General features: G+C 47.4%; 4 protein-coding genes across 4 annotated transcripts; 1 reads left to right on the top strand and 3 right to left on the bottom strand.

Annotated features, from left to right (window-relative positions):
- The first annotated feature begins 9,201 nt into the window (after positions 1-9,201).
- Positions 9,202-10,158, top strand: LOC104578371 (olfactory receptor 5V1). The gene has a single exon (XM_010225926.2). It carries the CDS (start codon positions 9,202-9,204, stop codon positions 10,156-10,158), a length of 957 nt encoding a protein of 318 aa, XP_010224228.2.
- Positions 10,159-16,063: 5,905 nt separating this feature from the next.
- On the bottom strand, positions 16,064-22,621 carry TRIM39 (tripartite motif containing 39). The gene is made up of 6 exons (XM_010225927.2): positions 22,165-22,621; positions 18,871-18,966; positions 18,436-18,663; positions 17,917-17,939; positions 17,294-17,409; positions 16,064-16,617 (listed from the first exon to the last, which is right to left on the bottom strand). Exons 1-6 carry the CDS (start codon positions 22,576-22,578, stop codon positions 16,079-16,081), a joined length of 1,416 nt encoding a protein of 471 aa, XP_010224229.2. The 5' UTR covers positions 22,579-22,621; the 3' UTR covers positions 16,064-16,078.
- Positions 22,622-23,420: 799 nt separating this feature from the next.
- LOC104578373 (olfactory receptor 5AR1) lies at positions 23,421-29,554 on the bottom strand. Its single transcript, XM_010225928.2, has 2 exons — positions 28,632-29,554; positions 23,421-23,508 (listed from the first exon to the last, which is right to left on the bottom strand). Exons 1-2 carry the CDS (start codon positions 29,552-29,554, stop codon positions 23,421-23,423), a joined length of 1,011 nt encoding a protein of 336 aa, XP_010224230.2.
- Positions 29,555-33,293: 3,739 nt separating this feature from the next.
- LOC148592625 (olfactory receptor 9K2-like) lies at positions 33,294-34,009 on the bottom strand. Its single transcript, XM_088534204.1, is given in 3 exon segments — positions 33,294-33,353; positions 33,355-33,825; positions 33,827-34,009. Coding segments are annotated over 3 exon segments (714 nt in total).
- Positions 34,010-70,633: the final 36,624 nt, after the last annotated feature.

Genomic DNA, 70,633 nt, shown 5'->3' on the forward strand with positions numbered 1-70,633 from the left:
CTAGCTGGAGGCCTGTAGCTAGTGGTGTCCCCCTGGGGTCAGTCCTTGGTCCAGTCCTGTTCACTTTATTCATCAATGACCTGGATGAAGGCTCAGAGTGCTCCCTCAGCAAGTTTGCTGATGATACCAAACTGGGAGGAGTAGCTGATACCCTAGAGGGCTGTGCTGCCATCCAGAGGGACCTGGACAGACTGGACAACTGGGCGGTGAAAAACCTTGTGCAATTCAACAAGGCCAAGTGCAAGGTCCTGCACCTGGGGAGGAATAACCCCAGACACCAGTACAGGCTGGGGACTGACCTTCTGGAGAGCAGCTCTGCAGAGAGGGACCTGGGTGTCATGGTGGATGACAAGTTGACCATGAGGCAGCAGTGTGCCCTTGTGGCCAAGAAGGCCAATGGGATCCTGGGATGCATTAAGAAGAGCGTCTCCAGCAGGTCGAGGGAGGTGATCCTGCCCCTCTACTCAGCCCTGGTGAGGCCGTATCTGGAGTGTTGTGTCCAGTTCTGGGCTCCACAGTACAAGATGGATGTGGAGAGAGTCCAGCGCAGGGCCACAAGGATGATCACGGGCCTGGAACATCTGCCCTATGAGGAGAGGCTGAGGGAGCTGGGCCTGTTCAGCCTGGAGAAGAGAAGGCTGAGAGGGGATCTGATCAGTGTATATAAGTACCTCAAGGGAGGCAGTGAGGAGGAGGGTGCTGGCCTCTTTTCAGTGGTGGCCACCAACAGAACTAGAGGTAATGGCCAGAAACTGAAGCACCAAAAGTTCCACATTAACTTAAGGAAAATTTTTTTAACAGTGAGGGTGACAGAGCACTGGAACAGACTGCCCAGAGAGGTTGTGGAGTCTCCTTCTCTGGAGATCTTCAAAACCCGCTCGGACGCAGTCCTCTGCCATGTGCTTTAAGTGACCCTGCGTGTGCAGAGGGGTTGGACTAGATGACCTCTAGAGGTCCCTTCCAACCTTAAGGATTCTATGATTCTATGATTAGGAAGGTTGTTGAAATACCGTGCACCCTGGGCTGAGAAGGAGCTGCTGGGCTGTCTCTGCTACTCTGTCTTCCCACATAGACCTATAACTATATATCTATAATATGTTCAAATGGAATATTAATATTTAACATGTCAGTCATCAGTATGGATGTGTACAGATAACATTGTATTTCTAATGCCATCACAGGTGGCTTTATTCTGTGCTTCAGGTTCTGTCTGCATGAGTTATATGGAGAATAGAAACAATAGAAACAATGTGACCGAGGTTGTCTTCTGGGGTTTCACACAAGATAATAAATGAGCAAAATTATGCTTCATATTATTCTTAGTCTTCTATACCATTATTATTCTTGGAAATCTGCTTCTCAACATCACTATGAAGACCAGTCAACAGCTGGACTCTCCCATGTACTTCTTCATGAGCTACTTATTCTTTGTAGACATCAACTACTCTACTGTTACAACTCCCAAACTCATTTATGACTTTCTTGCTGAAAAGATGACCATCTCTTTTTGTGGGCTGTGTAGCACAGCTGTTTGGGGTCCATCTCTTTGGCTGAACAGAGATCTTCATCCTCATAGCAATGGCAAATGATTGTTACACTGCCATCTCCTGCCCCAGAGAGAGTGATCAAACTGGATTAGGTGCAAATATGTGGAATCTCCATCTGTGCTGCTATTTAAAATTCGTATGGATGGGGTCTGAGCAATCTGATCTGACTGAATCTGATTTGAGAAGGAGGTTGGACTTAATGGCCTCCAGAAACCTAAATTATTCTATGAGTCTATCTGCAAATTGAAAATGACCTGTTTACTTCTAAAATGAAGAAATAGGCCTACCTTTCTTGCATGAAGGTGCAAGGTATTTTATGCAAGACTGAACCCAGAAATAAACTCTTATTTAGGAATCTAGCAACATTTAATATACCTTCATAACAGTGAGTTATCAATTTTCACTTATGTCTTTATTAAAGCACAGATAAGTAACTGCAATTTGTTTGCTTACCAAAATACATTAAAAATTATTCTACTGCTGTATCAATTATATTAATAAATTGGATATAGAAGCCACAAAAAGTACATGTAAAAATGAGGCTATTCTAGTAATCCCAGATTGTAACACTCTAGTTCCACATTGTACAGAAATCGTGTTTTGTTAAATTTAAGTCTAGTTTTAAATATATACAGACTTTATTTCTATTATTTCTGATTTTATAACAGAAATGACATCTTTCCAAAATGTTGTGAATATTTGATTTTATTCCATTCTTGCTAATACCCGGCACTGTGAAAAATAACGTGATACTAAAAAGCTTTCCTCAGATTAACTACGGAGCATCTGTATGTGTGTATAGACATCTGGGAAACAAGGTCTATAAGGACATTTGGTAAATAACCCAGTCCTTACTTAAAAATATGTATATATATATATATAAGCAATTACATAGCAACTTATGCTTGGATCATACAAGAACTTCCGAAATGAAGAGAGAGGTTACTTCACAGTTCAGAAAGCACGCAATTCTTCCTGTGTTGAAATCCAGTGAGTAGCAGAATTAAGCAGTGGGTATAAGAAAATGAATGGCCACCCTACATAACAAAGAATTTAGAGACGGGAAACAGATTGTTCAACCACTTATTTCTAAGGCCAGGAAAATGCATGTTTCACACTGAGCAGTATAACTAGGGAATTCCCTAGCAATCCCCCTATGCAATATAGGAGTTAGGAAAAAAATACTTTTTTCTTTTTTCTTTTTTTTTTACAAAAATAGATCTTATGCAATATGGCCCAGATATCTTCCTGACCTCTGATATTTCAGGATACATAAGAAAGTGACCAGGTTATACTCAGTGATTTGGATTCTGCGATTTGAAGTACAAGATGTGAGGTCTTGCTATCTGCACTTTGGCTTTCCATGATGTAAGAGATATGATCTCCAAAGTAATCAATTTCACCTAATCTGATCATTTCATGTTCATCATAGTTTACAAATAAGGTTTGTGGATCCCAGGTTATGAGCATGCCTTTTCTAAGAAAAGCTGGACAATGCCCAAGATGTTTTTTTACCTTAAATGAAGGCTAGGTTAATGAGGTAAAATGGACTCAAATTTGCTGCAGATTTTTCAAGCTGGGTAAGATAAATCTATATGCTCATCTATAACCAAAATAACCCTGAAACAGTCTTTTGCTCAAGCCTATGACTAGCTGCATAGGCAACTATCTAAAAAGAACGTTTCTGATATATTTTGCCACAACACCCAGGTATGATACAATTCAATATTGTGCAAATGAACAATGTAATACAAGACAATACAGTAAAACAAGCAGCAGCAGTAAACAATGAGTATCAACATTTACAAAATATAAGCTCTCTCAATTAGGTATATATATTACTGATAATATTATCAATAAACATTGATGTATATATTACGGTTAATATTATCAATAAACTTTGGAAAATGGAAACTCTCCAAACAACCTCAAACAAATGTATCTGTTCCCCAAATTTTCTGAACTCTGGTATTCTATGATCATGGTTTGCCACCAGATGGCGAAAGCACATTATATGCATGTGCTAAAAATGTGTATACACTGGTGATGATATTTCTAGTTAAGTTAAATATGGCTATCTTATTTGCTGGATTTTCTTTAGCTATATTAGAGCACTATTAAAAAAAAACAACTAAGAAATGCCATAATTCTCCTGCGCATCTTAATTATGAAAAAACATACAAGGCGACATTCATAGGTAAAGGAGGAAGCGGCAAAATTCAGTATTATATCTGGGGAGATAGCAAAAGTATATGGGGAAGAAGAATACAGGGAAGCTAATAGGATTTTCTTCTGTGAATTTAATAACTGTGAAATTTCCACATTGCAGTAATTAAGTTACTGTTGCTGCTTCAGCAAATTATCCATTATGAAAATAGCAGCTATGTCACCACTGTGATTTCCTTTGCTTTTCTATGAGGAAACACTATGTAGATTATTACATATATTGATTTGAAACAGTCACTCTGACTTTGACAAGGAAGCCAGATGCAAATTCTAAGTCACAGTTTTAAGCAAACTATGTCTAAAGACTCAAGGCAAGCAATTTAATATAATTAGTTTGTCTTTCCAGGAAATGACTTAAGGTGATTTTAATAAGGTCTCAGAAGGTACAATAAAAAACTTGTGCCTGACAAATTACAGTGATGCAACTTGGCAAGTAAGTTTGTGAAAGTGTTTAAATTGGCTCCAGTGTGCATCATTAAAATCTCAAATTCTTTCACTCCTTGAAATTAGCAGCTCTCATTTTACAGTTATGGCTTGATTATTGCTCTAATCTGGCAATGGTGAGAGACTACCTTAAAGGAAAAGCATCCTGTGAAAAGTGACAGGATCTCTACAATGCTTTTTTTTGTGTATCAAGAAAACCAAGGAGACCGTGGTCCAATCTATTTTAAATAAAGACAATGGGTCAAATAGAGCTGGCTGCATTGCACTACTGGGGGAGCTGTTTTAAAATTGCCTGGACTAATCTGGTTTTGAATTCTGCTATTTTTGCTGGGATGGCACACAGCTGACTAAAGAATCAGGTCTGCTTAGCAAAGAGAGTAAACGCAGAGAGTATCCTGGCAAAGATAAGGCAAAGATAAGGCAAATTCACAAGTTTCACTGTCTCCCTCTGCTGCCCCAGACTTCCTATTTTGCGGATTTCTAAGTGCTACTCTATCTTCTTTGCAGAATCTGGAAAAATGGGACAAAGTTTTGATTAGAAACATAATTTTTAATTTAATTTTAGAATAAATAATATTTTGAGGGAGCCTAGCAATGAATATGGAGCATACCTGTAGTGTCACATGCAGTGAGGGATTATTCTTTTGCAACAGAACTACTTCAGAACATTTTTTTCTCTATATTTGAAACAAAGATGGCCATGCAAATAAAAAATGATCATTTTCTTCTTCATGTCTAGTCAGCTAAGTCTCTAATTGGCTGGGACCATAATGATCATCTTTTGTTGGAGAGCTTTAAAAGTTGGAGACCCGAAAAGCTCCCGCTACTAGTCAAAATCAGTCTGTTTTCATCACATTACACTAGGAACATAGTCCTGGTGTGGCTTGGAGAGGGGTGAACAAAGCCCTTCTCCAGCCAAACAATTTCCCTAATAATATACCTATAATGATACATCTGAAAACTAGATGTGGCATTGAGTGCCAACAGCCCAAAGCTCTCTCTGTAGTCATGGGAGTCTCTCATCTTGATGGGGCAATGTGTCCCAGTCTAAAAGAGGTTTCTAAGCTACATGATGTGAACCTCTCCTTGAAGTTGTCTATATTTTCACATATAACTACACTACTACCGTTCGTAAGTGTACTTTTTAAGGAGATCGTTAGCTATACCACATACCTCATTCTGATGGCTAGAAACATATTTTAGCAGCATGCCAAACATTGCATTGTAACGAGAGTGGTTTATCAGCCATTAGGATTTAGATGTAAGAGTTCAGATAAGAAGTATCAGAAAGGGAATATCTCACAGGCAGGAGGTTCATTATTTTGGCTAGCACTAGCACAGCATTACTGGACTAGCTGTAAGGCAATGCGTTTAGGAGCCATGTATCATACAGAGATTTTGTATGAAGTACTGCCCTCTTGTGGCTGTCAAATAAAAGTTGCCTTTGGGTAACTCGGAAAGTTCTCAGCTAGCGGATATCGCATTAATTAAGCCGGTTTTGAAGAATGGAAGTGCACAGCCCTAGTCCTACTCCTGGGCATACATGAGATGTAACTGCTCACTATTTCTCTTTCTGGTATTTGTAGGTTTTATTACAGAATGATTATCTCCATTCTCTGTTTCAAAACTTCATAGGATACCTGATTTCTGATGGTCCTAGGGCTTACTTAAGTACACAGAAAGAGAACGGGGCCTCTTGAGTTTATTCCAGCTGAAGGTCTATGCAAACGTGGCAAGGTAGACTTGTGTTTGATCCTAGGAGTGACTAATAAACAATATTATTCATGTTAATACTGCAAAGTTATTGCATAGTAGTGTTGGACGGCAACTGTGGAGGCCCGTTTTGAGAACAGTAGTGTGGCATGTCTTGTTAGTAGACAGCCAGCTTCAAGGATGGCAGTGCAGGTCAGCAGACAGGGAGTAAAAGCAACTGTCTGGCTGCTATGTGACCAAGAAGCTGGTTGGATAGTTGCAGCATAAACTTTTAGATTACTGATCCATTTGGTAACGGTGCTTCACATTCTTTTAGACAAATAAGGTGCTACATCTGGAACAGTACACTATATAAGTTTTATCTGATATTTAATAAAGTGACTTTGGTGTTTGACTCGGGACTTTGGTGTTTGACTTGGGACTTTGGTCTTTGATTCAATATACTGGAGTCCATTCCTTTGCAAGTTGCAACAGGCAACAAGAGGGAGCCAGAGGAAAAGTGATATTAAATTAAATAAATGCATGGATGCTTCCTGGAATAAAAGTTTTTGAATATTCTCCAAGTAGTGCTGGTAATTTATGTTCATTCTTATTCCTGGGTACGTATCCACTACAAGTAGTCCATGAATTTCACAAGTGCCTTGCCTTTTGTCATTTCAGGAGGGCCTATACAAAATTAAAAGTGTGTTCCTGTGAAAGAATTGGATTTTGTCCAATAATAAAATCAGCACAGAAGGAGTTTAGAGGATACTGTGCTAGCTGTGCTGGAAAAGTCATTATGACACTTCCACAACAGTCATTTACAGTATGTCCTTTACTCTGCAAAAAGGTTCTGAATGCGTGTGTTACCCCTCCCCTTTCTTAAGGTATATTCTTTTGATGGGGAGTTGATGCCATATTTATTTTGGCCTAATCTGTGTAAGCCATTGATTTTACATCAATAAAAAATGGTTTAAAGAAGCATCTTCTCAAGCCTGTAGTTTACTGTAAACAAGTCACTTACTTAAAATGATGGAGTCTCTTGAGATATAAAACTTCAGTAACCTGGAAGGGCCCATGAGGCAGAGTTGTAGGACCTAAGGAGAAAGACGATGTTCCTTTCCCTGAAAGTAGATACAGGTTCCAAACCACCTATAGAAAGTCCCAGAATATGAAAGTCATAGTAATCAAAATATTCAGGATGATGACATATTTTTATCACATTTCTAGCTTCCCTTGATCTTTTGAGAATATTCTGAAAAAGCCTACGATACGCAATAAAGATAGCATCCAAGAATGCCTCAGAGACAGTCCTCCCCAGATACTCTCCTCAGCAATATTTATGGAACCTCATTAAAATATGAAGACATTTTCTCTCACAATCAAGCAAGCGATTTTGCCCATGTTTATGGATGTCTGCATGAATATACCTAGGTGCCAAAACTGGACTGACCACTTGCTTAACAGACTGGTGCTTCCTAAGTCACTATTGAAATAGCTTTTCTGTCATATGAAGATATTCCTTTCAGATATGGAAAAAAAAGGACAGTCACATTTCCTGATCAGTGTATATTACCAGTGCTGAACTCCTTGTAGCAGTGAGTGTTTCTGTGATAATTTTCCACTGTATTTCACCTCAATAACTTTGTTTTAAGAATACATGATGCTGTGGTTTAAAGTACCATGTGTTAGTGCTGACTGAAACATTTCTAATGATATTTTAAGGTATGACCTTAGCCCTTTCAAGTTGGAAATGAGCTTCTATGAGAATGAGGCAAGAGATGAGGTTGTTTTAGATTTGGTTTCATAATTATGTATTTTATGTTGTTTATTTTTATCTCTTACAAGGAACAATGTAGTATTTATTTATACCATATAATCATTGTGATCCAGATTTGAAAATAAGGTTGTGAATTTTTTCCCCTGTGTTCCTTGGGTGTTGCTGGAGAGTGCAAATGATTTTGCTGCTCACGAATTGCTATACTGGTTGACAGTAAAGAATTTCCTGCACAAGATTCAGCTAGAATATTCTTGCTAGCTCTTGTTATGGAACCAGCATGCAAGCCATTCCTGCAAGTACTGAGTTATTGTTTAATGCAGTAGTGCAAGGTATTTGGAAAGATCCATCAATGCCAAGTCTGCCTAGACTTCTATGCATTGGGAGAGGGGGAAAAATATAAATTTCTGAGTAGATCCTAAAAGTAATAATGCTGTTATGAAAGTCTACAGCACAAAATTTGTAAATTTAGATATAGAATTCTTTTACCAGACACTAGATTATATTGTGTTTTTTAAATCTTATCAGATAAAGCTGAAAAAACAAAATGCATTCTGTGTATACCACACCTTCCAGTAACTAGTGAGGGTGGAATTCCTCTGTACAAGAATTACTTCACCTAAAAAAATAGTCCCTAGTTTCATCTAGAGACAATATTTTGTCCTTTGACAATAGTAGCATCGCTAAATAATTTAGGTTGAAAGGACTTCTAGAGGTTTGTATTGCACTCACCCTGCTCAGAGTAAGGCTGCTTTCAAAGCCATACCGGGTTGCTCAGGGCCTTTTCTATCTAAGTTTGGAACAACTCCAAAGATGAAGAGGCCATCATTTCTCTGGGTACTTCCTCCACAGGTGTAGCACTCTTCTGAATTTAATGTTTCTTATTTCTAGTTGGAATTTCCCTTGTAGCTTGTTTCTGTTGCCTCTTGTCCTTTCTCTATGCATCTCTAAAGAGTCTGATTTCATTTTTACAACCTCCCATTAAGCAGGTGAAGTTTGTAAATAGATTTTTCCCTTCGATTTCTCTTCTAAAGGCTGAAGTTGAATCCTCTGATTAATTCACCTCTGCTTTCACTCTACTCATTTGAATGGAGGCAAGATTAACCTTATCTCTGACTACTCCTAACATTCTTACTGGAGACCCCTGGGCTAGGACATATATTTAACACAAACAGAAAGAACATATCTGTAAATACCTTAGAGAGAGAGATGGTGGATGGAGATGAGATAAAATTGTCTTCAACTCTTCACCTTTCCAAACTTTGAGAAGATGAATTGCACACAATGAAGTAAACCTTTTTGATTAATCACTGTACACTTGATGATTATTTTTTTGCTTATTACATTAGATATATCTGAGTAAAGTTTAGATTTTTGAGTGAAGTGAAGTAAACTTTCAAGTGTTTTTGAACTACTAAACAGACACAAAAAAGTCAGGCTTATTGAAAGAGGGATGTAATTTTGACAAAGTTACCACTTCTTTGTTCCAGGTATATCTTTGAAATCATTTCTGCAATGAAAGGCAAGATAGACAGGATCAATGTATCAGCAGTATCTGAATTTATTCTGGTAGGTCTTTCTGATGCTCCACAGGTACGTTTTCTTCTCTTTGTGCTGTTTTTGATCATCTATTTGGCCACGCTGGCAGGCAACATCACAATCCTTGTTGCCATTAGCACAAATACTCGCCTGCACAACCCAATGTACTTCTTTCTTTGCAACCTCTCTCTTCTGGATATCTTATGCCCCACTATAACTGTACCAAAGATGCTGGAGGCCTTGCTGTTTGAGAACAAGGTGATCTCATTCACTGGCTGCATGGTCCAGTTGTTCTTCCTCATTGATGTTGTGGGCACAGAGATTTTTCTCCTGGCTGTGATGGCATATGACCGTTACGTTGCAATATGTTATCCGTTGCAGTACATGAATATCGTGAATATGAAACTGTGTGCTCACCTGGCCATTGGTACATGGATAGCAGGATTTTTTAATTCTCTGTTGCACACATCTTTCATTTTTATACTCTTTTTCTGTGATTCTAATAAAGTTGACCAATACTACTGTGATATTCCCCCATTGCTGGCCCTCTCCTGCTCTCCTACTTACGTCAGTGAACTGGTAATTCTCACCGTTGCTGGGGTCCTTGGAAGTGGTGCCTTTCTGGTCACACTGATCTCATACGTCTATATCCTCTTGACTATTCTGTGCACGAACTCTGCTGAGAGCAGGCACAAAGCTTTCTCCACTTGCGGTTCTCACTTGACAGTGGTATGCCTTTTCTATGGGGCCACCATTTGCACATATGCACGGACTTCCTCCAGCTATTCACCCAATCAGGACAGGATCGTTTCCATGCTCTATGGGATCTTCACTCCCCTGTTAAACCCCATGATCTACAGTCTGAGGAATAAAGAAGTTAAAAGTACCCTAAGAAGAATGATCAGACAGGCTAGAACTGCTTTAACGAGATGAGAAGATCTCTCCCAGCTGTCTCCACTGGACACGAAGCAATTAGGTAGGTCCTGCACTTCATGATTTCTCCCTGTCAGGTGGTGGATTCATGTCCTCTAACCTTAGTCATATAAAAACTTAGATGCCAAGCTCAAAAATCCTTTCCTGTGCTTCCTTTACAGTTAAAAGGTGTGCACCTCTAGGAGGTCAACCTGATGGCATGACTAACCTCATTTCCATAGAAGTTGATAAGCTGGTAGTTTTTCCTCCACTGAGCACAGAGGAAACTTAGATACACAGCCTTACAGAGAGTGAATGACAGGAAGAGATCCTATAGCACACAAAGATATATATTCTTCTGTACTAAAGCAGTTTATAGGACTGGGGGTACTTTTTTGACCATATTACTCCTATGAAGGAACAGATCTTTTGTGTAAGAGTCACTGGAAGAAAAGCTCCTTTGACATTACTAAAGGTCAGAAATCTGGGCATGTTTTCACCAGGCATGCCAAGAATACAGCTGCAATATCTGCAGTGTGAACACAAGATCACATGCAGGTCACACCAGCGTGAACATGCAGGTTTCCACCATGCATCTCAAAACTGGTCTGCGAGGCTGGAAATCAGCTCCCATAAACTGAGATGTGAACTGTGCTGAAGTCTACAAATAAGCTACTCTTCTAAGACTGCTTTTCTGTCCTGTGCAGAGGCAGGAAGACTTGACAATCACAAGGATTCGGTGAACATTTCACGGGTATGCCTGAGTCTTTCTCAATGTTGCCAGTACTGAAGGTAGGTTTACAGAGTGTGCTTTAGGTCAGGACAAGCCCATTAAAGCAACAGTGTTTCCTTCCAGGCAGAAGTGAAGATGTGGCTGACAAAACTGTGGAAATGGGTGCATAAAGAATCACAAAACAGTTGAAGTTGGAAGAGAGCCCTGGAAAATGTCTGGTCCATCACTCAAGTAGGGGCAGCTAGGGCAGGATGCTCAGGACCATGTTCAGTTGGGTGCTGAATATCTCTAATGACAGAGGCTCTGAACCCTCTTTGGACAACCTGACCTAGTGTTCAATCATCCTTGCAGAGAAGTTTCTCTGGTTCAAATGGAATTCCCTGAGTTTTAGTTTGTGCCGATTGCCTTTTTTTCCTGTCACTGGGCACCACTGAGAAGAATCTGACTCCATCTTCTTTGCACGTTTCCAACAGATATTTATAAACATCAATAAGATGCCCTGCCATGACCCTTCTTTTCTCTAGGCTGAACAGTCCTCTGCTTTCCCTTGTAAGAAAATCATTTCATGATCCTTGACTGGACTCACTCCGTTAAAAGGAGAGTGCTGTGCAGACTCCTGTGTGTGCTATAAATCTGGGTAGATCTTAACTATGTCTCTCTGCTGGGATGATAAAAAGCTCATGGCTAGAGATGGACTTCAGGTTTGTTAAAGCACTATGGCATAGTATTCCAGCCATAGTGCTGAAGTATAACTGACATGGCTTCATTGTTTTCACATTGCTCTGTCCTGAAAATAAATGTCAAGGATGTGTTTCTTAGTGGCCTTTTACTGTGGTTTCTGTCTTTCTATAAAGGCTAAGCTAATGATTGTATCCTGCTGGAGCTCAGCTCTCATTGCCGATGAATGTTCATTTCTAATAGTAAATCAGCCAAAGCATGAAAATATTTGAAGTTTTGTTCACCCTCAGCTGTGGGTCATATTGACAATGGGTTTATGTTTTCTGCTCTTTTAAAAAGTATATTTCAACAGCTTTAAAAATAGTGTGATTGTCTATTACTGTCCAAAGGCATTTGCGTCTGTACCAAGGCTTTATATGCAGTTCTCTGTGCAGCAGGTGTACAGAAATCAAGAAATTGGCATTCATCTCATCCCAAAGTAAATATTTCTCATATGGCAGATGAACTGAAACATCCTAATAACTTTTCTATTAACTGAAAAAAAGCATTGGAACCATACATGGGTATGTATTTCCCCAAAATAGGGAATTCCTACATATGCAGTTAAGTAAAAAATAGTAGGGCATTGTCTTCGGAACAGATTTGGTATGACTACCACTATGTAAGTAATGCAGAACCACATCTATATCTGTCTATCTCTTTCCCTTCCCTCTCTACTCCCAGGACAACTACAGGTCACAGTTTGGAGTGGCTCCTCGTTAATAGTTTTCACATGGCTAACCCATTTTGAAATGGCAAACAGGAGTATAGAACTGAACCATTTGAAGGTGAGCCATACTATGCTTGCAGAGTTTTTTGAAAAAAATAGTTTGTATTGGCAGCTGGAATACCCTTTCTTACCCTTTTCAGAATGGTCATGCCAATGTAATAATCATCAACAAACTGAGGCAATGGGATGACTGCTTCTGATACTGAACTGATTGTGCAGTCATTGACAATGTTTACTACCTATATAAATGGAAGGAATCTCTTACTAATTGTGATCCAGCACTGTCTGAATAATATGGAAATATTTTCTGCACTCATAGCCTGAAAAAGAGAGTTCAGATTTTTCTAAAAGCTACAGGTAAGTTAATGACCATGAATATCTGTATCTTTGCTTCGGAGATGGAAAATTAAGCAGACAGCTGGGCATTAGACAAGCATATCTTTTTTCATTGATCAAGATTTTCAAAATGCATATTATTTCAGGTGGAAAACCTGCATAAGGCTCTTCAAAAGAAAGAAAGGTTGAAGAAGTATAAGGGATATTCTGAAAATAAGTTTCTTTAAAGCATTTAAGATTGAGCTGTTGGAAAAGGTTTGGAACTTGGTTTAGTAATATTTTTGAATGATACCTGTGTCATTGCTTTGGCTGCAAACTATTTCACAGCAAATAAAGGCTTTAGAAGACTTTTTTTTTTATCCTAATCAAAATGATATGCAGGTACATTTGAACTATATATCAAACATTGTCTGAGAGTGGGACTGCACAACGCTATCACAGAAATCCGGTGCAATAGGTTAAAAAAAAGTGTGACCATAGCTCTGCTGGGAACAGAGGCCAAGGCCTTTAGAAGCTGTAGAGATTAGCTTCTTTTTGCTTGATTTGGGTTTGGTCATTGCTGCTTCTGTTGGATTTAGCATGGATAGTTTCTGGAATACTTGATCTAGAAGACTTTTTTTTTTTTTTGGAAAGAGCTTTTTTTTTTAGGTATCATAGTCCAACTAAGAGCAGCATACAGACATGCAGCTATACTGTACCACCCTGAAAACCTTGTGGGTTTATACAAGAAAATGTAAAATTCAGAGATGCAAGAAACATTTCTTATTCCTCCCCTCTCCCTCATGCAGTTCTTTAAGAGCAATTAGACTAAGGAAAGAAGTCTTTTTTTGAACCTTTGGCAACTAAATCATAGCTGGAAAGGACATAAAGGACATGTTTCAGCATGTGATGTAGCATATTTTTGTTTTCTCTCTGTGGTTTGGTGTAGGACATTAGACCAACCACTTAAAAATCCTGATGGATTGGATGGATTGGATTGGAATAGAAGGTCAATGACAAAAAAGACTTTAAAACTTTTGTTTAACATACATGCTTTCTTGTTTAACTTTTATTTGTATCCACCCTATTTAATAATTACTATCATCTTTATACTAAGTTAATTATCCAACAATGAAATGAATCACCATCTGTGAGGTTCCGCTTCAGTTTTTGTTAACGCAATGCAGTCAGCCCCAGTTGGAGCCCACTTATAGTTTTGATGGTGTGCTCTATCCGCCTGCAGATAGAGTACCCCCTCCCTGACTGATAAAAAAAAGGAGAACAGATCCATGATCCTTGAGCTTGGACAAGGCACAATGGAGGCACGGTAATGGTCAACCAAATATGTACTTTTTATTGGTCACAACTCCTGAGGGTAACAGCCTGGCACAAGGAGTGAGAAAGAGAGGGGAAACAGAGAAGAGCGAGAAAATAAGCAGAAATGAGGAAAGCAAAAGTAGCAATAGCCACCACCCTGGATCCCACAGAGTCCCGTGGGTCCCTCGTTGATGATCCTCAGTAGTCGGTTGTGGGGTTGCACATGCAGGTTCTTGAATGGCTGTGTTTTATGGCAACAATTCTGCTGTGTCATTCTGCTGCGGTTGGTGGGCACCAATCACCTTCGCACATAGGTGCTTCAGTATCTAGGAAGAGGTGTGATCTTTCAGTGCTTCTTAGTGAGCCTCCTCCTCTTGGAGCTTCAGGCCATAGAAGGTGAGACTTAAGATGGTGGTGGATTTTCTGAAACATTGAAAAAAATGGTGGAGCCAAGTCCTACAGCCTCTTGGACCCCTCTTCCTTCCAGGACCACATCATAAGATTCTTCTTGGGCAGACTAAATTCTGCTCTCCAAACACAGAATTATGACTTTGCTTTTTGCCCTCCTCACTGGATCCTGATTTTTACCATTTTGTGATCACTGCAGCTAAGCCTATGCCTCACTTCCTTATCTCCAACCAGTTCTTCCTTGTTTGTATGCATGATATCCAAAGTACCTCATTTCCTCAGTTTCTTGATCAGTTGTGTTAAAAAGTTGGAATCAATGCACACCAAAAATTCCCTGCATAGCTTGTGCCCTATTCTGTAGCCCATCCAGCCAATATCAGGGTGTTTGAAGGCCTGTGAAAATAAAGTTTATTTAATTTCTCTGAAGCATACCTCATCTATTTCTTCTGCCCAAAGAGAAGCAGCATTATCTACAGCAGACCCCTATTACATGGTCACCCAGGCTAGTTTCCCCACCAATCCTAACCCATGTAGGTTATGTAAGTTACATAGCTCTCACCTTGTCCCAAAGTGCATGCATTCCAGATACTCTTTCAAATATTTCTCCTCACACTTGAAACAGTTTGCATTTTAAACAAGAGCCTAAATTTTGTCAAGCTTAACTTGATGGCTTTAAGGAAATACTTCAGCTACTGCCTTTCAGATCATATTCATTTAATTTCTTCTGCAAAATCTAAGTTGACAGCAGGCACACTTTTTTCGTACTCGTCTTCCACCACAGTTGTCTGCCTTCTGACAATATAAAGATAACTAAGGTCACTATCCCATGATACTAAATCCTTGCTGTTGAAGGGACCGTGTCTGTATTACCAATAATTTAGGCCATTAGGGATAAAAATCAAAAGACTATTTTGCTCTTCTCATGAGTTTGAATGATAGTGAGTGTACTAAGATGTCACAGCAGAAAAGTCTGGCAGATAACTGCTCTACAAGTCAGTTGGTGACCACTGTTCAAACAACCTACATAAAACTTTCTCCAGGAAAGCAATAGTTATTCCATGTCAAACTTTTGACGCTTCCCAGAGAGTTCAGTGTTCCGACCTACAGTAATGTGGGACTCAGTTCCCTAAATACAAGTTTTATGACAGACAAGATGACCCAAGGTATCTAATTTGGTCCCTAGATTCTGGTCCAGAAAAGTTAGACATGTCAGTCATGTTTTATTTCTGAAAATAGCCAAAAAGACCAGACATCTTATACTGCAAAACAGGAAAAGAATTGCCTATTAAGAGCAGAACAGGTAGATGTTTCTGTAATATTTCTTGTGATTCTATGAACTTTGACAGCAGGAACTACTTTCCCAAAATAGTCATTTATTTCAAAGCCATCTGGCAAATCATAAGACATTCATCAACATAATAATGCCAATTATTCTGGAATTTAAAAATGTACACATAAAAAGCAACGTAGACTTGAATACCCTTCTAGGATTATTTTAACTGCTCTACAAGGTTCAAGAAATTACTACAAATTATGAAGAGCTGCAGAGGTCTAACATGGGGAGAAGGAAGTATACTTAGTTTCCCTGTAAATCCAGGGCTTCTTGTTGCTGAAAATAGGATTTGGACCAGAGGCTTGCTCTGGAAGCATTTCCTTTTTGACACCCCATCAGCATTTTGTCTATTGCATATTCTATCTATTAGGAGAGGAGCAACAAATGATTAGTACCAGTCTGAGGGTTCACATATACTCAGTGGGTCGGCATTAATATCACCTATGCATACACCTGGATAGAAGAGGGGACAGACTGCCTCAGCAAAGATGACATCAAAAGTGTAGATATGAGAACAGTTAGTCATGTTATAAAAGGAGACTTTTCCAGCTTCATAGTCAAGAAAGATTCCAACACGCTTTGGTTTAACATTAAGCAGCAGTGGGGTAAAGGGGGTGGTCATGGCCACATATTGTTCATTCCATAGACGCACCCTCCAATAGCCCAACTCCTGCTTGGGGTCTTGTACATTGGAACTAGCAGACTCATAACAAACACCCAGAGCCCAGTGGGTTTTGTTCCCTACTTCAACCTCCCAATAGTGGCGGCCAGAAGAGTAGGAAGATGATCCCAGCACACAGGGGTATGTAGTGAAACGCCGAGAACTGTGTGGCAGCTCCTGGGGGATGTCAATGAAATAAACACTCTTCAGATTCTCCGAGAGTACCAAATTGGGATGAGCTGTCTGAGGGTCCAGAGTCACATCTCCTGTGGCAGAGCAGAGACCATATATGAGAAAGCAAGGAAAACCAAGGGGGAGGGAGACATGGATTCTCACACCTCACCCCAGAAAAAAAATCAACTGGAGAAGAGCAATTACACAGCCGTTTGTCCATTCACAAGGCAGCTGGGGATCTGTGAGACCTCCACACCCCATATCCTCCCCATACCACAGGTTCGAGTTGCCTTCTCAGAGTCCCTACCCCAAACCATCTTAGCTCTATGCTATGCTCCCTTTCTCCTGAAGTTACCTTCCAGTTACCTTCCTTTGCTAGTCTACACTAGGCTATACTTCACCCCTGCAGCTCCACTCTACCAACAACACTGGGATCAGAGGTCCCTTCTGCTCTTAGGCAAAGTAACAGGGGTACTCTTGAGCACATGTACTAATATAACAGAATTTCTCCACAGAGAGGCCCACAAATGAATCTTCAAGCCCATTTATTGGGGTGACCAACAAGACAACCATTTGAAAGAGCAGTCAAGTTTAGTCACTTCAACATGTTAAATGCCAGGCCTGGGCATACAGATGAATTCACTGCTAAACAGAAGACACTTTTTGGAGCCAAGGACTGAACTCAAGTCCCAGTTCTCCTCTATATAGTTCTAGTTCTCCTCTATATAACTATATATAACCTAGTTCTCCTCTATATAACTTAATTACCTGTGTACTTCTTCAGCATTTTCTTAAGGTGAAATAATGGCCTAGGGAAATAGGCCATTGACCTCTTCAGTTCAACAGAGACAGAAGGCAACTCCAGATTCTTAAAAGTTTCATACCTAGGGGAGGAAAAAAAGGGACCTTACCTAGAAAGTGTTTTTTTTTTTTCTTTTTTTCTTTTTTTTTTTTTCCCCTTCAAACCATGTCTAGAAGACACCATTCCCTAATACAAAACACAACAGTTGCTTCTAGGAATTATTGCTCTGCTAAGACTGAAATGGTGGAAGCTTACTGAAAGTCTATATGCTCCCTGAGAAAATACAACAGGAAAATTTTAAGGGAAAGAAGCTGACAATGCAGATTAGGCCCAGAGTCTGTATAATTATCTTGGTCTGAGAAAAGGTAAAGGACAGATGAGAACGCAAGTATTGCGGGTTTTGTTTTCCAGGTGTATCATTCTGTTATAGTGCAATGCAGGCAGTCTCCTAACAACACACCGAAATAATGGCATATTAACTCCAGAGGAATGAGCACTCCTACCACGCAACTGCATCTTCAACTACTAATGGCTTCTTCCCTATCTCATCTCCTCCCCCACTCCCAAATAGATTAGAAGGACACCTCACCTCTGCAAGACACTTTGCATGTCCTAGAAAAGAGGAGGAAAGGCAGTAAGTAAAATTGCACCAAAGAAGCCTCCCATCAACCTACATATTTTAGGGTGTGCCTGCATTTCCAGAAATCCTCATACCTTTAGTCCTGGGTTTTTTCTAACCCAGAAGTCATTAATTTTGCCAATTATTCTGTTGAGGAATGGAAAGAAAGGCAGCATCTGGGTGTGACTTATCTAGATGATGATGCATACCTTACATTTTTAGCCCTTGCATATAAAGTCTTGCTTTACCATGACCACATTAAAACTCAGCTTTTTCCTCACCAAGAAAGATCAAAGTCGTTTTGGTATCAGCTATACCACATGGAACATATTAAACAGGGAGATTCAGGGCTCCTGGTTGAGCCATACAGATTGTTACCTCTAAAAATGCAAGGTACAGCTTCAATACCCAGAAAAAGGAACTACAATCGGAGCTTCTTTGAAATGTGTGATCCACACACTGATGATAAGAAAGTGCCATCATACAGACCTTGAGCACTCCTGCTCTGGACTCCAGGCATCTCTCCATGTCCACTATGAGGGTGTTGAGAGAGCAGCACTGCTCTGAGAGATGCGCTCTGGTGGTCTTCAGCCTCCCCAAGATCTCGGTCTCTTCTGCTCTCAGGCAATGCAACTGCTGGTCTTTCTCTTGCTCCAGGAAGGACCGTAGTTCTTCAAAGTCACAGGTGATGCGCTTATGACAACTGCGCACTAACTCCTATCAGGGAGAGAATTCACTGGGAGATTATAGAGCATCTCACAGCTGTGTACTGACCCGAGTCAACACCCTCAGGGAAAGAAAAAGCCCCTCTTGTCAACTTTTCTTAACCAACCCCACCACTCCAGTTCATGCCAGCTGGATGGGCCTGCTGAAAATGTTTCTACCCCACTCCTCTGAGCTCTTCCCCTTCTTCACTCTGCTTACTCTCAACTCCTTGGGCTTCTTCTCCTCCATGGATATATGCTCTTTCAAATCCTTTGCTTTCCTGCCCAGGTCCTCCAAGCAAGATTGTAGCTTCTCCTGGGGAAGGAAGGGCAAGAGATTCTACTCAGACAAAACAGTCCAAAGGATCTGATGCTAAACCAACCCTTGGATTATAAAGCTTGGATTATACCATTAGAGAATGATATTCCAATTTATCTAACATGTCACTTCATGCAGTTTGCTGTCATGGGGTGTCAGTTATGGATTCCAGTAATCCTTCAGCTATTCAGACTGAATAGCCTGCATCAGGTACTACTTTTTCAAGTTAACACAGTTCTGAACATCTGTGCGTACAGCAGCAATACAAGTTACAATATACCTCTGCCCACAAATTTTAGCTTCTGAACAGCAGCTAAAAGTACAGACAAGGAGTCAAAGTAAGACAGTTATACAGTTTTTTTTTTTTTTTTTTTTTTTTTTTTAAACCTAGGAAGTCAATGACCAGGTAACCTGCTATATGTCTGAATCAAAGAGATTTCTGACTCAAGCCTCAGGAACAGCAGGAATTACTCAGTGGAACATTGGAAATTTTGCTCTAACACTGCTCTGAAAATGACCAAAACTGAATCCTAAGCTGTGATTCCTAAAAATGGACCTGAAAAATGCATCCAACATTTTGGATATAACTTGTGCAGATGCCATTGTTGGGATTCTGTCCAGAATTAAGACGTATAAATTTACATGAATTGGCTATGCCTGAATTCCCAGTATAATTACAGGAGTATTCTAGAAAACTAATCAACTGACCATGCAGCTACTGTAGGGTGAAATGAATAGGTACATTTGTCAAACGGAATTCTAGTCACCAACAAAGCTAACTCAATTAGTTTAGGAATCCTCAGAGGGCGAACCACATATCACACTGCTGCTGGAATGTTTCTTCAGCTTCAAGCTGGAGAAGCATTGAGCAGTAACATGTTTCTAGTGTCTGAATCTACCACAATTTTGTATGATGTCATCTCAAGCTGTCAACGAATATACATGGAAATATACCTATACCAATATATTCCCACATATATTCATACAGCTGCCTTAGTTCCGGTTCCTGCTTGAAGTAACCAAGAGATTCTAGTTTCATCACTGGACCGTAGAAATGAAACACTGGTCAGAAGTTCTACATCCCTCTTGTACTGGAGGGCCCAGTACTTCACAGTATTCCAGGCGTGGCCTCACCCGAGCCGAGTACAGGGGCAGGATCACCTCCCTCAACCTGTGGGCAACACTCCTAATGCAGGCCATGATGCCATTGGCCTTCTGGGCTACAAGGGCACATTGCTGACTCATGGTTAACTTGTTTTCAACCATAACTCCCCAATCCCTCTCCATAGAGCTTCTTTACAGCAGGTCAACCTCTAGTCTGTACTGGTGCTTATTCCTCCCCAGGTGCAGGACCATGAACTTGCCTTTGCTGAGCCTCATGAGGTCCCCCTCCACCCAGCCCTCCAACCTGTCCAGGTCCCTCTGAATACCACCACAGCATTCTGGTGTGTCAGCTGCTCCACCCATTATTTATTTATATCATCCACAAGCTTGCTGATGGTGCACTCTGTCCCCTCATCTAAGTCATTGATGAATAAGTTGAGTAGCACTGGACCAGTACTGACCCTCTTGATACATATCACTGTCCACTGATCTAACCCACACTTCCTGAGCTTCCCTATGAGGATGCTATAGGAAATGGTGTCAAAAGCCTTGCTGAAGTCAAGACAGACAACACCCACTGCTCTCCCCCTCATCCATCCATCCAGTCATCCCATTGTAGAAGGCTATCAGATTAGTTAAACATGACTTTCCTCAGTAAACCCATACTGACTACTCCTGGTCACCTTTTCCTTGACATGCCTAGAGATGGTCTCCAGAATGAGCTGATCCATCACCTTTTCAGGGATGGAGGTGAGGCTGACTAGCCTGTAGTTTCCTGGCTCCTCCTCCTTGCCCTTTATGAAGGCTAGAGTGATGTTGGTTTTCTTCCAGTTCTCCAGCACCTCTCCTGTTCTTTGTGACCTCTCAAAGATGATAGAGTAGCTGAGCAGTAATGCCTGCTAGTTCCCTCAGCACCTACAGGTGCTTCCCATTGCGGCCTATAGATTTGTGGGTGTCTACTTTGCCTAGATAACCTCTAATCCAATCCTCCTCAACCGGGGGAAAGTCTTCCTCTCTCCAGATTTTCTGTCATCTTCAGACTCTGTAGTTCACGGGGGTTAGCCTTAGCATGAAAGGCTGAAGTAAAGGCAGAATTTAGTAACTCTACCTTCTCTGTATCCTCCAACACAAAGGCATCCGCCTCATTCAGCGGCAGGCCCACATTTTCCCCAGTCTTCTTTTTGCCTCTGCTGTATTTGTAGAAGCCCTTCTTGGTGTCCTTGACATTTCTTGCTAAATTTAATTCAAATGGGCCTTGACTGTCCTCACCGCATCCCTGCATTCTCTAACAATGTTCCTGTATTCCTCCCAAGTGGTCTGTCCATTCTTCCACATTATATATGCTTTCTTCTTCTGTGTAAGTTTTCCCAAGAGCTCCTTGCCCATCCACGCAGGTCTCCTATCCCCTTTGCTTGACTTCTTTCTTGCAGAGGTGTCCCAATCCTTGAATATCAGTCAGTTCTCCTGGACCTCCTTTCCTTCTAGGGCCCTGGCCAAGGGGATTCCTCCAAGTAAGTCCCTGAAGAGGTCAAAGTAGGCGCTCTCAAAATCCAGGGCACAATCCTACTTCTTGCCCAGCTGCTTCTTCAGAGGATCTTGAATTCCAACATCTCATGGTCACTGCAACCAAGACTGCCCTCAATCTTCCTCTTTCCAACCAGATCATCTCTGTTTGTTAGCGCAGGTCCAGCAACATTCCTCTCCTCATTGGTTCATTTACCACCTGCCTCAAGAAATTACCTGCAATATTCTGCAGGAACTTCCTGGACTGTCTTCTTGTTGTCTTTCCAGAAGATATTGGGATGGTTAAAGTTCCCTATAAGGACCAAGGCCTGTGATCATGAAGGTAGTCAACTATCACCCTTTTGAGATATTTGCTGCCAAAGTCAAACTGGAAATGCAGTACTTGTTCCCAGACCTTTCTGCTGCATTCCTGTGTTTTAACAAGTATTGATAGGTCTGAACTACCCTACTTCCTTATTTATGATGAGATGGTTAGAAGTTTAAATGCTGGAGTGGAACATCAAGTATCTCAAACCCTGTAAAGGAAATACTTTCTAGCAGTACTTCTGGAAGATCCCATTTGCTTACCTTGTAGTTTTTGAGGACTTCATCTAGGGGCCCTACTGTATGATAGAGATGGCCATGGGAGACTGCACACACAACACACATGGCTTCCTGGTCCTCCTTGCAGAAGAGATTGATGACCTCATGATGCTTGTAGCAGATCTTCTCATTCTGCATCTTTTCCTTGACAAAAGGCAACTGCCTGGCTGTCTCTACTATGCTGGCCAGCTGCCGGTTGGGGTACATGATTTGTTGAACACAAACATGCCGACACGTTGGGCAGCTAAAGTCTTTAGTCACTGGCTTCCAGTATTGGGTGATACAGGCTCTACAAAAGCTGTGGCCACAAGGAATCATAACAGGGTCCTGCAGGTGGTCAAGACAAATGGCACAAGTGGTATCTATGTTAAGGACCTCCAGATGACTCAGGGAAGCCATTGATGCTTGCGCTTTGCGATGGGCACGGATGTCAGGAGACAGTTGCAGTACCCTAATACAGGAAAAGTCACCTGGAGAGAAAACAAACAAACAACACACAAAGCAAACAGACAACATACATAGAATCATTATGGTTGGAAAAGACCTTTAAGATCATTGAGTCCAACCATAAACCCTTCAACACCATGCCTACTAAACCATGCTCCTAAGTGCCTCATTTACGTATATACGTTACTCCTCATGTGGACTCAAGGAAGCCTAAGAGTCATGCCTCACATGTTCTCTCCTAGCTTGAGTGAGGAGAGAAGACTAGAGAAGAGACAAGATACATAATCCTGGTTCAGCTCCACTGCCCATAGTAACAGCTCATTCAGGATCATATCCTGTGCAGCACAGTTCTGCTGCAGTCCAAATAAGAACTTGTAACATAGCAGCTCAGTGTAACTTAGCTCAGTCCTAAGTACCTTTAATTAATCCCCATTCCCTTACATAAGGGAAGTGGGAAGTCAGTGTGGTAAACCATTTTGAATGATATGTATCATTAAAAAAGCACATGTCTTTCAGTCTGACATATATCCCCAAGCTTTGGGATCAGGGACCTACCTCCCTAAGGCAGGAAAGGAAGCCTGCTTTAGGTTGTTCAGTTACTGACCAAGTTGAGCAGTAATTTGAGTAAGGAGCATTTATTAAATTCCCAAACCCTTTCAGGAGAAGGGGTGCTTTCCCCATATCAGAGGTGTTGGAGTTAAAGACAGAATGGAAAGAGCATACATAATAACAAGCATAGTATAGAGTACTGAATATTTCTGCTTTATCATCTAAACAGACTGTTGCTCTTGAGCTCAGTACATGGTAACTAGACACCCAGAGAAACAGAAGTGAGAGGTCCCACTTTTATACATACTCATTGAACCCAGTCTGGAAGAGGCCCTGTTAAAAGACATCACAGGCCTCTAACTTCAGCTCTCTAACTACAGCCCTCACTGTTTACATATTGTACTTACAAGATGAAAAATTTTAATACAAACAAGGTTTTTAACAAAGAAAATATTTCTCATCCAGAGGGTGGCAAAGCACTAGGACGGAAGACTAAACAGATTGCAAAGTCTTCATACTTGGAGACAGGGGAAACAAAACACTGGACAAGACCCTTAGTACCTTAATTTAATTAGGCCTACTTTGAGCAGAAGACTAAACTAGGAAACCTACAAAGAATTTATCTAGAAAATTAGACTACAATTTCACAGCCCTGTAGGTTTCCACTTCAAAAAAAGAAAATGTGTAGCATGGTCAAAAGAACTAAAGAGAAGCAGAGCACCCATAGCCAGAGAGAAAAGAAAAAAATCTAACCGAGTTCACTTTGATAAAACTTTAAAAGCCAGAAACACTGCAAGTTAGCTACTCAATGCATCTAAGTTTTTTTAATCATCTTTTTAAAGAAAACCCTCAAGCTCTTTTTTTTTTTTTAAAAAAGTAATATACTTACCAGGTAAACTACTAAGACCTTTTTATTTCAGCAACAAGAAAACAAGTTCCACGCTTTTCCTTTACAGAAGGAAAGAAAAACAATGAAAAAAACACAGCTGTGGTTAAGGATGGCATTTATATAGGAGCAACAGCTGTGGTTCCCACCCACATGCCTTTCCCCTACCTCACCCTATGAAAGGTCTGTTGCAAGTGATGCTAACTTTTGGTTGGGGCTACGTACTCTATGTGGAATATGATGCTGAGGGTAGTCTTGTTTCCAATGGTTAAAATGTCTAGTACTCCAGTATTAGAGCATGCTACTTCTTTCATAGAGTTAGGGAAGAGAATGAGCTCTATTCCTTAGCCTTTATTTGATAGTACAGATTCTTTTCCTTAGGAGCCTACTCTGTAAGGGAAGGAAAAAAATCATTCTTACTAGTAATGCATGAAAGAAGAGACTGAAAAGAGCTCTGACAGAGTTCTCTGATTTCCTTGATACCTTTTTCCTATAAGAGTAGTTGGTGTGCTTTTTCTCCTTGAGAATACCTTTCAAAAAAATCTCTACTGTAAAAACTATACCTAGCTGAAAATTCAGATCTCCTGACTGTGAAGATCTTGATCTGAATTGACTTTTGTAAGAGTTTTCATTCACATAGATTATTGATTAGTATCATCCTTTAGGAGCCTGGAGCCCTACTAAAGTCTGGAAAGCCAAAAAAAAAAAAAAAAAAACCAAAAAAACACCACAACTTTTTTTCTGTTTGATTTACATGGATTAACCACGTCATTCTGGGTAAGATATTTCTCTGTATTAGTACTGTAAAAATTAAGCCATAATTGTCACATTTCAGTACTTGTTTTACTCTAGAATCTTTATTCCAGGCATATCTGCTGCTTTCAGGTTCTGCAATTCAAAGTAGTTTGGGGGAGGGCAGGGCTGGTTTGGGTGGGCAATTAGTCATACACTTGTTCATCAGATGTCTTACGGCTCCTGGAACACAGCACTAGCTGCAAAAATTGGAGCCAGGTTACCCTCCTGATATCTGTTCCTCCTCTTTGAGAAAAGACTTGTTGCAACCCACACTCCTGCTCTAAATGCATTCTTCATTTTTCTTTATCAGGGTAGTTTGGTGGAGGAGGGGAAGGTAACAACCCTCGTATTCTTATAAAGCATTTTCCAAGATGCTTCCCAACTAGGTTATAGAAGATTCAAGATCTTCAAGATCCATCACAACACTCAGCAATGCACCTGTTTGAACTCCACTAGTGCTTAATGGCTGAATAACAATTTGCTCTATCCCTTAGTGGTAACAAGGGATTGTTACCTGTCCTGCAAATTCCTACAAGGTCAATCTGTGTGTTTCCATGTGTCAGAGGGCAGAAATCTAAAGGTTGGCATCCTAGTGGTGGCAACTGGACATATAAATCCTACATTTAAAAAGGACTGATGAAATGAAAATATTTATGATTTTAAGGATTAGTTATCAGATCTCTCTCCTTTCCCTGCATATTCCTTGTATATTTCTTGGGATGTTGCAGGAGTTCCCTGTGTCTTCCAGACCATTTTGTTGACGTTAGAAGAAATAGTGCAAAATTCTTTGACTGCGAAATCAACGTCACCTTCTGACCATGGGATGGTCAGAAGTACAAGTTTATTGTCCTGTTCCAGGCTTTGATGATCAGATTCTGAAATAATCAATAGACACCCACAAGCAGCTCTATTAATATGATCTTCTTTAGCTTATATTTCTCTTTTCTCTCTTTCCCTCCCACTCATGCTTTCCCTTTTGACTCCTCTTTTGCTGGTGTTACACCTCTATTTCGTATTTATGCAATTACACTGGTAACTGCAGTCTTACCGAGCAACTTTGGTAAGACAGCAAACCTATTTCACTGTCTTTCAAAATTTTTCACCTATGGGGAATTCCTGGCACGCTTATTTTACTCTCTGCATTGTCCATCAGTTTCTGTTAGTGTAACCTCAGGGCGTGGATAGGGCATTTGCCTCTATACACTGCTCCACCTGAAGGTATTATCAAGAGAAACCACCCCATTCCCTCTCTCTTCCCTTTGAGTGCCTCCTTGTGGTGCCTCCATATATGAATTGCTGCTATTGGGATGGGAGACTGACTCTACTCGTCGTTAATCATGAACGTGCAAGTAGCTGCAGTCTGACCTGGCATGGATGACACCACCATGACCTTTTAGAGGCAGTACAGCATGTACGTGTTAAAACGCTATCAGTTACACTTCATTAAGAGTAATAGCCCATGCAGAAAGTTCTGGTTCTTTGGTTCTGATGCATGCTCATGTCCCTGCAGGCCTGGGTAGTCCTCTGATTGAAAGGTGATACTGCAGTGTAGAAAATCAGACCAAGGCCACTTCCTGATTATCAGAAGTCAGTTTCAGTTCAATGCGATTTGTCACATCAGCTGGTGTTAAGTGTTTATAAATCCTTCGGCAATTGGTGTTCCATTTTCCAGACAATGCCCGTGCTACTTTCCCATCACACCCAACCACTTCCAGTAAATTATATGCTGCAGTGAGGCATACACCTTCTCTGATTAGTTTTTTAAACCACTCCTCTTCTTTTCCTGCTTTATTTAGTTCCTGATCAGATACTGGTCTGATATGCACTTATACTCACCCATATGGCCTGGATGCAGTTTGGATTAACAGATCAAAATAACCACTGGGTGATTCCAAGTGGGATTTGGAAGCCTACTGAGGTGGCATTTGGTACCCCTTGGGTACTGTGTTTGCTACCTCCATTTCACTTTTTTCCATTCTTGTTCTGTTTGCTGCATGGTAGCAATCTCCAAAGGTAGATACAGTGAAGTACCTCTGATGATGCCTGCACTGATGATGCCTGATTATGACTTAAAAAAGCTGGATGAAGGCCAACTAGGTTTATTCCCAATGACTGCCACTAAGCTATGCACCATCCAGGTTTATAGAACCCCATTACGATATCATTAAGAAATGTGCAGAGTCTAGATATTGCTGATGCACTGATGCTGGGTAGAAGCCAATCATCTTTTATGTACCAAACTCAGTTGTTTTGGTCTGCTGCTGCTAGCTGCTTTCTTTGTTTTAAGGCTTCTATTTTAAACCATGTTTATGTCAGATTATGTCATGATCTGTTATTTTCCTCGCTAATGTCCTGAAGTTGCTGTGCTGGGGTGGCATGGTAATCTCCTCTTGGAATTGGGCTATCCTATTGGGATATATGAGGAGGTGGTAGTGGTTGGGTGGGCTGCAGTTGCCATTCCTGCCTGGGTTGTTGGGGAGCACTGAGAACAGGGATGTACAACGATCCAATCTCCCCAGGTACACATCTTCTTAGATACAGGAAAAAATCTGAAAAAAGAGGGGCTCATTCTCACCCGCCATCTAGCCTGAAGGTTCTCCATGCCATCAAGCACCAGTCTCTGTTTTTATTGTGTATGTTCTTGACTTCTTTGATTTAATATGCTGGGCCTATTACCTTCAAGTGGTTTTCTTCTTCCTAAAGTTCACCCTGTTGGACTCCCTATGCCAGGTCATTAAGAAGGCAGGCCCCTACCACAAGAACAGCAAGCACCTCCTTTATCACATCTCCTGCTGTAAATAAGGATTTGCTTCCCCTCCCAATAATTATGCATTCATGTGACTTCTTTGGGTAAGATTTTATTTGAAACAAGTGCCCACAACATAGATCAATTGGCCCACGTTTATCCGCTACCAGAGAGAACCTTCCCGTCATATTATGGAGAAGGACCAATACTCCAGGGGATAGTATATTTGTTGGTCTCTTGCATTAAACTTAGCATGAGGATTTCACTTTATGAAGCCCTAATGGGCTTTGAAAGGGATGTGAGATGATCTGCTTTTTCCTGGAAGTCCATCTCTTCGTTCACCTACCATTGCAGGTACTACCTGGACAACTGAAACACAGGAGTTGCTGGAGCATACGTAATAATTGGCATCTTGTAACCACCACATAAGGTCATCTGGCATGAAAGTGTGTTATCATGTAACATATGAACTGGAAGTACGTGTTGCTAAAACTTAGCGTGAATGGGCATAAAGGAATCCAGAAAGCCTAACTCAGTTTTGGACAGTAAGATATATACAGTAAGATTCTTGACTTTAAGTTGCATCCTACTATCTTTGACTTCCAGATAAAAAAGAATGTGTTTAATTATTTTCAGTGGACTTGTCTGACAATATCCGTAGTTGCATCTACAGCTCACACCATGAGATGAGATGTGAGGTACTACTATGTTACAGAGTGCATTGCCATTGAACTAGTGACTGTCACCACCTGAGGCATTTTCTAAGGACTGCTGCGGATACATGTCTCTCTTCAGGGTGTGGGGAAAAAAGAAGCCCTGCAATAGGAAGGGGTTTACTTAGCCTTTTTCAGAAAAGATAGATGCAGCAACAGGCAGTCTTGGATATTGCTCCCCTTTCCTTTTTCTTTGGCAGGGGAGAGCCCACCTACCTGCATATTTAATTCACCTTTTTCAAGAATAAGAACACATCAATTCCTCTCCGTTCTACTTAGAGTTCTGAATCTCTGTTGTTTTCTTCGAGAGCAATACAGCCTTGCTATTGTCCTTCGAAGGGCTTCTTTGACCTCCTTGTTCCTCAAGCTGTAAATCACAGGGTTCAGCATGGGAATTACCAGGGTATAAAACACAGAGATGATCTTGTCATTCTCCACAGCGTATTTTGAAGTGGGTCTTAAGTACATGAAGGAGCCTGTCCCATAGAACATGGTAACGCCAGTCACATGGGAAGCACAGGTGGAGAAAGCTTTGCATCTGCCTTTCGACGATTTAATCTTGTGGATGGTGACCCCGATGCATATGTAGGATATGACAATGAGGAGGATAGTGGAGGTGACAAGCACAGTAGCGCAGGTGAAATGGACAAGGTCAGTGATGTAAGTGTCAGAGCAGGAGAGTTTCAGGATGGGGGGCACATCACAGAAGAAATGGTTGATGATATTGGAATTGCAGAAGGGTAAGCGGAATATGAATGTCGTCTGAACAGTTGCATTCACACAGCTCATGAAGTAGGATCCACATACAAGGAGCATGCAAAACCTCCTGGACATGATGACAGGGTAAAGCAAGGGCTTGCAGATGGCTATGAAGCGGTCATAGGCCATCACGGCCAGGAGGTAGCATTCTCCTGTCACTGCAATGCAGAACAGGAAGAGCTGAGATGCACATGCTCTATATGATATGACTTTTGTCTCTGCCACAAAAGTCATCAGAGTGCTGGGAATAATGATGGTAGAGTAGCTGACATCTAAAAAGGAAAGGCTGCTGATGAAGAAATACATGGGGGTGTGGAGTCTGGTATTGATCCGGATGAGCACAATCATCCCTAGATTTCCCACTAGGGTGAACAAATAGATCAACAGAAACACCATGAAGAGGAGGACCTGAAACTCCAGGTTGTCTGTGAAGCCCAATAAGATAAATTCCGTCACCACGGTGTGATTTCCTTCTGCCATCTATCACGGGTGAGAAAGCCAGGGTTACACTAAAGCAAAGACAGGTACCTGTCAGAATGGCACCTGTCAGAAAGGTACCTGTCAGAAGGCCAGCATGGCTCTAGTCAAGTTAACAGAGGATGAAGGTTTAATATTACCTGTATCTTCCTATTCACATTTTTCAAGTTTTGACCTCAATTATCTCAGAGATATTTCCTGCCATTCAACGTATGTATTCTTTCTGTGTACTTTGGAGGATCACAGGTTAATAAATGACACCTGTTCCTGCAAACTTCACTACTTTTCCCTCCCCCAATTTTTTTTTTTCATTTTTAATAGAAATAATCTAGGTAGTTAACTTTGTACATTGATGAGATATAAACACTTGCTAAAAAAAAAAAAATCGAGATGAGGCGCAAATAAGTCTGTAGATTACCGCTATCCCAAAATTATATTTCGGGGCAACTGTGGTAAGCAGCAAGCAAAAGCCAGTAGCTTGGAAAAGCTGACCCATGAGCACTAATGAAAGTTCAGCTTGAAAAAGAGCAGGGCTCATGGTCTATTGATGCTTCTGTAAATCTGAAACTAATGTAAAAAATATAATCGGTGACTTCTCAAGCAGGTTCTGTTTCAGAGGTCTAGAAATAATCTTTCTGTGGCCATGAATAGAAAATTATGAAGAAACTTGGAATTACTGGTCTGTCCATTTTTCTTTTTCCAAGAAAGAAAGCACTCCACCAATGTGATTCCTAGAACCTTTTGCTGAATTTGTTCTTTAAACTCTCTGGTAGCTCTCTTTTCATACAATACCTAGCCACTTGGTTTTTCTTAAAAAATAGTTATGAATCAGTTTTCTCCTAAATGTTAATCCAAATTTTCCCATTGAAATTTAAGTGAAAAATCTTTTATGCCCACTCATGGTAGCATAAGAAACAAATTTTCCTTTTTCATTCTTTTGATGTTTTTCCTCCACTGGTTTTAGCATAGTTTTCATGCCTTTTTTTTTTTTTTTAAGTCTACAGCTTTTCCAAGACTGTATCCAGTAAGGTGTTAGCTTATTTTATAATTTGTTATCTTCAGTCAAAGAGTTTGTTTTCATGATAATTATGCCAAATGAAATTTCAGTGAAATGAGAAGCATCTGCTTTGAAAGCTCCTAAATTGAGCTCTTATAGTATGGGAAAAAAAAAAAAAAAACACAGAGATTATTTTCAGGAATACCTGTATTGATAGATGGGCAGGGAGGTGGGTGAAAGGGATTTCCCACTTCCCTCACAAACTCATCCTCCATATTCCGGCTTATCAATAGAACTTATTTTTGTGACCCACTATTCTTACCTTACCACTCATGTCTTAGCATGCTGAGAGCATTAATGTTGCTTCTCTTGTCAATGAAGTCCCCTATAAAAGAAGGAAAGAGAGAGAGGAAGAAAATCATGCAGCTTTGACTGCAAGATGCACAATCTCCATTGGCTCCAAATAAGAAGCATTTTCTGTTCTCTAAAACTGAAAGTGTATCTTGAGCTGAGCTAGAGACAGACTTTACTTGTGGGAGAGAAAGTCACTTGCTCTTTGTCAGAAAGGAGGTATTTTAGCAATTAACTTGCACTTCCATATACTTATGTTCTTTTTGGGTGTAGAATTCCTAGTTGGCTGCAGCATCTGAAAACAAGGCAAGGCACACTGGGACAATTAAAATATCCATTTTGCTCCCAGTGGAGATAATCTGTCTTCTTGTGTAGTTATGCAAATCAACCTTCTTCCTCATATTTTTGAAAAGATTTTTTTTTCCTGTTTCTATGTGGTCTTCTGCATTATTTTTCTCTTTTTTTTCTGTTATATAGTAATGCATGTCATCATGGACCAAAAAAAGATCATTTTCCACACCAGGGAGGGAAGCACAGGGAATGAGAAAAAAATATGCTTCTATTCAGTACAGGAGAAGATCCTTTCCACAGACTGCTCTGAAGCAGACCAGTAATTTCAGTCACATCAACCTGTCTTCTTGTTCTGAGGCTCTAGGCTATGCAGGGGTGAATTAAACCCCTAAAGAAAAGTGATACTTAGAGATTGTTTGCATTCTGGGAAGGCCTTTTCTCAAGCTCTCTGTTAACATCAGACTTGTGCTTCAGCCATTCTGAAACACATTAAGAAGCACAAATCTCCTTCCAATACTTTCTCTTCACATTGACTTCTGTATTGGGATGCCCCACCGACACGTGAAATATGGCAACAAATTAATTCAAGGCACAAACTAATGTTCTTCTAAGATGCTTTAGTTAAAACAACTATGTATTTGCCAAGGTCTTTTCTTATTCACCAAGGGATATGCTTATGTGTAACTAAATCAAACATCTTGCCTAGATAAGTCCATGTTCAAGGAATAATCTTCTTATCCAGTCCAAGAAAAATAAACCCCCAGAGCTTTCTGTTTCTTAATTTCTCTGAATGGCTCAATTTAATGGAACGTTTGCTGAGCTAAATATCTTCGGACTTGAAGAGAGAAAAAATATTGACACTCGAGATTAAAAGATCAAGTTTCTCATGGTTAAATAAAGAGCTGCATAGATTCTGTGAGAGGGAAATTAATCCACATAACTGGCAGAAACCAGCAAAGAGTGTATTCTTCTGAAACGCAAAGTCCATAGATTGCCAAGTTAACTTACAGAAGATACTGTGAAGCTCCCAGGATTAATGTGCTGTCATCCCTTATGGAAGTACTAATGGTATAAGGGAAAGCAGATTTGAAGTTCTGGAGTCAAAGTTTACAGAATCTCAGAATCAGACAGAATGGTTAAGGTTGGAAGGGATCTCTAGAGGTCATCTAGTCCACCTCCTCTGCTCAAGCAGGGACACCTAAAGCACGTTGCAAAAAGTTGCATCCAGCCAGGTTTTCAATACTCCAAAGGAGATTCCACAACCTCTCTGGGTAGCCTGTTCCAATGCTCTGTCACCCTAACAAGAAAAACCTTCTTCCTCATACGCAGATCAAACTTCCTGTGTTTCAGTTTGTAACCATTAGCCCTTGTTCTGTCACTGGTCACCACCAAGAAAAGTTTGGTCCCATCCTCTTTATATCCTCTCCTCAGGTATTACTTATTGATAGGATTCCCTCTCAGTCTTCTCCAGGCTAAACAGGCCTAACTCACTTAGTCTTTCCTCATAAGAGAGATGCTCGAGTCCCTTAATCATCTTTGTTACTCTACCCTGGACCCTCTTGAGTAGGTCCATGTCCCTCTTGTGCTGGGGAGTGCAGAACTGCAGCCAGGTGTGGCCTCACCAGAGCTGAGCAGAGGGGCAGGATCACCTCCCTCAACCCGCTGGCAACGTTCCTCCTGATGCAGCCAGGATCCCATTGGCCTTCTTGGTCATGAGGGCACATTGCTGGCTCATGGTTAATTTGTCAACCAGAATTCCCAAATCTCTCTCCACAGAGCTGCTTTCCAGCAGGTCAACCTCTAGTCTGTACTGGTGTCTGGAGTTATTCCTCCCCAGGTGCAGGACCCTGCACTGCCCTTGTTGAACCTCATGAGGTTCTTCTCTGCCCAGCTCTCCAACCTGTCCAGGTCCTCCTGAATGGCAGCGCAGCCCTTGGGAGTGTCAGCCACTCCACTCAGTTTTGTGTCATCTGCAAACTTGCTGAGGACGCACTCTGTCCTCTCATCCAAGTCATAAATAGTTTAGGCTCAACATAAAGAGTTTAGGCTCATGGCATTGCAGATGAAGGCATGGATTTTTTGGTTCCACTTTCTAAAATGCACTTAGCACCTGCCCCGGGTACAGTGAATTCGTAGAATGGAACTGATGATATACAGATGACATCCAAGTGAGGATGACTAGAACAGTGCTCAACCCTGCTACTGCAGAAAAGACCACATGCACCGTGTGAGCAAAGCGCCCACCAGAGCAGGAAAGTTTCTGCAAGGGAAGGATGTCACAAAAGAAGTGGTCAATGACACTGGGGCCACAAAAGCATAGGCTGAACAATGAAGCTGTGTGGGCAACTGCATTAATGCAACTACGTAAGTATGATGCAGAAGCCAACTGAACACGAAGTTTCCTGGATGTAAGGACTACGTACCGCAGTGGCTCACAAACAGATATGAACCGATCGTAAACCATCACAGCCTGGAGCAAAACCTCAGCATTTATGGAAAAAGAGTGAAGAAAAAATTGTGTGGCACAACCAGCAAATGAAATTACTTTCTTCTCTGCTAATAGATTCACCATCGTCTGTGGGGCGATCACAGAGGAGTAAGTGATATCAACAAAGGACAAGTTACAGAGGAAAAAGTCTGCACATGGGAATGTGCAGACAAGGCTCAATTCTGATTAATGTGATGATGGTGAGATTTCCCACCAGACTCACAATGTAGATAAGGGGCAACAGCATAAAGAGGAGGACTTGCATCTGAGGGTTGTCTGTGAAGCCCCGAAGAATGAACTTGGGTACCCCAGTAATATTTCCTTCCACCATTTATTCCAGCTGCACTTTTTGATGCTGAAGGGGATAAAATACATACAATTAACAAAAAAAAAACCCAAAACAATCCCTAGCACCCAGAAAGTTATAAAATAAATGAACAATAACCCCAAACCAAGGTATAACTTTTTTTTTTCTCCAAGTAGGTTAAATGAATAAGAGGTTTTGAGATCTCTTGTAATTTTAACATTTCTTAATAAGGGCACACTGAAGGTTGAGTCTGTTAACTATTCCCATGTTTTTGGGGTGGAATTCATGTGACCAAATAAAGATATCTACAGATGAATATTCCTCTACATTTACTCTGTTATTAAGGGCAATGAAAGAGCACTTTCAGAAAGCAGTTAATTTCATCCAGAAGCAGATATTTAAAAGAGGTCAGAAGACTCCTCTTATTAACTACCTAAGACTTTCCCCTTCCAGCCATGTAAGCATATAGTGAGACCTCAGTATCAAATGACTGTAAAGTAGGAATTTGAATCTGGAAAAAAAGTTATCTGACATAATCAAGTATAAACCAGAATATCCATCCTTAGCAGTTTCTACAGGTTTGCAGTCATGAAGGACTCTCACAAGCACAATTTTTGAGAATTACTGAGGAGTCAGGATATAGTAACAACTGTTTCTAAATAAAAACGGCGGTCTACCAGAAGACAAAAAAATATGCACATCAGCAATGTGCAACACTGAAATGACTGCAGATTTAGAAGTTGGTGACCTTGTAAAAACAGGATGATTAATAAACAGTGATATTTAGCAGAATTAAGACAACCTTGCTCAGAGCTGTAAGGTAGATGGCGTTGCTGAAATTCTCCCAGAACTCCAGCACCTTCCTAAGCAATGTTTTTCTTAAGGACTGTGCATGTTTATAATTAAAGCCCCACTCAAATACGACCTTTGATTACAATTTCTAGTTTAATCCAAACAACATTACTTCTGAAGAATCCTGAACACAAATTTGTTTACATAACGAGGGGATCTGAACCAAAAATACATTATTCAGATGAAAGCAGCCCTGAAGGTATGGTTACGATGGTCAAGGCTGACGCGGGCCTTTCCATAATCAAAGATAGAATTCAGATAGTGCTTGTCTGTTTAGATTTGCCGAATCCTTTATTATCTCATTTATTTCATTGTTTTCATTTCATCCGACAATGAACGTCAGCAATAATTAAAATTAAATTATTCTCTTTCTTATTACATGATTTTCAGAAAATCACAGAAATATCAGTATTTTACTTGTTCTGTTAATTCCTCATGCTTATCTTCCATAAGTGGTAAAAGCAGAGAAAATTATTTGCTCATCAAGGACAAACCATTGCTGGGCTGTTCCTGTAGAGGTAGCAAAAAGCAAATTCCTGCTAACTGTTCATGGTCAAAATTCAATGTTTTTATATTAGCAAATGTAGCTCCAACCTGACTGGTAAGTCGTTTCCTTGGAGCCAGAGGGCTCTTCCACTTCAAACTGCAAGCATATTCTGAAATATCAGTGACATTTATCTGTAACACCTTGCCATTTGGCACTGGACCCTTGAGACCTTTCATGAAGCTGACTGTGGTATACTGTTGAAAATTGCATCCTACCTTCTTTCTGAATAAGCAACCTTTTTTTCTCTTTTTTTTTCTCTGGGGCTTTATGCTGAGAAAAGTTCTATAATATGAAGTTTTTGTATATTTGTAAACAGTGTTACTGCTTGGTTTTTTCATTAATTAATTGATTTCCTTCTTGCTCATTTTCCTCTTCATATTATAAGAAAATATATAGTAGTCTAGGTTATTAATGAACACTGAGTCAAATCCTGTGCGTCACCTTGCACATTTCTGCTGTTCCTATGGATGTAACCTGGTAGCTTCACAGTGGCCCAAACACTGGGAAGCTGTGAGTTTGCTTTGGTCTTAGTAGTTTCTCCCTTTTCTCTGTGAAATAACTGTACAAGGATATCAACCAAGCTAATAAAACAAAAGGGAAATTGCAGATGTGTCTACACATTTTGAAACATACTTGTTTTTCTTCTGGTTGGGGGATTTGGGAACCTTTATTTTAAGGATTAATGCTGAATAAAATGCTTCACTCTTTTCAGTCTTTGTTTCCCATTGTGGTGGGCACCCGCAAAATGCAGATGAGGAAGCACATGCACAGCAGCCTGCTCCCATTGCCCATGCATGCCCATGAGCCATTCCCCAGTGTGGTGCAGGTGTGTGACCACACACGTTAATCATGTGGGACCAGGAGTGTTTGTCCATTTTTCTGTCCAGGTTTGCCCAGCAAAGCCCCAGCACTGGCATCCCTAGGGGATTTCAGGCTGTCCCCACAGTCATCCTAGGCCAAGGACTAGGCAAGCTCTGTCTTGCTGCCCTGACATAGTGGTTGCCCGACGTGTCTGCCCAAGGTGTCACAACCCAACTTGTGGCCTAGATGCAGCTTCCCATAACAGGCTGGCAAAGGCATTGGCAGAGTGCGGAGATGCAGGGTCTCCTGGCTGGGCTGCATTCGCATCTCCCAACCTGGGCTGCTCTGCAGGCCTCTCAGGAAGCCCTCCTTGGGGTTGCTCAGCTCCTGAAATGGAAACAGCTCAGGCAGCTGCTTGAGACAGCACAGATTTGGCAGATTGGAGAGTGCCTGGTAAGGACAGCCCCAAAGCCACCAAGACATGCCCCACAGAAGGCCGGCCACCCTTGCCCTCTCCCTCGCCCATGTCACCTCCCCACTGCCAGCCCATGGCTGTGGGCTCTGGAGCTGCACACGCGCTCCTCTTTCTCCCACACACTGTCCCACTGGACTCTCCTTAAGGGCCACGATCCATCACTGCCTCCAGGATGGGGAAGGAGCCCCTGGCCCAGCTGGGCCTTGCTACCAGGATGGCACCTCAGCCTCAGGATGGCACCTCAGCCTGCCACGAATGCGAGCACCATGCCCTCTGCTCCCCCTAAAGCTCGGTGCCACCTGGCTGGGACCCTGAATGTCCTGGCAGAGCAAGTGAATGAGCATACAGCTCTGGTATGAGGACTAACCTGGCTGTCAGAGGTCTGTACCAAGCCCTGACCCTTGTACTCTGTGCAGCTGGGGAGGAACAGGAGCAGAGCAGATGAATCCCTACGGCAGAGCCTGGCCTGTTGGAGCAGGAGCGCTGTGCTACTCGCTGGGGCAGGATCAGGACTGCCAGGCTGCAGGGACGTTTCAGGACAGGGACACAGGGGAGCTGCTTGGGGACAGAGACTTGGGGAGACCATAGCATGGGGACATTCCTGCCAGGACACTCGTGTGCCAGCGCCTTCCCCGAGCACGAGGTAAGGGACACGGCCCAAGTGACAGCACTGGTATCTCAAACATTCCTGGAACCACCGCCTCAAGAGAAGATTCCAGAACTCGCAGGGAAGGACCTGGTGCAACCTGCCTAGACTTACTGGTGCTGCCTCCCTTGAATGACAGGTGTCTCAACCACTCCTGAGAGTGGGATGAGAGAAGGTTCCAGAAGCACAGGAGATGGGTCCAATAAATAAGGGCACGAGCACACTTCTGTGGATGCTTGCTACACTGAATTTTTCTGAAGGGAGAGTGGTGTTGGGCAGGGTGTGAAAGCAGGCCTGGGGAAGGAACACCATGCGTCCTTCCTGAAAGGCAGCAGATTTGAGAGGTGCCTTAGAGTATCTTGAAAGCTCTGCATCATGGCTGCAGACCTTCCTACGCCTTTAGGAAAGCTTCTGGGGAGGCCACCTGCCAGCATAGCCTTTGCTATCATTGTTATGGTGCTAACGTAGCGCTATGTTAACATGATGGCAACAGAGAGATCATGCAAGAACGGCGCAGGGTCAAAAGCAGACTCCCAGCCCCAGGTGTCTGGAGAGCAGCCTTGGGTGTGTGCCGACACCTGCTTGGGAGACTCCCATGAGGTACAATCCTGGAGGACAGAGGGCTCCCAAAAGCTGGATGATATTTGAGAATTGTTCTTCCATGTTCCTTGGTCGAGAAGCCCAACCTGTGAGATGGGAAACTGCCCCCAGCCCTCACAGACTGCTTAAGGCATGGCTTGGGGAACTGCTGAGAGATGCCATGTGCAGCTGGGCCTGGTGCTGGGGCAGTTCCTTCCTCTGCAGCAAATGGGAGCACGGGAAAGTGTTAACACAGGCATTTCATGGCTCCTCCAATGATGCCGGAATACCAACCAGGAAGAATGTCTGGTGGACACATGCTAATGTACAGCAAGGTTGTGCTCTCTGCCCACAAGGAGCAGTGGTTTGCCATGGCTGCTTCAAGGCCATAGTGAACAAGTGCTTCCTTAGCACTTTCTGGGTGCCACACTGTGCAATGGGACATGCAGCCCTACAGCAGTTCCAGGATGTCGAGTTCAAGCTGTTGGTACCGCTCAGCACAGCTCTTGGGAGCGGCTGGGAATCCCACACCGGCATTTCCTGAACCCAGCCTGAGCCCAACTCCAGCACCAGCGCCATCTCCACCACAAAAGAGGGGTATGCGGGAGCAACTGCCCATCACTATCATCCCCCAAACCAGGGGTCCTCAAACTTTTTAAACAGGGGGCTGATTTACTGTCCCTCAGACACTGTCGGGGGCTGGACTATAGTCTGGAAAAAAATGAACAAATTCCTATGCACCCTGCACATACTTTATTTGTAGTAGTGCACAAAAAATAGGAAAAACAATGCAATATTTAAAATGAAAATTATAATCAACAAAAAAAGATAGTATTTCAATGTGAACTGTGGGCCTGCTTTTGGCTAATGAGATGGTCAATGTTAGGTTCCATATTTGTCACTGCTAGTTGTTGCAAGTGATGCAAGTGTTCATCAGTTCGTCTGGACCTGATTGGAAATTTCAGATGTTTAATTTGGGAAAAAGTCTGCTCACAGACATAGGTGCTGCCAAAGATGGTTGCAATTTTGAGTGCATGGTTCCTGAAATTATGATATGTCTCTGAGGGGAGAGATGCATAGAAATTAGTAAGGCTACTTGATTTGAATGCATCTTTCAGCGAGTCACAAGTCTGTAGTTTGGCCAATTCCATTTGGTAAATCGGATCAACAGTTTCAATGTCAACAGAAAACGGGTTCTGGAAAAGCTGTATGTCCTGTTCATGGAGACGAAGCTCTTTCTTTAAATCTAATTTGAAACTCCTTTTGCAACATTTCTAGTACATCCATACATGTTTTGTTTGGGAATGCAACTGCTGGTTTTTCTGCAGACAGGTTTTGAGTTGTGGGGAGACGGCAGAAGTTTTCCTCCTTTATTTGGTTAATGAGGAGGTCTAATTTGACTTGAAATGCTTTCACATGTGAATACATATCACAGATGAGCTTCCCCTTTCCTTGAAGCTGGGCATTGAAATTGTTGAGTAGCTCTGTTACATCTGTCAGAAACGCAAGGTGCCATTTCCATTCTGCATCTTTGAGCTCTGGTACTTCTTTCTTTTTAGAAACCATAAAATCATAAACCTGTGGAAGTAAGTCATAAAATGGTTTCAAAACTCTCCCTTGACTCAGCCACCAGACTTCTGTGTGGTACAGAATATCTTCATAGGCAACATTTAGCTCAGACAGAAATTGCTGAAACTGTTTGTGGTTTAGTGCATGAGCTCTAATGAAGTTGACACAAGAAACTACAATTTTCATGACAGAGTCCAGCTTCAGTGATTTACAACACAGTGCTTTTTGGTGGATGATGCAGTGCATGGCTATTGGATGTGAATGGTTGTGTTTGTCCATCTTGTTGTTAATGCGTGCAACCACTCCTTTCATGGACCCCACCATGCTAGGAGCACCATCAGTTGTCACACTGAATAGTTTACCCCAGTCCAGCTCCAAATCATTCATAGTTTGGCAAACTTTCTCATAGATATCCTCTCCTGTAGTTGTTCCTTTGATGCTTTTCAGTGCAGCAAGCCCCTCTGTGACTTCAAAAGAATCATTTGTCCCACGAATGAAAATTAGAAGTTGTGCAGAATCACGAACATCATTGCTTTCGTCGAGTGCCAATGAGAAATAGCAAAGATTTTTTAAGGAGTTTTGCAACTGCAGATTCAAATTTTCCCCTATTTCTTCAATCCTTCGTGTAATTGTAGGTCCTGAAAAACTCACTGTGCTAAAGAAATCTGCCTTCTCTGGACACATCTCTTTGGCAACAGAAAGAAGGCATTCTTTAACAAACTCTCCCTCTAGGAATGCTCTGCAAGTGTGCGCTATGAGCTTGGCAACTTGATAGCTTGCTCGAAGTGATATATTGAGCTGCTTTTGCTTCACAGAAGTATTTTGCTGAGTTGTCAATCCATGTTTCAGTCTTAATATTTTATATTTTCTCACTTGTCCGACCAAAGAATCATATTTATGTTGAGTTTTGTAGTGTCGACGCAAATTGTATTCCTTGAACACAGACACTGAATTCTGGCATATCAGACAAACAGCTCTTTCTTTGTACTCTGTGAAAAAATAATCAGAAGTCCAGTTTTCTTGGAATACCCTGCACTCAGAGTCAATTTTTATTTTTTTTTGCCATGATGGTGCACGCACTTCGCACTGCTGCTGACTGCTTGTGCTGCCTGGGAGCTGGAGGGAGGGAGGGAGAGACGGGGGAGCCGCCCCCCTCCTCAGCCCGGCCGCGCAGTCCGGAAAGGGTGGCCAGAAGGGACCGAAGGAGCTTTGCCGCGCCGGGGCTCTGGCGATTCGCCCGAGTTGGCTGGACCTCGCAGTGCAGAGGCTGCCGACTGAGCTCGCCTGGCAGAGGAGATGCCCGCGCCTCTTGCCTGCCGCGCATCGCAGAGGAGGAGCAGGAGGAGGCGGACGGGGCAGCGGCGGCGGCGCAGTTTGTAGCCGAGAGGCACCCCTGGCAGGGGCAGGTTGAGGACGAGGCGCTGGTTTCGGCCCAGTCCCGGCGGGTGCTTGGGGTCTGCGGAGGCGGTGCGCGGATTCAGTGGCAGGAAGTCATCTGCGGCTGCTTGGTTTCCCCCCGCCAACCCCCGGTGGGGAGGGGCAGGGGGGTTCTGTAAATACCGGCGGGCCGGATTGAGGACCCTGGGGGGCTGTATCCAGCCTGTGGGCCGTATTTTGATAACCCCTGCCCAAACTGATGATCATTTGCAGAAAGGCAGGGCAGCAGGGCAAAGGTGCCATGGAGCGAGAGCCACCTGTGGCATTGGAGAAGCTGGGGCACTGTGGGGAACCCTCCAGCCCCATGGGACAGCTCCAACTCACTGTGGCATCCTGCAGATGGTCCAAGACAGAAATCACCATGGTGGCAGTGTGGGTGGGTCTGTCCCTTCCAGAAAACCAGTGGAAGGAGTTTGGGGCCAGGAGGGAACACAAGGTGCTTTCTGGAAGCATGCATGGAAGGCAGCAGGGGCATCAAGCCTGCCAGGGCCTTAGCAGAACTGTGGCCGTCCAGTCGCAGCCCTGACCAGCAGCTTTGCTCTCCTCAGATGCTGTTGCCCTTCACAGCATCCCAGAAAGAAGCTGAGCGCCAGAGGGCTATGGGCAGGATTGTGAGCCTTGGTCGGCTCCTGAGCAGCCCTTCTCTGTTGGAGGTAACCAAGTGGCTCCAGGCCATAGGTGACCCTCTGCTCAGGCAGGCTCCGGCACTCGCAGGAGGAGAGGGCTCATGTTGGCTTGGTGTTGGTGGTCCCCACTGCCATTGCTTGGCCTTGCTGCCTGTCCTTCCTACCTCCCTCAGAAGTGGCTCAGCCATGGAGGAAGCAGCATCAAGCCCTTCCTCTTCCAAAAGAGACCTCTGGACTTCCTGGGGCACCTCATGCTGTGCTGTGCTGAGGAGGACTGGGAGATGAGCCAGAGCACAGCAGAGGCACTTCACCACTTCTACAGGATCATTCTGCTGCAAAAAAGTGCGCCCATGGCACTCGCTCTCTGCGAAAGAGACCCTGGGAAAGGCTGGCACCTTCCAGCACCTGCAGCCATCCCCTCCCCCAGTGTCTCACTGACCTGCTCCAAGAAGTTGGGAAGCGGGTCTGGAAGCAGGCACTGGACCACGCTCTTGCTCTGCAGGACTGACAGCACCTCGGAGAGGGCACGGATGATCTACATTGATACTCAGACAAGAACCACCTGCTAAATCAAGTGCATTTCCCACCGTCCACATCCCCCTTCTCGCCTGGAGGACTTTTACTGTCTCCAGTCCTCACTGCACAACAGCTTGTGGCCCAGCTGCAGCAAACTGTCCCAGCTCCCCTCATTGCTGCTGCTGCCTAGGCACAGCGCTCTGCGAGGCTCCACCATGTGGGTCCGCTGTCAAGGAACAGGGACTAAAAACTCATGGCCAATAGCCATTTTGTTGGGTTAAAACGTCATATTTACAAGCAAACAGTACATGTGTTTTACACGTGTCCTGATAGCCAATCCAGCCTTGTCCGAGGCTTGCATAATTTGAGATGTTCAGTCACAAAAAAGGTCAGCTTCCACCGAATTGTAGCTTGTTCTTGTGCCTAGTCAGCAAGCCGCATGTGGCTTGAGCCGAGTTCTGTTTTTTGCCAATTGATACCTTTTGCCCCTTCCCCTACAGTGCATGACCCTGCAGAGAGCAGGTAGAAGGGCAGGAGCCCATCAGCGATCCCCAAGCCCACTTCTGAGGCTCCACTTACTTTGGCAATGTTGGCAGAGGTTGCCAGCAGAGACTTGGAGGTGATGGTGTTGAGCCTCTCACGTAGGCACCCACACTCACTGCTCTGGGGTGCCACATCCATGGTCCTGGCTGGAGCAAGGAGGGGGTCACATTTGTAGGGGGTGTAGTCGCGTTTGTGCGTGCCCCCCAGTGCAGCTCAGTGCGTCTGGGAATCAGGCAGTGGGCCGTCCATTTAGGGGGACGGTCCCTAGTGCCGGGGCCACGTCCTGAGGCAGCAGCGAGGATGGCCCTGCGCCTCTTTCCTCACCTCCTATTCGCAGCATGGGGGCCGAGGCAGGTTGCTGCCCACTGCCAGGATGCACTCGAGGTGTTGCACATCAGAGGCCCCGGCAGTCCCGCCAGGGAACTAAACTGCTCCCAGGGGTGGCCTCACTGCAGGAGCAAGAGGCAGCCAGAGAGGTCACCAACAGCTGCTCCCGCTCTCCCACCATGCCGTGCCGGAGCCCGGGCACTGCTAGGGCCGTCCTGCAGCCCCAGGAGACCTCAAGGCAGCTCTCATCCACAGAGCTCCCTGTGTGCAGCCTCCCTGCTCACGCAGTGCTCATGGCCCTCTTCGTAAGCGCCCAGCAGCTCGTCGCACAGCTGCAGGGCCCTCTCCCGCTCACATGCGTGCATCGAGGTGAGCTAGCACTGCAGAACCTGCCACAGGTGGATCTGTCTCATTCCGGGCCTCATTCTGCCCAATGCCCTCTCCCTTCCTGGCCCTGCTGCCTCCATGGCCCCAGTCTCTCCGGACACCACTGACCTGGGCAGGGAGCCCATGGGGACCTCCCTGCTACAGTCTCAGTCCAGGCTGCTCTTGCTGCAGGCAGCATTGGCTGGTGCAATGCCCTTTGCTCACAGCTGTGGCTGGGGAGAAGGTGTCACTGTCCTAGGCGGCTGCAGGACACTGCAAGCCACATGCAAGGCAGCTGCTGCTGCTGATGGGAAAAGCTTGGCTGTGAAATTAGGGCAAGGGGGGCCTGAAACCTGGGTCATTTCACTGTCAACTGTCTGGGTGTTGTACCGGACTAAAGGGAAGTTCCCCTCCGTGGACCAGGCCCACAGGCAAGATCCCCACAGCTCTGTCCCTCTCAGGCAGCGGGGATGCTTCCCTGCTGCCCTGGCTGACTCACCTGCCCCACCTCCTGAAGGCACATGCGGGCCAGCTCTGCCCACAGCACTCACCAGGATGATGCCTGCACACTGACACCAGAAAGAGTGGATGAGGCTGGGCCCCTCGCAGAGACTCCAGCAGCTGCCAGGGTGCTGCATGCCCAGAGGTTCGTGGCAGCCGGCACGTATGGAGCTGGGCTGCTCTCCCTCAGGAGCCAGACAGCCCTCAGTCAGCCCGAGTTGAGCTTATTCCCACCAAGAGGCCATTTCTGCTGGCTACAGGCCCCAAGTGTTTGCGGGTCAGGCAGCCTTTGTGCCAGCTCTCTACGTTCAGCTGCTTCACAGAGACCCAAGACCCAGAGGCCGCAGCTGGTCCAGAGGATGCGGGGAGTGCCGTTGGCTCTTGAGAGTCACTTCCTCTGCCTCTGGGTGTTTTTGAGCTGCTGAACTGCACAGACTTTGAGCAGCAGATTGATGAGGATGTCCTGGACTTCCTGCAACAGCATCTGCACAACCAGAGCGTGGTGATGCGCGAAATGGTCATCACAGGCCTCATCACGCTGTCTGAGAGATGGCAAATAGTGAGCAGGGGGCACGTGGGCAAAGAGAGGGCAGCGGCCTAGGGCTGCAGGTGGAGGCTAAGGTACTGGAGGGAAAGGCAGCGACAGGACTTGAGAGCTCCCGTGCCACCGCGCGTCCGCAGAGTGTTACAGCCATGTGTGCTAATGCAACCATGCCTTGAGGCATGAGCTCTTCTGTGTTTCATGTTGGCCAGGAGTCTACAAGGCCTGGTGCAGCTTCAGGGCACTATATCAGAGCAGCAAGACAGAGCTTGCCTAGTCCTTGGCCTAGGATGACTGCAGGGACAGCTAGAAATCCCCTCGGGATGCCAGTGGTGGGGCTTTGCTGGGCAAACCTGGACAGAAAACGGACAAAAAACTCCTGGTCCCACATGACTAAGCCATGTGGTCACACACCTGCGCCACGCTGGGGATCTCTTCATGTGGGATCATGGGATCTCTTCATGCCTCTCAGGAAGCCCTCCTTGGGGTTGCTCAGCTCCTGAAATGGAAACAGCTCAGGCAGCTGCTTGAGACAGCACAGATTTGGCAGATTGGAGAGTGCCTGGTAAGGACAGCCCCAAAGCCACCAAGACATGCCCCACAGAAGGCCTGCCACCCTTGCCCTCTCCCTCGCCCATGTCACCTCCCCACTGCCAGCCCATGGCTGTGGGCTCTGGAGCTGCACACGCGCTCCTCTTTCTCCCACACACTGTCCCACTGGACTCTCCTTAAGGGCCACAATCCATCACTGCCTCCAGGATGGGGAAGGAGCCCCTGGCCCAGCTGGGCCTTGCTACCAGGATGGCACCTCAGCCTCAGGATGGCACCTCAGCCTGCCACGAATGCGAGCACCATGCCCTCTGCTCCCCCTAAAGCTCGGTGCCACCTGGCTGGGACCCTGAATGTCCTGGCAGAGCAAGTGAATGAGCATACAGCTCTGGTCTGAGGACTAACCTGGCTGTCAGAGGTCTGTACCAAGCCCTGACCCTTGTACTCTGTGCAGCTGGGGAGGAACAGGAGCAGAGCAGATGAATCCCTATGGCAGAGCCTGGCCTGTTGGAGCAGGAGCGCTGTGCTACTCGCTGGGGCAGGATCAGGACTGCCAGGCTGCAGGGACGTTTCAGGACAGGGACACAGGGGAGCTGCTTGGGGACAGAGACTTGGGGAGACCATAGCATGGGGACATTCCTGCCAGGACACTCGTGTGCCAGCGCCTTCCCCGAGCACGAGGTAAGGGACACGGCCCAAGTGACAGCACTGGTATCTCAAACATTCCTGGAACCACCGCCTCAAGAGAAGATTCCAGAACTCGCAGGGAAGGACCTGGTGCAACCTGCCTAGACTTACTGGTGCTGCCTCCCTTGAATGACAGGTGTCTCAACCACTCCTGAGAGTGGGATGAGAGAAGGTTCCAGAAGCCCAGGAGATGGGTCCAATAAATAAGGGCACGAGCACACTTCTGTGGATGCTTGCTACACTGAATTTTTCTGAAGGGAGAGTGGTGTTGGGCAGGGTGTGAAAGCAGGCCTGGGGAAGGAACACCATGCGTCCTTCCTGAAAGGCAGCAGATTTGAGAGGTGCCTTAGAGTATCTTGAAAGCTCTGCATCATGGCTGCAGACCTTCCTACGCCTTTAGGAAAGCTTCTGGGGAGGCCACCTGCCAGCATAGCCTTTGCTATCATTGTTATGGTGCTAACGTAGCGCTATGTTAGCATGATGGCAACAGAGAGATCATGCAAGAACGGCGCAGGGTCAAAAGCAGACTCCCAGCCCCAGGTGTCTGGAGAGCAGCCTTGGGTGTGTGCCGACACCTGCTTGGGAGACTCCCATGAGGTACAATCCTGGAGGACAGAGGGCTCCCAAAAGCGGGATGATATTTGAGAATTGTTCCTCCATGTTCCTTGGTCGAGAAGCCCAACCTGTGAGATGGGAAACTGCCCCCAGCCCTCACAGACTGCTTAAGGCATGGCTTGGGGAACTGCTGAGAGATGCCATGTGCAGCTGGGCCTGGTGCTGGGGCAGCTCCTTCCTCTGCAGCAAATGGGAGCACGGGAAAGTGTTACACAGGCATTTCATGGCTCCTCCAATGATGCCGGAATACCAACCAGGAAGAATGTCTGGTGGACACATGCTAATGTACAGCAAGATTGTGCTCTCTGCCCACAAGGAGCAGTGGTTTGCCATGGCTGCTTCAAGGCCATAGTGAACAAGTGCTTCCTTAGCGCTTTCTGGGTGCCACACTGTGCAATGGGACATGCAGCCCTACAGCAGTTCCAGGATGTCGAGTTCAAGCTGTTGGTACCGCTCAGCACAGCTCTTGGGAGCGGCTGGGAATCCCACACCGGCATTTCCTGAACCCAGCCTGAGCCCAACTCCAGCACCAGCGCCATCTCCACCACAAAAGAGGGGTATGCGGGAGCAACTGCCCATCACTATCATCCCCCAAGCCAGGGGTCCTCAAACTTTTTAAACAGGGGGCTGATTTACTGTCCCTCAGACACTGTCGGGGGCTGGACTATAGTCTGGAAAAAAATGAACAAATTCCTATGCACCCTGCACATACTTTATTTGTAGTAGTGCACAAAAAATAGGAAAAACAATGCAATATTTAAAATGAAAAACAATTATAATCAACAAAAAAAGATAGTATTTCAATGTGAACTGTGGGCCTGCTTTTGGCTAATGAGATGGTCAATGTTAGGTTCCATATTTGTCACTGCTAGTTGTTGCAAGTGATGCAAGTGTTCATCAGTTCGTCTGGACCTGATTGGAAATTTCAGATGTTTAATTTGGGAAAAAGTCTGCTCACAGACATAGGTGCTGCCAAAGATGGTTGCAATTTTGAGTGCATGGTTCCTGAGATTATGATATGTCTCTGAGGGGAGAGATGCATAGAAATTAGTAAGGCTACTTGATTTGAATGCATCTTTCAGCGAGTCACAAGTCTGTAGTTTGGCCAATTCCATTTGGTAAATCGGATCAACAGTTTCAATGTCAACAGAAAACGGGTTCTGGAAAAGCTGTATGTCCTGTTCATGGAGACGAAGCTCTTTCTTTAAATCTAATTTGAATGCAACTGCTGGTTTTTCTGCAGACAGGTTTTGAGTTGTGGGGAGACGGCAGAAGTTTTCCTCCTTTATTTGGTTAATGAGGAGGTCTAATTTGACTTGAAATGCTTTCACATGTGAATACATATCACAGATGAGCTTCCCCTTTCCTTGAAGTTGGGCATTGAAATTGTTGAGTAGCTCTGTTAACATCTGTCAGAAACGCAAGGTGCCATTTCCATTCTGCATCTTTGAGCTCTGGTACTTCTTTCTTTTTAGAAACCATAAAATCATAAACCTGTGGAAGTAAGTCATAAAATGGTTTCAAAACTCTCCCTTGACTCAGCCACCAGACTTCTGTGTGGTACAGAATATCTTCATAGGCAACATTTAGCTCAGACAGAAATTGCTGAAACTGTTTGTGGTTTAGTGCATGAGCTCTAATGAAGTTGACACAAGAAACTACAATTTTCATGACAGAGTCCAGCTTCAGTGATTTACAACACAGTGCTTTTTGGTGGATGATGCAGTGCATGGCTATTGGATGTGAATGGTTGTGTTTGTCCATCTTGTTGTTAATGCGTGCAACCACTCCTTTCATGGACCCCACCATGCTAGGAGCACCATCAGTTGTCACACTGAATAGTTTACCCCAGTCCAGCTCCAAATCATTCATAGTTTGGCAAACTTTCTCATAGATATCCTCTCCTGTAGTTGTTCCTTTGATGCTTTTCAGTGCAGCAAGCCCCTCTGTGACTTCAAAAGAATCATTTGTCCCACGAATGAAAATTAGAAGTTGTGCAGAATCACGAACATCATTGCTTTCGTCGAGTGCCAATGAGAAATAGCAAAGATTTTTTAAGGAGTTTTGCAACTGCAGATTCAAATTTTCCCCTATTTCTTCAATCCTTCGTGTAATTGTAGGTCCTGAAAAACTCACTGTGCTAAAGAAATCTGCCTTCTCTGGACACATCTCTTTGGCAACAGAAAGAAGGCATTCTTTAACAAACTCTCCCTCTAGGAATGCTCTGCAAGTGTGCGCTATGAGCTTGGCAACTTGATAGCTTGCTCGAAGTGATATATTGAGCTGCTTTTGCTTCACAGAAGTATTTTGCTGAGTTGTCAATCCATGTTTCAGTCTTAATATTTTATATTTTCTCACTTGTCCGACCAAAGAATCATATTTATGTTGAGTTTTGTAGTGTCGCCGCAAATTGTATTCCTTGAACACAGACACTGAATTCTGGCATATCAGACAAACAGCTCTTTCTTTGTACTCTGTGAAAAAATAATCAGAAGTCCAGTTTTCTTGGAATACCCTGCACTCAGAGTCAATTTTTATTTTTTTTTGCCATGATGGTGCACGCACTTCGCACTGCTGCTGACTGCTTGTGCTGCCTGGGAGCTGGAGGGAGGGAGGGAGAGACGGGGGAGCCGCCCCCCTCCTCAGCCCGGCCGCGCAGTCCGGAAAGGGTGGCCAGAAGGGACCGAAGGAGCTTTGCCGCGCCGGGGCTCTGGCGATTCGCCCGAGTTGGCTGGACCTCGCAGTGCAGAGGCTGCCGACTGAGCTCGCCTGGCAGAGGAGATGCCCGCGCCTCTTGCCTGCCGCGCATCGCAGAGGAGGAGCAGGAGGAGGCGGACGGGGCAGCGGCGGCGGCGCAGTTTGTAGCCGAGAGGCACCCCTGGCAGGGGCAGGTTGAGGACGAGGCGCTGGTTTCGGCCCAGTCCCGGCGGGTGCTTGGGGTCTGCGGAGGCGGTGCGCGGATTCAGTGGCAGGAAGTCATCTGCGGCTGCTTGGTTTCCCCCCGCCAACCCCCGGTGGGGAGGGGCAGGGGGGTTCTGTAAATACCGGCGGGCCGGATTGAGGACCCTGGGGGGCTGTATCCAGCCTGTGGGCCGTATTTTGATAACCCCTGCCCAAACTGATCATCATTTGCAGAAAGGCAGGGCAGCAGGGCAAAGGTGCCATGGAGCGAGAGCCACCTGTGGCATTGGAGAAGCTGGGGCACTGTGGGGAACCCTCCAGCCCCATGGGACAGCTCCAACTCACTGTGGCATCCTGCAGATGGTCCAAGACAGAAATCACCATGGTGGCAGTGTGGGTGGGTCTGTCCCTTCCAGAAAACCAGTGGAAGGAGTTTGGGGCCAGGAGGGAACACAAGGTGCTTTCTGGAAGCATGCATGGAAGGCAGCAGGGGCATCAAGCCTGCCAGGGCCTTAGCAGAACTGTGGCCGTCCAGTCGCAGCCCTGACCAGCAGCTTTGCTCTCCTCAGATGCTGTTGCCCTTCACAGCATCCCAGAAAGAAGCTGAGCGCCAGAGGGCTATGGGCAGGATTGTGAGCCTTGGTCGGCTCCTGAGCAGCCCTTCTCTGTTGGAGGTAACCAAGTGGCTCCAGGCCATAGGTGACCCTCTGCTCAGGCAGGCTCCGGCACTCGCAGGAGGAGAGGGCTCATGTTGGCTTGGTGTTGGTGGTCCCCACTGCCATTGCTTGGCCTTGCTGCCTGTCCTTCCTACCTCCCTCAGAAGTGGCTCAGCCATGGAGGAAGCAGCATCAAGCCCTTCCTCTTCCAAAAGAGACCTCTGGACTTCCTGGGGCACCTCATGCTGTGCTGTGCTGAGGAGGACTGGGAGATGAGCCAGAGCACAGCAGAGGCACTTCACCACTTCTACAGGATCATTCTGCTGCAAAAAAGTGCGCCCATGGCACTCGCTCTCTGCGAAAGAGACCCTGGGAAAGGCTGGCACCTTCCAGCACCTGCAGCCATCCCCTCCCCCAGTGTCTCACTGACCTGCTCCAAGAAGTTGGGAAGCGGGTCTGGAAGCAGGCACTGGACCACGCTCTTGCTCTGCAGGACTGACAGCACCTCGGAGAGGGCACGGATGATCTACATTGATACTCAGACAAGAACCACCTGCTAAATCAAGTGCATTTCCCACCGTCCACATCCCCCTTCTCGCCTGGAGGACTTTTACTGTCTCCAGTCCTCACTGCACAACAGCTTGTGGCCCAGCTGCAGCAAACTGTCCCAGCTCCCCTCATTGCTGCTGCTGCCTAGGCACAGCGCTCTGCGAGGCTCCACCATGTGGGTCCGCTGTCAAGGAACAGGGACTAAAAACTCATGGCCAATAGCCATTTTGTTGGGTTAAAACGTCATATTTACAAGCAAACAGTACATGTGTTTTACACGTGTCCTGATAGCCAATCCAGCCTTGTCCGAGGCTTGCATAATTTGAGATGTTCAGTCACAAAAAAGGTCAGCTTCCACCGAATTGTAGCTTGTTCTTGTGCCTAGTCAGCAAGCCGCATGTGGCTTGAGCCGAGTTCTGTTTTTTGCCAATTGATACCTTTTGCCCCTTCCCCTACAGTGCATGACCCTGCAGAGAGCAGGTAGAAGGGCAGGAGCCCATCAGCGATCCCCAAGCCCACTTCTGAGGCTCCACTTACTTTGGCAATGTTGGCAGAGGTTGCCAGCAGAGACTTGGAGGTGATGGTGTTGAGCCTCTCACGTAGGCACCCACACTCACTGCTCTGGGGTGCCACATCCATGGTCCTGGCTGGAGCAAGGAGGGGGTCACATTTGTAGGGGGTGTAGTCGCGTTTGTGCGTGCCCCCCAGTGCAGCTCAGTGCGTCTGGGAATCAGGCAGTGGGCCGTCCATTTAGGGGGACGGTCCCTAGTGCCGGGGCCACGTCCTGAGGCAGCAGCGAGGATGGCCCTGCGCCTCTTTCCTCACCTCCTATTCGCAGCATGGGGGCCGAGGCAGGTTGCTGCCCACTGCCAGGATGCACTCGAGGTGTTGCACATCAGAGGCCCCGGCAGTCCCGCCAGGGAACTAAACTGCTCCCAGGGGTGGCCTCACTGCAGGAGCAAGAGGCAGCCAGAGAGGTCACCAACAGCTGCTCCCGCTCTCCCACCATGCCGTGCCGGAGCCCGGGCACTGCTAGGGCCGTCCTGCAGCCCCAGGAGACCTCAAGGCAGCTCTCATCCACAGAGCTCCCTGTGTGCAGCCTCCCTGCTCACGCAGTGCTCATGGCCCTCTTCGTAAGCGCCCAGCAGCTCGTCGCACAGCTGCAGGGCCCTCTCCCGCTCACATGTGTGCATCGAGGTGAGCTAGCACTGCAGAACCTGCCACAGGTGGATCTGTCTCATTCCGGGCCTCATTCTGCCCAATGCCCTCTCCCTTCCTGGCCCTGCTGCCTCCATGGCCCCAGTCTCTCCGGACACCACTGACCTGGGCAGGGAGCCCATGGGGACCTCCCTGCTACAGTCTCAGTCCAGGCTGCTCTTGCTGCAGGCAGCATTGGCTGGTGCAATGCCCTTTGCTCACAGCTGTGGCTGGGGAGAAGGTGTCACTGTCCTAGGCGGCTGCAGGACACTGCAAGCCACATGCAAGGCAGCTGCTGCTGCTGATGGGAAAAGCTTGGCTGTGAAATTAGGGCAAGGGGGGCCTGAAACCTGGGTCATTTCACTGTCAACTGTCTGGGTGTTGTACCGGACTAAAGGGAAGTTCCCCTCCGTGGACCAGGCCCACAGGCAAGATCCCCACAGCTCTGTCCCTCTCAGGCAGCGGGGATGCTTCCCTGCTGCCCTGGCTGACTCACCTGCCCCACCTCCTGAAGGCACATGCGGGCCAGCTCTGCCCACAGCACTCACCAGGATGATGCCTGCACACTGACACCAGAAAGAGTGGATGAGGCTGGGCCCCTCGCAGAGACTCCAGCAGCTGCCAGGGTGCTGCATGCCCAGAGGTTCGTGGCAGCCGGCACGTATGGAGCTGGGCTGCTCTCCCTCAGGAGCCAGACAGCCCTCAGTCAGCCCGAGTTGAGCTTATTCCCACCAAGAGGCCATTTCTGCTGGCTACAGGCCCCAAGTGTTTGCGGGTCAGGCAGCCTTTGTGCCAGCTCTCTACGTTCAGCTGCTTCACAGAGACCCAAGACCCAGAGGCCGCAGCTGGTCCAGAGGATGCGGGGAGTGCCGTTGGCTCTTGAGAGTCACTTCCTCTGCCTCTGGGTGTTTTTGAGCTGCTGAACTGCACAGACTTTGAGCAGCAGATTGATGAGGATGTCCTGGACTTCCTGCAACAGCATCTGCACAACCAGAGCGTGGTGATGCGCGAAATGGTCATCACAGGCCTCATCACGCTGTCTGAGAGATGGCAAATAGTGAGCAGGGGGCACGTGGGCAAAGAGAGGGCAGCGGCCTAGGGCTGCAGGTGGAGGCTAAGGTACTGGAGGGAAAGGCAGCGACAGGACTTGAGAGCTCCCGTGCCACCGCGCGTCCGCAGAGTGTTACAGCCATGTGTGCTAATGCAACCATGCCTTGAGGCATGAGCTCTTCTGTGTTTCATGTTGGCCAGGAGTCTACAAGGCCTGGTGCAGCTTCAGGGCACTATATCAGAGCAGCAAGACAGAGCTTGCCTAGTCCTTGGCCTAGGATGACTGCAGGGACAGCTAGAAATCCCCTCGGGATGCCAGTGGTGGGGCTTTGCTGGGCAAACCTGGACAGAAAACGGACAAAAAACTCCTGGTCCCACATGACTAAGCCATGTGGTCACACACCTGCGCCACGCTGGGGATCTCTTCATGTGGGATCATGGGATCTCTTCATGCCTCTCAGGAAGCCCTCCTTGGGGTTGCTCAGCTCCTGAAATGGAAACAGCTCAGGCAGCTGCTTGAGACAGCACAGATTTGGCAGATTGGAGAGTGCCTGGTAAGGACAGCCCCAAAGCCACCAAGACATGCCCCACAGAAGGCCTGCCACCCTTGCCCTCTCCCTCGCCCATGTCACCTCCCCACTGCCAGCCCATGGCTGTGGGCTCTGGAGCTGCACACGCGCTCCTCTTTCTCCCACACACTGTCCCACTGGACTCTCCTTAAGGGCCACAATCCATCACTGCCTCCAGGATGGGGAAGGAGCCCCTGGCCCAGCTGGGCCTTGCTACCAGGATGGCACCTCAGCCTCAGGATGGCACCTCAGCCTGCCACGAATGCGAGCACCATGCCCTCTGCTCCCCCTAAAGCTCGGTGCCACCTGGCTGGGACCCTGAATGTCCTGGCAGAGCAAGTGAATGAGCATACAGCTCTGGTCTGAGGACTAACCTGGCTGTCAGAGGTCTGTACCAAGCCCTGACCCTTGTACTCTGTGCAGCTGGGGAGGAACAGGAGCAGAGCAGATGAATCCCTATGGCAGAGCCTGGCCTGTTGGAGCAGGAGCGCTGTGCTACTCGCTGGGGCAGGATCAGGACTGCCAGGCTGCAGGGACGTTTCAGGACAGGGACACAGGGGAGCTGCTTGGGGACAGAGACTTGGGGAGACCATAGCATGGGGACATTCCTGCCAGGACACTCGTGTGCCAGCGCCTTCCCCGAGCACGAGGTAAGGGACACGGCCCAAGTGACAGCACTGGTATCTCAAACATTCCTGGAACCACCGCCTCAAGAGAAGATTCCAGAACTCGCAGGGAAGGACCTGGTGCAACCTGCCTAGACTTACTGGTGCTGCCTCCCTTGAATGACAGGTGTCTCAACCACTCCTGAGAGTGGGATGAGAGAAGGTTCCAGAAGCCCAGGAGATGGGTCCAATAAATAAGGGCACGAGCACACTTCTGTGGATGCTTGCTACACTGAATTTTTCTGAAGGGAGAGTGGTGTTGGCCAGGGTGTGAAAGCAGGCCTGGGGAAGGAACACCATGCGTCCTTCCTGAAAGGCAGCAGATTTGAGAGGTGCCTTAGAGTATCTTGAAAGCTCTGCATCATGGCTGCAGACCTTCCTACGCCTTTAGGAAAGCTTCTGGGGAGGCCACCTGCCAGCATAGCCTTTGCTATCATTGTTATGGTGCTAACGTAGCGCTATGTTAGCATGATGGCAACAGAGAGATCATGCAAGAACGGCGCAGGGTCAAAAGCAGACTCCCAGCCCCAGGTGTCTGGAGAGCAGCCTTGGGTGTGTGCCGACACCTGCTTGGGAGACTCCCATGAGGTACAATCCTGGAGGACAGAGGGCTCCCAAAAGCGGGATGATATTTGAGAATTGTTCCTCCATGTTCCTTGGTCGAGAAGCCCAACCTGTGAGATGGGAAACTGCCCCCAGCCCTCACAGACTGCTTAAGGCATGGCTTGGGGAACTGCTGAGAGATGCCATGTGCAGCTGGGCCTGGTGCTGGGGCAGCTCCTTCCTCTGCAGCAAATGGGAGCACGGGAAAGTGTTACACAGGCATTTCATGGCTCCTCCAATGATGCCGGAATACCAACCAGGAAGAATGTCTGGTGGACACATGCTAATGTACAGCAAGATTGTGCTCTCTGCCCACAAGGAGCAGTGGTTTGCCATGGCTGCTTCAAGGCCATAGTGAACAAGTGCTTCCTTAGCGCTTTCTGGGTGCCACACTGTGCAATGGGACATGCAGCCCTACAGCAGTTCCAGGATGTCGAGTTCAAGCTGTTGGTACCGCTCAGCACAGCTCTTGGGAGCGGCTGGGAATCCCACACCGGCATTTCCTGAACCCAGCCTGAGCCCAACTCCAGCACCAGCGCCATCTCCACCACAAAAGAGGGGTATGCGGGAGCAACTGCCCATCACTATCATCCCCCAAGCCAGGGGTCCTCAAACTTTTTAAACAGGGGGCTGATTTACTGTCCCTCAGACACTGTCGGGGGCTGGACTATAGTCTGGAAAAAAATGAACAAATTCCTATGCACCCTGCACATACTTTATTTGTAGTAGTGCACAAAAAATAGGAAAAACAATGCAATATTTAAAATGAAAAACAATTATAATCAACAAAAAAAGATAGTATTTCAATGTGAACTGTGGGCCTGCTTTTGGCTAATGAGATGGTCAATGTTAGGTTCCATATTTGTCACTGCTAGTTGTTGCAAGTGATGCAAGTGTTCATCAGTTCGTCTGGACCTGATTGGAAATTTCAGATGTTTAATTTGGGAAAAAGTCTGCTCACAGACATAGGTGCTGCCAAAGATGGTTGCAATTTTGAGTGCATGGTTCCTGAGATTATGATATGTCTCTGAGGGGAGAGATGCATAGAAATTAGTAAGGCTACTTGATTTGAATGCATCTTTCAGCGAGTCACAAGTCTGTAGTTTGGCCAATTCCATTTGGTAAATCGGATCAACAGTTTCAATGTCAACAGAAAACGGGTTCTGGAAAAGCTGTATGTCCTGTTCATGGAGACGAAGCTCTTTCTTTAAATCTAATTTGAAACTCCTTTTGCAACATTTCTAGTACATCCATACATGTTTTGTTTGGGAATGCAACTGCTGGTTTTTCTGCAGACAGGTTTTGAGTTGTGGGGAGACGGCAGAAGTTTTCCTCCTTTATTTGGTTAATGAGGAGGTCTAATTTGACTTGAAATGCTTTCACATGTGAATACATATCACAGATGAGCTTCCCCTTTCCTTGAAGTTGGGCATTGAAATTGTTGAGTAGCTCTGTTAACATCTGTCAGAAACGCAAGGTGCCATTTCCATTCTGCATCTTTGAGCTCTGGTACTTCTTTCTTTTTAGAAACCATAAAATCATAAACCTGTGGAAGTAAGTCATAAAATGGTTTCAAAACTCTCCCTTGACTCAGCCACCAGACTTCTGTGTGGTACAGAATATCTTCATAGGCAACATTTAGCTCAGACAGAAATTGCTGAAACTGTTTGTGGTTTAGTGCATGAGCTCTAATGAAGTTGACACAAGAAACTACAATTTTCATGACAGAGTCCAGCTTCAGTGATTTACAACACAGTGCTTTTTGGTGGATGATGCAGTGCATGGCTATTGGATGTGAATGGTTGTGTTTGTCCATCTTGTTGTTAATGCGTGCAACCACTCCTTTCATGGACCCCACCATGCTAGGAGCACCATCAGTTGTCACACTGAATAGTTTACCCCAGTCCAGCTCCAAATCATTCATAGTTTGGCAAACTTTCTCATAGATATCCTCTCCTGTAGTTGTTCCTTTGATGCTTTTCAGTGCAGCAAGCTCCTCTGTGACTTCGAAAGAATCATTTGTCCCATGAATGAAAATTAGAAGTTGTGCAGAATCACAAACATCATTGCTTTCGTCGAGTGCCAATGAGAAATAGCAAAGTTTTTTTAAGGAGTTTTGCAACTGCAGATTCAAATTTTCCCCTGTTTCTTCAATCCTTCGTGTAATTGTAGGTCCTGAAAAACTCACTGTGCTAAAGAAATCTGCCTTCTCTGGACACATCTCTTTGGCAACAGAAAGAAGGCATTCTTTAACAAATTCTCCCTCTAGGAATGCTCTGCAAGTGTGCGCTATGAGCTTGGCAACTTGATAGCTTGCTCGAAGTGATATATTGAGCTGCTTTTGCTTCACAGAAGTATTTTGCTGAGTTGTCAATCCATGTTTCAGTCTTAATATTTTATATTTTCTCACTTGTCCGACCAAAGAATCATATTTATGTTGAGTTTTGTAGTGTCGCCGCAAATTGTATTCCTTGAACACAGACACTGAATTCTGGCATATCAGACAAACAGCTCTTTCTTTGTACTCTGTGAAAAAATAATCAGAAGTCCACTTTTCTTGGAATACCCTGCACTCAGAGTCAATTTTTCTTTTTTTTTGCCATGGTGGTGCGCGCACTTCGCACTGCTGCTGACTGCTTGTGCTGCCTGGGAGCTGGAGGGAGGGAGGGAGAGACGGGGGAGCCGCCCCCCTCCTCAGCCCGGCCGCGCAGTGCGGAAAGGGTGGCCAGAAGGGACCGAAGGAGCTTTGCCGCGCCGGGGCTCTGGCGATTCGCCCGAGTTGGCTGGACCTCGCAGTGCAGAGGCTGCCGACTGAGCTTGCCTGGCAGAGGAGATGCCCGCGCCTCTTGCCTGCCGCGCATCGCAGAGGAGGAGCAGGAGGAGGCGGACGGGGCAGCGGCGGCGGCGCAGTTTGTAGCCGAGAGGCACCCCTGGCAGGGGCAGGTCGAGGACGAGGCGCTGGTTTCAGCCCAGTCCCGGCGGGTGCTTGGGGTCTGCGGAGGCGGTGCGCGGATTCAGTGGCAGGAAGTCATCTGCGGCTGCTTGGTTTCCCCCCACCAACCCCCGGTGGGGAGGGGCAGGGGGGTTCTGTAAATACCGGCGGGCCGGATTGAGGACCCTGGGGGGCTGTATCCAGCCTGCGGGCCGTAGTTTGATAACCCCTGCCCAAACTGATCATCATTTGCAGAAAGGCAGGGCAGCAGGGCAAAGGTGCCATGGAGCGAGAGCCACCTGTGGCATTGGAGAAGCTGGGGCACTGTGGGGAACCCTCCAGCCCCATGGGACAGCTCCAACTCACTGTGGCATCCTGCAGATGGTCCAAGACAGAAATCACCATGGTGGCAGTGTGGGTGGGTCTGTCCCTTGCAGAAAACCAGTGGAAGGAGTTTGGGGCCAGGAGGGAACACAACGTGCTTTCTGGAAGCATGCATGGAAGGCAGCAGGGGCATCAAGCCTGCCAGGGCCTTAGCAGAACTGTGGCCGTCCAGTCGCAGCCCTGACCAGCAGCTTTGCTCTCCTCAGATGCTGTTGCCCTTCACAGCATCCCAGAAAGAAGCTGAGCGCCAGAGGGCTATGGGCAGGATTGTGAGGCTGAGTCGACTTCTGAGCAGCCCTTCTCTGTTGGAGGTAACCAAGTGGCTCCAGGCCATAGGTGATCCTCTGCTCAGGCAGGCTCTGGCACTCTCAGGAGGAGAGGGCTCATGTTGGTTTGGTGTTGGTGGTCCCCACTGCCATTGCTTGACCTTGCTGCCTGTCCTTCCTACCTCCCTCAGAAGTGGCTCAGCCATGGAGGAAGCAGCATCAAGCCCTTCCTCTTCCAAAAGAGACCTCTGGACTTCCTGGGGCACCTCATGCTGTGCTGTGCTGAGGAGGACTGGGAGATGAGCCAGAGCACAGCAGAGGCACTTCACCACTTCTACAGGATCATTCTGCTGCAAAAGAGTGCGCCCATGGCACTCGCTCTCTGCGAAAGAGACCCTGGGAAAGGCTGGCACCTTCCAGCACCTGCAGCCATCCCCTCCCCCAGTGTCTCACTGACCTGCTCCAAGAAGTTGGGAAGCGGGTCTGGAAGCAGGCACTGGACCACGCTCTTGCTCTGCAGGAGTGACAGCACCTCGGAGAGGGCACGGATGATCTACATTGATACTCAGACAAGAACCACCTGCTAAATCAAGTGCATTTCCCACCGTCCACATCCCCCTTCTCGCCTGGAGGACTTTTACTGTCTCCAGTCCTCACTGCACAACAGCTTGTGGCCCAGCTGCAGCAAACTGTCCCAGCTCCCCTCATTGCTGCTGCTGCTGCTGCCTAGGCACAGCGCTCTGCGAGGCTCCACCATGTGGGTCCGCTGTCAAGGAACAGGGACTAAAAACTCATGGCCAATAGCCATTTTGTTGGGTTAAAACGTCATATTTACAAGCAAACAGTACATGTGTTTTACACGTGTCCTGATAGCCAATCCAGCCTTGTCCGAGGCTTGCATAATTTGAGATGTTCAGGCACAAAAAAGGTCAGCTTCCACCGAATTGTAGCTTGTTCTTGTGCCTAGTCAGCAAGCCGCATGCGGCTTGAGCTGAGTTCTGTTTTTTGCCAATTGATACCTTTTGCCCCTTCCCCTACAGTGCATGACCCTGCAGAGAGCAGGTAGAAAGGCAGGAGCCCATCAGCGATCCCCAAGCCCACTTCTGAGGCTCCACTTACTTTGGCAATGTTGGCAGAGGTTGCCAGCAGAGACTTGGAGGTGATGGTGTTGAGCCTCTCACGTAGGCACCCGCTCTCACTGCTCTGGGGTGGCACATCCATGGTCCTGGCTGGAGCAAGGAGGGGGTCACATTTGTAGGGGGTGTAGTCGTGTTTGTGCGTGCCCCCCAGTGCAGCTCAGTGCGTCTGGGAATCAGGCAGTGGGCCGTCCATTTAGGGGGACGGTCCCTAGTGCCGGGGCCACGTCCTGAGGCAGCAGCGAGGATGGCCCTGCGCCTCTTTCCTCACCTCCTATTCGCAGCATGGGGGCCGAGGCAGGTTGCTGCCCACTGCCAGGATGCACTCGAGGTGTTGCACATCAGAGGCCCCGGCAGTCCCGCCAGGGAACTAAACTGCTCCCAGGGGTGGCCTCACTGCAGGAGCAAGAGGCAGCCAGAGAGGTCACCAACAGCTGCTCCCGCTCTCCCACCATGCCGTGCCGGAGCCCGGGCACTGCTAGGGCCGTCCTGCAGCCCCAGGAGACCTCAAGGCAGCTCTCATCCACAGAGCTCCCTGTGTGCAGCCTCCCTGCTCACGCAGTGCTCATGGCCCTCTTCGTAAGCGCCCAGCAGCTCGTCGCACAGCTGCAGGGCCCTCTCCCGCTCACATGCGTGCATCGAGGTGAGCTAGCACTGCAGAACCTGCCACAGGTGGATCTGTCTCATTCCGGGCCTCATTCTGCCCAATGCCCCCTCCCTTTCTGGCCCTGCTGCCTCCATGGCCCCAGTCTCTCCGGACACCACTGACCTGGGCAGGGAGCCCATGGGGACCTCCCTGCTACAGTCTCAGTCCAGGCTGCTCTTGCTGCAGGCAGCATTGGCTGGTGCAATGCCCTTTGCTCACAGCTGTGGCTGGGGAGAAGGTGTCACTGTCCTAGGCGGCTGCAGGACACTGCAAGCCACATGCAAGGCAGCTGCTGCTGCTGATGGGAAAAGCTTGGCTGTGAAATTAGGGCAAGGGGGGCCTGAAACCTGGGTCATTTCACTGTCAACTGTCTGGGTGTTGTACCGGACTAAAGGGAAGTTCCCCTCCGTGGACCAGGCCCACAGGCAAGATCCCCACAGCTCTGTCCCTCTCAGGCAGCGGGGATGCTTCCCTGCTGCCCTGGCTGACTCACCTGCCCCACCTCCTGAAGGCACATGCGGGCCAGCTCTGCCCACAGCACTCACCAGGATGATGCCTGCACACTGACACCAGAAAGAGTGGATGAGGCTGGGCCCCTCGCAGAGACTCCAGCAGCTGCCAGGGTGCTGCATGCCCAGAGGTTCGTGGCAGCCGGCACGTATGGAGCTGGGCTGCTCTCCCTCAGGAGCCAGACAGCCCTCAGTCAGCCCGAGTTGAGCTTATTCCCACCAAGAGGCCATTTCTGCTGGCTACAGGCCCCAAGTGTTTGCGGGTCAGGCAGCCTTTGTGCCAGCTCTCTACGTTCAGCTGCTTCACAGAGACCCAAGACCCAGAGGCCGCAGCTGGTCCAGAGGATGCGGGGAGTGCCGTTGGCTCTTGAGAGTCACTTCCTCTGCCTCTGGGTGTTTTTGAGCTGCTGAACTGCACAGACTTTGAGCAGCAGATTGATGAGGATGTCCTGGACTTCCTGCAACAGCATCTGCACAACCAGAGCGTGGTGATGCGCGAAATGGTCATCACAGGCCTCATCACGCTGTCTGAGAGATGGCAAATAGTGAGCAGGGGGCACGTGGGCAAAGAGAGGGCAGCGGCCTAGGGCTGCAGGTGGAGGCTAAGGTACTGGAGGGAAAGGCAGCGACAGGACTTGAGAGCTCCCGTGCCACCGCGCGTCCGCAGAGTGTTACAGCCATGTGTGCTAATGCAACCATGCCTTGAGGCATGAGCTCTTCTGTGTTTCATGTTGGCCAGGAGTCTACAAGGCCTGGTGCAGCTTCAGGGCACTATATCAGAGCAGCAAGACAGAGCTTGCCTAGTCCTTGGCCTAGGATGACTGCAGGGACAGCTAGAAATCCCCTCGGGATGCCAGTGGTGGGGCTTTGCTGGGCAAACCTGGACAGAAAACGGACAAAAAACTCCTGGTCCCACATGACTAAGCCATGTGGTCACACACCTGCGCCACGCTGGGGATCTCTTCATGTGCATGCACAAGCAATGGGAGCAGGCAGCTGCGCACATGCTTCCTCAGCAGCACTTTCTGCTTGCCCACCACAATGGCCATCACGCTCTGGAAGAGCTGGATGGAGAGCTCTCGCACAAGGGCAGCCTCCTGTGGGGAAGGAAGATGGGAGCAGCTCAGCAGTGACTGCCTCAAGCCCATAGTGAACAAGGCGCTCAGAGTGGCAGACGACGGCTTCTCCCTCTGCATCTTCCTGCCCAGAGATTCAGCATGTGGCCAGCTTCCCGAGCTCTCAAATCCTGCCGCTCCCTTTCCCTCTGCTATCTTAGCCTCCACCTCCAGCCTCAGGCTGCCAGGAGAGGGAGAGTGTGAGGCCTTCAAGGAGAACTGTGGGCTGCAGGCTCCCCATAGCCACCCTTGTGCCTCTCCTTGGCTCAGCAGCTTGGCACAGCTGGACAAAAAGAGAAATCCCATCCCCTGGGCAGCAGAGGATGACCAATTCAGGGCATTTGCTGAGGCTTGGGAGCAGTCGGGAGTCACCAGGAACCTCCTCATACGCTGGCATGACATAGACTCCAGCAAGTCCATGGGGCAGGAGGAGGAGGCTGGTGCCAGCATTACCTGCATGGCCTGGGACGATGATGACGATAGTGCCATCGCTGAGAGCAAGAGCCAAGCTGAGACCCAGCAGTGGTGTGAGCCGCACACCTCCCAGGCAGGTGAGCGAGCGGCCTCTGTGGGAGGAGCCGGCCCTACTCCAGCCCTGCCTCCCACCACAGCTGCATCCTGGCGCTGCTGGCCCTGTGCAGGCAGTGCCTGAATGCCTGGACCTGCTCTGTGCTTGGTTGGCAGTCAGCAAGCCCTGGGCAGGAGCGCAGCAGAGGCAGCCCAGTGGCAGGACCGAGGCGCAGGCCAGGAGAGGCAGCGCAGCCAGCAGGAGGCAGCGGTGCTGCGGTGCCAGGAGCTTCACTGCCCCTCTTCTGCCAGGGGCACCTGTGTGAGCCGGGGCTCGCTGTATGCTGGAAGCGGGCCCGCTGCTGCAGAGGGAGCACAGCTCCTTTCTTCTGCCTCCTGCCAGCGCCTGCAGCTCTGTCCGTTGTCTTCCATGCTCAGGTCCAGGATCTCCGTCCTGCTTGGAGCTGGCAGGAAAGGAGCAGGAAGCCCTGGTGTATCTGCAGGTCTTTCCCACAGGCCCCTTGCTGCTGTGGCCCATGGTTGCTGGAGCAGCAGCACTCACCTCTTCCTCTTTGCAGCCCTGCCAGTTCTTGCCCACATAGCAAAAGAGCAGGTGACCGGGGCTGCAGAGTTGGGTGGCGCCCGGACAAGGGAAGGCATGTTTCGCCCACTCATGGAAGTACATGTTTATGGCGCTGCACCACTGCTCCAGCACTGCACAGGAAGGAAAACAGCATTGGGTCCAAGTCTCTGGCCAGCAGGAGACCTTGCACTGGTCCCCAAGCCTGCTTTGTGCCCAGGCCAGGGGTGCTGGGCATCCGGGTGGGCGATCAGGGGCGTCATGTGCCATGGTCTGAGACATCTGGATTGAAATGCTGCCTTGTTTCTCCCCTCTCCCACACCAGCACCTTCTCCTCTGCACAGCCTTGCTCCTCGACACTGCCTGCTGCTGCCCTTGCGCCTTTCTTCCCAGGTGGTCCCTCTCATGGTGCTCCCCACTCCCTGCCGTGCCCACCCCAAGACCCCTGCAAGGCACCCAGGGCCGCCTCAGCTGCTCACCTCTCCGCGGGTCCTGCCGTGATGCCGACACTTCCCACTGCAGACAGCATGCAGCGCCCGGCCGTTCTGTGCCTTGCTCAGCACGCTGAGCAGGGTCACCAGTGTTGCTCCAGCAAAGGGCACACACTGCAGCGCTGCAGAATGGGTAGTCCCGATCAGCCAGAACCTTCAGAGCCCGTGGGCTCTGTGCCCCGGTGGTGTTGTGCACCAGGACCAGGGCAGTGGGGCTATGCGGGGCAGGGGGATGGGAGAGCTGCCGCTGCACTGGGGGAGCCTATGGCACGGGGAGGTTCCTGCCATGGCACCTGTGTGCGGGAGTCTTCCCTGAGGTGTGCAGGGATGCCAGGGGCATGGCCCAGGGCAAAGCCAGGCACATTTGGTCTCCAGCAGGTTCCCTCCAGCCCAGCCCAGATGTTTTGGCCAGAGGCAGGAGTTGCGTATCCAGCTGGGCAACCACAGTAATGTGGAGCAGCAGGATTCTACCATAGCGGGCAGCCGCATTAGACAGGGTGATATGTAGGGTAATGAGCAGAGCAGGGGCCAGTGGTCTTCAGCCAAAGGTGTTTATTGAGCCCAGGGTTCCAGTATTTATACACCTGTGTAAACAAGCTGTACATCCTAAAGCATGCCCTGTCCACGAGGACTCCACCCAGATACAGCCAATCCCCGTGCACGCCTGCCTAGCTACCCAATCCTGGAAATGATCAGTCCAGAGTCAGTCAGCTTGCTGTCCTCAAGGCCTCGCAATCCCAGCTGAGCTGCCCAGTGACCCTTCTACACCTTATTGCTCACAGATCCCTACATCTCCCCCTTTTCTGTTTGGTTGGCCTGTTCTAGGATGAGAGTGCATGGCACCATGGCCACACGATTTGGTTATCGTCCAGTGAGTCCGCCATCATCAGTGGTTGATACGATATCTCCGATTCAGGTCGATTCTCATTTTCCTGACCCTCCACCTGGGGCCCATCCTCAGCTGCTGTCCAGTGCACCTCCGACTTCTTAATGCCCAATGCTAGTGCTTGGTGCAAGGCCTGGCCTAACCCCACCAGTCCCGATAGCCATGATATCAGAATGTGGCTATGAATGGATTTGGAGTGATCTGCCCAGTATATCCGCTTCTTGGGGAGGCAACATGGGTTGCTTATGTGGGTTTGTATCACTAGCTATCCACCCCCCAGACCCAACTGACCTTCATGTCCAGCTGCTAAGAGCAATTGATTGCCTTCATGTTTTCCCTTCCTCCCTCAGTGCAATTGTGTGAGCTGGACCAACAGGACATGAGGACCATAATAGCAAGGAAAGAACCCAATCACCCCCATCTGCAGGGAGTCCAACCAAGCATGTTGAGAAAGGGTCCTCGGAAGAGGTCAGAGAGCAGCCCATCACCCAAATACCCATTCTGTTGGCTAGCATGACCCATGTGTTCCTGTCAGGTTGTCGGAGGGACCCTCCTCTGCGGACAGCTCCTGCACCTGCTCGTCCAAGGTAGACAAGTGTTGTAGGGATGATAAACAGGGCCGGACCCATCGCGCCAGTACCCATTTCGGTTGACCTGCAACATCGATACAAGCATATCCTTGTCCCCAAGTTGCTAACGGAACTGGTCCTATCCATTTCCCTGACCTCGGGCCTCGATATTCCATACAAGCATGTAACACCTCCTCCTCTGGGCCACCCAGGTGGCGGAAGATGGGAGGAGCCTGACCCTTATTAGCCCGATTTAAAAAGTTTAAGACATACAAAGTCTTATTCAACCTGTCTCGTGGTGAAAACCCCTCTCTCCCCCTTTTCTGTTTGCTTAGCATCTGCTTTGGGGTCCGGTGGACCCGTTCCGTGATGGCCTGACTGCTGGGGAATGCGGAATCCCTGTGACGTGTTGTACCCACCGTTGCTGTTGTACCCACCGTGGCTAATGTCTGCAAACCATAAGATGGCCTATTGTCTGTTTTGATCCGCACCAGCACCCCTCAGCGTCGCAAAAGCAGTGAGTAGATGGCGCTTAACATCTTCCTTCACTTCCCACAGTGTGCTGTTGCAATTATAGCCACTGAGAACGTATTGATGGATACATGCACTTATTTAAGTCGGACAAACTCTGGTATACGCGTCACATCCATCTGCCATAGCTCCCCCGAGTGCAAGCCCCTTGGATTTGCTCCCACCATAGGTGGCAACTTTTTGCCCATACAGTCGGGGCAAGCCGCAATAATGTCTCCGGCTTGTTGCATCGTAATCCCGTGCGCACGATGCAAAGCTCTTGCATTTTGGTGAAAAAAACCCATGACAAGGTTCTGCCTGCTTGAAACAATCAGGTAATACTGCCATTATTAACTCATCCGCCCGCCTATTCCCATCTGCAGTAGGCCCAGGCAAAGACGTATGGGATCTGACATGCGTTATAAAATAACCGTGAGTCCGACTTTCCAGAGCTCTTCACAGTCGACAAAGAAGGGCAAAGAGCACTGGGTTTGCTGCTTCTTTGAGACATGCTCTTTCCAAGCATCTCACCACCCTTTGGATGTACTCCGAATAGGTGACCATGTTGACTGGTTCTGCCACCGTCTCGAACACCGATGTGACGGCTTCAAGTTCCACTATCTGTGGGGATCCCTGCACCCACGTGACATGGTGATTCCAAGTTCCGTCTGGCCTTTTCCAGGTAACCACTGCCTTGCCCGTAGTACCGTAGTACCACCTGTGTGACGGTGTTTCGGAGAATAGCATGGTAAGAAAAATTCACTCCAGCGTCTGAGCCTTCTTCCTGTCCTCTTGCATCAGTACTTCAACCGGTTGACAAGGCCCCTGTCGTGTGCTTGTTGTTTCTGCAGAGCTTCCTCCACCCGCTCCAAACATCTCTGGCCTTCTGGGCCGATTGACTGTGGAGAGGATAGGTCTGAATCCCCTCTCACGGCCTCGAACAATGGACTCAGTTCATCTGTGGATATTCCTAGCAATGGATGCACCCAGTTGATGGTACCTGGCATGTTCTGTAAGTCATTCAGCGTAGCCACAGTTCTTGATAGCCACAGCTTTTGTGGTTGCACCTCTCGCTCCATGGTAGTCCAACCCAAGCATTGCCAAGGCACCATTCTCTGAACCTTATTGAGAGCTATGTCTAAGCCTGCTTTTGTCAAATACCGCTCCGTGGTACTCGGGGTGCTCGCGAGCTCTTCAGCACTCTCTGCCGCTATCAGGATGTCATCCATGTAGTGATAGATGACAGCCTGGTCGAACTGCAACCGTATTGGACCTAGCACTTTCACTACGAACCGCTGACACAAGGTTGGGCTGTTTTTCATGCACTGTCCACTGGAAATGACAGTGCGGGGCAGCCGCATTGGCATTCAGTACCAAAAACACGAATTTGTTGGAGTCAGACGGGTTTAAAAGAATAGAAATGGAGGCTAAGTCCTGCGTTTCTGGGTTCACAAAAAGGCTCTGGGAGCTGCTTGGAGGGCTCAAGAACAGATGCCAAGTCTTGCATCTGGGGTTCTCCAAACCAGGCTTTGGGAGCTGCCCTGAGGCCTCCAAAGCAGAGACTCAAAGTGCTGCATTTTTGGACTCAAAATCAGGCTCCAGGGGCTGTTTGAGGGGCTCAGGAACAGAGGCTAAGACCTGCATTTTTGCTGCGCGGAAACAGAGACTAAAAGTCATGAGTTTTTGGTGCTCCAAAGCTGCTTCATTGGTCTGGTTTGAGAACTCAGAAATGGAGACTAAGTCGTGCGTTCTGGAGCTTGAAAACGGAGACTAAGTCATCTGTTTTCAGCCCCAAAACAGAGGCGGGGGCTGTAGTCCCCTTAGTGTGGGTGGGGGGAGGGCAAGAGGTGGGGGGGGGGCTGGGCCAGGTGGGGAGAAGGGGGTGGTTGGGCCTGTGGACCCTCACTGCAGGTGGGGGTCCATTCATGGGTACCGCGACAGCAGGGAAGCCCCCATGCACCAGGTCAAACCTTCGCATCTCACTTAGAATATGCAGCAAAAGGTGCTTTGGGGGTCTCCTTTGTCCAGTGTTTGTACAACTACCAGACTCATTAGTTACTAGGGAGGGACTGTTAATGAGCTAATCATTCAGTGCAGATGAACTATTAAATATGATGTCAGCTGCAAGTTGTGACAGTGATTCATTTACGACCTCATCAACTGGGAACGTTGCAGGCTTAACAGTGGAGTGGGAGAGAGACAACCCCAGCAGACACTACCTTGTCAGTCCAACATTTTATTCAGTGTTCCGCCAACACTTCAGGCTCAGAGCGGATGAATCATTAATTATCAGGGAGTCAACACTCATTCATTCAATATTCATATGCTAAATGCTCAATCAGAACAAGTTGTCATCAGGGAGGGGACACTCGGAAACCACCCCATACTTCCAACCCCCCATAAACAAGTCCTTGTTTATCGCATAAAATTAACAAGATCATCAGATAAATCAGATTAATCAGATTAAACAAGTTTTTGTTTGTCTTACAGTGACAAAAGTTATGCTACAGTTACACAAACGCTTACAATGTTTGAAGCGACACGAAGTCGCTTTGGATTCCATACGCGCAAGGCTCGAGGGGCACCGGCTGCTCCTGCCCGCGTCGCTCCCGCTGCCGGGAAGGGGCCCCGCACCGGGGCGACTCCGGCCCGGGACCTCGCTCCGAGCGGCAGCTCCGGCGCCCACGCGGCTCCTGCGGCTCCCTCTCCCGGCGGCTCCGGCGCTGCCTCCGGCTCCCACTCGGGGCTTTTGTCCGCCCGCCCACCCGTCCTTCCCTGCCGGTCCCGCGGCTCCTGGCTCTTTCCCGGCAGAACCGCAGCTCCGTTGCCACCCCGTACCGGCTGCTGCTCCCGCTACTGCTGCTCCCGTTCTGCTCCCGGCTCCGTTCGTGGCTCTGGTTCCGGCGCCGCCCGCCCCTGCCGCCCTCAGCACCGCCCTCCCGCGCTCGGCGGCGCCGCCTGGCGGACGCGCGGGGGACGCTGCGGCCCTCGCGAGGCCCCCGGCGGCGCCGCCTGGCGGCCGCTCCCGGCCTCGCCCGGCCCCAGCCCGGCGTTGGGGCGAGGGGACCCCCAGCCCCGTCCTGTCACCCGCCGCGGGCCCTGCTGGCGCGGCCGGTGTCCCCGAGCAGAGTGCGCCTCCCGCTGCCCGCGAGTCGCTCACAAAGGGACCAGCAGAGAAAGCCCCGAACCCAGAGCGAGTGTCACCTGCGAGAGACACGGGCAGGGCCTGTGCCACTACCCCTGCTCTGTGACATCCCCCAGCGCCAAGGAGCAGCAGTGCCCGAGCTGCCAGGAAAGGGCACCCAAGGGCACGAGTGCATCAGAAAGACACCCGTGAGGATGCAGAGGGACAGGACACCCCAGACACATGTGGTCCAAACGATCCCAGTGCACCCTATGGCAATGATGGCAGGGAAGTGCAGCCATAGCGCTTGTGGCCCCGCGTGACCTGGCCGCAAGGACCCGCAGCACAAGGGCGGCCAGGGATCCGGGGTGCAGGGTGCGGAGCAGCAAGGGGCCTGGCTGTCCCTCTGGGCGAACTCAAATACCCGAGCGCTGCGGTGGAGCAGCCGCCCAACTGCATCATTTTCCTCCGCACAGCAAAGAAAACTGCCCCAGCTCACCCCGCTCCCTCACAAGGATGCCCTGGGTTTCCTTCTCGCTTGCTGCTCTCAGATCGGGGATGGCATCGTCCTCCGGCCTGGCCTGTGCTGGGAACAGCAGCTCCCGGCTGCTCTCCCGGAGGACATGGAGCCAGCCCAGCACACGGGGACATGGAGCAGAACAGCCCAGGAAGCACCACACTGAGCTCCTGCATGGAGACAGAGCAACAGTGCCTGGCTGGACCCAAGGCCGCAGCCTCCCTGCCGCAGCGCTAGCACAGGGAGCGGTGCGGGGCACTCTGCAGAGCTGCCCTGCTCCCCAGGGAGGTGTCTGCCTGCCCAGGACAGTGTCAGGGAAGGGACAAAGCCTGAAGGGAAGGAGCAGGGCAGGGACACCCAGTGCCTGCCCTGCTTGGCTCCAGCAGCGGGGCTGGGGGCAATGAGGGAGCTCAGTCGTGAGCAGAAGGGTGAGGCTGTGCACTCATGTTCATCACTCAAAGAGGGAGACAACCATTTTTCTCAGACATGTATAAAAATGCCAGCACAGTTTTCTTAATCTTCTCCTCTTTTTTTTTTTTTTTTGAAATTTATAAAAAGTTTTTACAAAACAAAAGCATGCACTGCATTAAACTTCTCTTCTGTCGGGCACATGATTGTGCACTTTGACTTCTAAGTTCACCTGCTTCATCTTCCTGTCTCTCACCTGGGAGGCACCCCTGCTTTCCCACAGGATATTAATATTCCCCACAGGGCAGTCCTGGCTGCTCCCAGCCCTGGCTCCCTCGGGCAGCTCCACCTGGCTGTTCTGGGGATGCTCCTCCACGATGGCTCTGGCAGCCTCCCGCACTTCCCAGATGGGAAGCAAACTCCCAAAAGCACCACCAGCAGCAGCAGGATGGCAGCGAATGTGCTCCCAAGAGAGGTACTGCGCTGTGACAAGGAGGCCGCAACAACTGCTTCCTCCATCTCCAAGAGCAGCAACCTCATGTTGCTGCCCTTCTTCAGCTGCTCACCTCGTTGTCACAGACCAAGGAGTTACCCAGGATCAGCCTCCCGTCGCTGCCAACCAAGAGCCTGTGGCCACGTTCCCAGCGCGGAGCGCGAGGCCCCGCTACACTCCTGTAACCAACTACGTAGACGACTTGAAGGTACCACCAATGCCCTGCGTCCACCTTGAGGAAAAAGAACACATGGACATGGGAAATTTTACCAACAGGTTTTAGATAAAGCTCTTTTTTCCTTTCCTTTCCTTTCCTTTCCTTTCCTTTCCTTTCCTTTCCTTTCCTTTCCTTTCCTTTCCTTTCCTTTCCTTTCCTTTCCTTTCCTTTCCTTTCCTTTCCTTTCCTTTCCTTTCCTTTCCTTTCCTTTCCCCTTTCCTTTCCCCTTTCCTTTCCCCTTTCCTTTCCCTTTTCCTTTCTCTCTCTTTTTTTTAAGGTAAGGTTAGATACAGCTCGTTGCATTTTTTTGGAGCAGCTTTTTGACTTGTGCGCTTATCAATACAAATGCTCACAATGCTTCTGCAACACTTGCAATATTTGTCACCCAACCTGCTGTCCGCCCTTCCTGAATATCTTTGGCAGCTGTAACAAATCCTTCAGAAACAGTAAGGAATTCTGTTTAAAGAGCTGCTTTTTGGCATGCTTTGAGAAAGTCCGTTTTCAAAAGAGCTTAAAAACAGGGTGAATCTTCATCTCCATCATCTCCATGTTCTCTGCTGGAGTGTTTACTGCTTATTCTAATTACATTAAAATTTATCTTTTCTAGACAATGTCAGACCCCAGAGCCTACAATTCACGGAGCATCTGGGGCAACACAGGCAGCGAGGTTACTTTTTCATCTTAAAACTGCTTCCTCTATTTTCCAGACAAACTTTAACTCCTTTCTAAGCCAACCCTGGCACATCTTTCCAAAGGGAAACCAGAAGCCAGCTCTCCGAATACTACCTAGTGCTGCACAAGCCAATGCAAGTCTGCAGCCTCTGCAAATGGTTGCATGAGGGGCTCTAGAAGTTGTCTAAATTTAGGTCTAACTAAGTCTGTCTAAGTCTGCCTAAAGCTAAGCCTGTCTAAACTTAAGTCTAACTAAGCCTATGTCTGCCTAAGGCTAAGCCTGTCTAAGGCTATGCCTCTCTAAGTATGTCTAAGTCTC

Source organism: Tinamus guttatus, unplaced genomic scaffold, assembly GCF_059628265.1.
Source record: "Tinamus guttatus ecotype Peru unplaced genomic scaffold, ASM5962826v1 Tinamus_guttatus_pri_ptg000546l, whole genome shotgun sequence".
In the NCBI taxonomy this organism is placed as follows: domain Eukaryota; kingdom Metazoa; phylum Chordata; class Aves; order Tinamiformes; family Tinamidae; genus Tinamus; species Tinamus guttatus.

What these genes read in the sequence shown, in the direction of transcription:
- TRIM39 (XM_010225927.2), bottom strand. Translation starts at nt 22,578, where the DNA reads ATGGCTTCCCTGAGTCATCTGGAGGTCCTTAACATAGATACCACTTGT. An exon ending in ATGCAAAGTGTCTTGCAGAG is followed by an intron (nt 17,410 to 17,916) that starts GTGAGGTGTCCT and finishes TTCCTCCCCTAG; the next exon opens with GTATGAAACTTTTAAGAATC. An exon ending in AATGCTGAAGAAGTACACAG is followed by an intron (nt 16,618 to 17,293) that starts GTAATTAAGTTA and finishes GCTCTGCCACAG; the next exon opens with GAGATGTGACTCTGGACCCT.
- LOC104578373 (XM_010225928.2), bottom strand. Translation starts at nt 29,554, where the DNA reads ATGGCAGAAGGAAATCACACCGTGGTGACGGAATTTATCTTATTGGGC. An exon ending in CGAAGGACAATAGCAAGGCT is followed by an intron (nt 23,509 to 28,631) that starts GTATTGCTCTCG and finishes GTCTTTTAACAG; the next exon opens with GGCCTCTTCCAGACTGGGTT.
- LOC104578371 (XM_010225926.2), top strand. Translation starts at nt 9,202, where the DNA reads ATGAAAGGCAAGATAGACAGGATCAATGTATCAGCAGTATCTGAATTT.